The 72,089-nt window shown below is 46.5% G+C and overlaps 1 protein-coding gene across 1 annotated transcript; it reads right to left on the reverse strand.

The window, feature by feature from the left end:
• Nucleotides 1–1,866: 1,866 nt before the first annotated feature.
• LOC125759113 (gastrula zinc finger protein XlCGF8.2DB-like) lies at nt 1,867–54,615 on the reverse strand. Its single transcript, XM_049417406.1, has 3 exons — nt 54,500–54,615; nt 48,057–48,878; nt 1,867–1,906 (listed from the first exon to the last, which is right to left on the reverse strand). Exons 1-3 carry the CDS (start codon nt 54,613–54,615, stop codon nt 1,867–1,869), a joined length of 978 nt encoding a protein of 325 aa, XP_049273363.1.
• Nucleotides 54,616–72,089: the final 17,474 nt, after the last annotated feature.

Genomic DNA, 72,089 nt, shown 5'->3' on the forward strand with positions numbered 1-72,089 from the left:
CCTGAAGAAGGCCTTCGGTAACGTAACGCACGCAACCGTACTGGCCAAAATGCAGGAACTCGGCCTCGGCGAACGAACGTACAACTACGTTCGAGATTTTCTCGCGAATAGAAGGACCAAGCTCACTTTCGGGGAGTTTACTTCCTAGGAAATAGAGTTGGGTACATCACCGGGATCGGTCATAACGCCCATGCTTTTTAACATAGCTCTCGTGGGGTTGCCAGCCAAGCTACAAGAGATGGAAGGGCTCAATCCCAGCCTTTACGCCGACGACATTACGTTGTGGGTTACGGAGGGCTGCGACGGGCACATAGAACAGACGTTACAGCGTGCGATCGAGACTGTTGAGCAATACTTAAAGAACACCTGCCTGAGCTGCTCAGCGGAAAAAATCCGAACTTTTAGTTTACAAACCCACGCGAAGAGGCTGCAAGCCGAACGGCTCGATGAATGATAGGGATCCCAGTAGCGAGATACAACTAAGCACGTCCGACGGGCGACCCGTGCCTAGGGTAGATAACATACGCGTTCTGGGATTACACATCGCGGCAAACGGCCACAACGGCGAGACCATCAGAAGACTGGAAGGCGCGGTCGCTCAGACCATCAGGTTACTGAGACGCATAGCCAACCGACGCAGCGGGATGAAAGAGAGCAATATGATCAGGCTAGTTCAGGCCTTCGTAATGAGCCGAATAACGTACGTGGCACCCTACCTCAAGTGGCAGGTCGCGTACAAGACAAAGATGGAAGGCTTAATCAGGAAGGCTTACAACAAAATGGCTAGGTGGGCTAGTTGGTAACGCATGATTAAAAACTTTGAGCGCGCAAAAGGACGTAGGACCAGAAGAAACACACACCACAAGCGCTCACTCGCAACTCAAGCGCTTGTGGTGTGTGTTTCTTCTGGTCCTACGTCCTTTTGCGCGCTCAAAGTTTTTAATAAGGCTTACAAACTGGCAATAGGGCTACCGATCAACACGAGCACGAGTAAGTTACTAGATCTGCATGGGTCTACACAACACGCTGGGAGAATTGATAGAGGCACAGAACATAGCGCAGTACGAACGCCTTTAAGAGCTCGACGGGCAGATACATACTAGAAAGGTTAGGTATAGGGTATCACGCTCAGCACGGTGTCAAACTCGACGTACCAAGCAACGTCAGGGATAAATTGGTCGTTCTTTCCCTGCCGAAGAACATGCATCCCAAATACCACAGGGGTCGGAGGGAAAAGAGAGCACAGGACATACAGAAGAAGTATGGTAACTGTAGAGATGCGGTGTTCGTGGACGCGGCCAGATACGCACGCAGGCGCGGCTTCGTGGCCGCAGTAATAGATCATGAGAACGCTTGCAAGAGAAGCGTCACGGTACGCACTGAGCACGTGGAGACAGCGGAGGAAGTGGCTATCGCGCTCGCGGTGGCCACCACGGCGGCCGAAGTGGTAATTAGCGACTCCCAGACCGCAGCCCGCAACTTTGCCAACGGCCGCGTCTCCCCCGAGGCTTTGCGAATTCTTCTTGCGGGCAAAACCGAGAATAGGGACGTTTACATCTTATGGGCACCCGCACACACCACTTCGCTCGCCGGCAATGAGGCGGCGCACGGGGCGGCTCGAGGGCTTACGGATCGAGCCGCCACCGTCAACACCGCCGCCGCCTCGGCCGCGACGTCGGGCGGGGAGTGAGAGTGGGAGGATCGCCTCACTAGTTTTCGAGACATAACACAACATTACAGATTGGCCAGGTGAAAATTTCCGCCACCAAACCAAAAACTGAACAAGAAGCAGGCGGTCGCGTGGCGACAGCTGCAGACCAGAACTTTTCCGAACCCAGCGATCTTGAATCTCTGTTACCCAGAACTTTATTCGGCAAGATGCAAGTTTTGCGAGGCCAGGGCTACCCTGGAACACATGTTATGGGAGTGTGACAGAGGTGGGGTACCAGACGGAGACGAAGCCTCGAACCGAACACGCTGGGAGACTGCACTGCTCAGCTTCGCCCTCGAGGACCAACTCTGGGCCGTCCAGCGGGCCGAGGCAGCCGCCAGAGCTCAAGGGCTCGTGGCCGACGCCTAGGTGGGGATATTAGCCCAAATCCCCGACGAACTCGCCGGACCTCCTTTTATTTAATAAAGTTGCTTTCTCTCTCTCTTTCACGCGATAGCGGTCACGGACACCGGCGGCGGCGGTCAACTATGGCGCCGATATCAGTTGTTGTGATCTCATAACATCTTTCGCGGTAACAAACTTCAGCGCCGACAATGCCCTCTCCACTTTCGCCTACGTGACAGGCGCGCTAAAGTCCAGTAGCGGTAATATAAACATCTCTGGTTGCCACTGTTTTCGTTTTCCGCACAATTGCAACATTTCTTTGGAATTCCTGCCTGAGGTACGCGCTAATATTGTACCCTGAGATATGCTCACATTGCACGAGCTCAGTTGTTCCGGATCGCGAAGTTTTCTCGTGAACCGAAAAACGATTGAAAAAATTTCGGTTTCACACCGGAACGAGAGAATGTATAAAGCTTCGGTTACGTTTTCTTTCCGGTCAAAAATATCGGTTTTTTTTTTTCGGTTTTCGTTTTCGGTTTTCGTTCCGTTCCGGCACCCTGCTTACTGGAGGACTGCGAGTGTCGATATTAGACAGTTATAGTTTAGCGGGTTTAACGGAATAGCGGGCTTACCGGAATAGCGGGATCGAAATGCGCATGCGCAGTACCGTAAACGACCCGTAACGTTTACCGTACGCACGCTATTTTTCAGATTTAGCGTTACCGTGCTTGCTTGGTTAACGTAGTGTACGTAAAACATGGCGGCGGTTTTCGACGCCCGCTTCGAACTGAATTTAGCGTTGATGTGCACGGATCCACTTCTTTCGTAGCAAACGGCTGTGCGAAATGGCTTCCCTTGCCTTCAGGTAGCTTCGACGACACGGTATTACGGATAACTTAGCGTAGTTTTTGAGATCGCTTCCCATTTCGAACGTCCCTAGGCCTATCTAGAAGATCGGTGTAAACAAGTCTGCAACATGAAAATTTTCGCTTTTGGCGCTTAGTTCATGTTTATTTACTTTTATTTTCACTAAAAAGGAGTAATATTGCTGCGTGCGGGGATACAGGCAAGCATTCTGGGTTTTGTTCTTTTCACTTTTTTTAACGCATTCACCCTTCGCTAGGTGGCGCCACCGTCCCGGCTTGGGCACGTAAACGCTATCCCGCTAAACTAAAACACGCTTTCCGCAACCAACGTTTGCGGCACGGTAACGCTATTCCCTTAACCGCCGCTATCACGCTAACGGTAAACTATAACTGTCTATTGTCCATTGCGTACAAGGGAAACAAGGCACGATACTCAAAGCGCCGATATAAAACATACAAGCAATCATCAGGCAGCCTTACATAGCCGTGAAATAGCTCAGAATCAGCCACAGCACCCAAATACCTCACGGTGATTGCATGTTCTTCTCCGCCCCGCCACGGTGGTCTAGTGGTTATGGCACTCGGCTGCTGACCCGAAGGTCGCGGGATCGAATCCCGGCCGCGGCGGCTGCATTTTCGATGGAGGCGAAAATGTTTGAGGCCCGTGTACTTAGATTTAGGTGCACGTTAATGAACCCCAGGCGGTCGAAATTTCCGGAGCCCTCAACTACGGCGTCTCATAATCATGTCGTGGTTTTGGGATATTAAACCCCAGATATTATTATTATTAGTGATTGCATGTTCTAAACAGCCATGTTGTTCGTAAGAGTGGGCTCATGGAGAGCGATTTCAGAGAGATAAACATCGCGCCCATTCCTGATCCGCCCGTCGCCGTCTCTTGGCTGCCGCTTCTTCGGCCAAGCACGCTGGATCCAATCGCCGCCAGCTTTGTGACTCCCGTGCTTGCAACACCACGAACTGAAGAGAGACCAGCGTCGCCGCGCGAAGCTTTGCGCAACTTAGCGCAAACTTCCCGCGTTTTTTTTTCTGAGGCTGGCTGGCCGCGACTGACGCAGTGCTACATAAGCTCCCCTCATTCTCACCCCCCCCCCCTCATCTTCTTTTTTATCATCTTGTCCCTGACCGAAAAATCCAGAAAGATGTAGACATATCTGATCATCATTAGCTACAAAAGCATCAACAAAGTGAGAAGCTGCGTAAGTTGGCGTGTTGCCTGAAGGACGCGTAGGGGCCCGTTGGCTGATTCGCAGAAGGAAGAATTACGGCGTAGTGGGCACATAACAACTGTACTTGAAGTAAGCGTTCTAGTATAGTGTGAAACGGCCAATGTTTCGCGCCCAGTCGTTCGTTTCCTTACGGCACGGTTGATGCATGCACCGAGAACCATTTCTGTTTCTCAACGTCCTTCGCTTTCTTATCTTGCGCTTGCAATGTTCGAATAGAATACGGCTTTCTAAAACCCCGCTTCGAACACAGGCCACTTAAAATTACCTAGAAAACCGTATTTATTTTTCGACTCAGTATACATACATAGGGGTCTACACAAGTGGTGAATGTGTCGGCCAGCGATGCAGGAGAGTGCGGTTTTTCTTGTGTCTAAAAAGGTTTCACGGCCTAGCACTGCCTCTTCCCGGCACTCACTTCTCGAGAAAGTGGTCTCCTTTTTCTGCTCTTATTTCACTATTTTTTACGCTCCCGCCAACAACGCTGCGCAGTGATTAGTCGTGGGTTTCACAAGGAATCCTCATTCCTATTCTGAAAGCAGTAATACATTCTACTACCTTGTATCGCTCTTGTCCGATAAATAAAAGAAAGGGGGCACATTTTTTAACAGAAATGATAGTGAAAGAGGTCCATGATAAGTTCAGAGCTGAAAGGCTAAAATTACCCAGAGGTGCATGAATAACTCGCGTTCTACAACGACGTAGCTTCATACTATGTTCTGCTAAACTTTATCAGCTAAGGCTTGGAAGTACTTAGATTAAAGGAGCCAGCCCGGCTGGACCGCTATTTTGATTGTAAGTGGTCTAAACGGCAAAATTCATCTTGGAGACAACCACTAGGCGGATGCGTATCTCCGTATAAGTTTTTCCATATTATGAATTGCCACAAGTAACTGTGTGTCACTAGTTCCCCGTATTATTGAGAACTAACAGACAATAATGCCAAGTAAGTACATTATTGTCTTGGCTTTATTGTCTGTTAGTTCTCATTAATATTGTGTCTAGCAAATAAAAACGAGCCCTTAAAAGTGATCTTCTTTCCTCTAGTTCCCTGCATAGTATGATCGTAATCTTTTACTGCCACTATGCCGGTATTTCTATTCCCAGCTTTTTATACGATATAAACTTTTAATTAAAGTCCGCTTTTTTAAAACTTGTCCAGCACTTTTTTCTTCAAAACGCTGGTAGGGATCATGCATCGCCCCTGTTTTATGTAAACCTTTTTTTTTTCGTAAGCGTGGATATTCTTCACCATTTCTTACCAAGTGATCAAGTGCGCAAAATACATTGATATGTGTACAATTTCCTGAAAAGAAACAAACAGGCTAAAATATTTTAAATATATTATACATAAACCCCATGTTCCACTAATCTCGAGTGAGCCAACAAACTTTATGTCGGCTTTATGATCAGTGAATTCAATTTTTTGTCTGTGTTGCTAAATATGGAACATGATATTTAGAAGCACCTGTGATAGAATTTCGCCATTGCAACACGGGCATTTACGTGTATGATTCCAAAAACGAGTCAAAGATTTCAAATTAGCATTTTCTTTAGAGTTTGCCCAAAGGCATACATAGTTAAATATACAGATAGAGGCCGGTTTTTGCTATTTACATCGACAGTGCTCTACCTTGAGGATAAATAAAAAAGATGCCTTTCTTTTGCAACCTACACTGCAAACCGTTTCACACCCTTATAGGTGTATTTGCGATAAAACACCTGTCGTACACCCTTTTTTCTGTCAATATTATCCGAAAGGGTGTAATGTCTTCTTTGCACACCCTTCGCACACCCTTTTTTCATTTTTGGGTGTACAATGGGTGTATGTTCTGTTAAACACCCATGGGTGTTCATTGGATTTTACACCTGTGGGTCAATTCACGCAGTGAATTGATCCATAGGTGTAAACACGTATCGTTGTACTGCTGAATGCAATTAACTGAGACATTGAACACCACGGGCAACGCCTCCTGAAACCACGGGTCACCACCCTGTTCGACAGAGCGTCTTGGCACAGGATACTGTTTCACGAGGCACCTGAGTGTGAAGCTACCTGCTCGTGAATCAGTAATGGTTCACATTGGTCTGCTAAGCTTGCCACTCAATTTTCATTCTTTTAGTTATGCATCACAAGTCTGCTGTAATTGCAAAGACGCATGTATTTTGCCTACTTTATTAGCCAAGTGGTAGTGAAAATAAAATATAGCATTGTCGTGCCTGAGATTCTAAATGCAGTGAGTCAACTGATGTTACTTATTTTGAGCTCACATATATTTAAGCCTTTACATCCAGATTTATTTTTGAGAAATCATTTCCAAAATAATTTCATTTATTGCTTGATTGGATTGACACGTTGAATGAATGCCCGAAATACATTCGGAATAATATATGTATTTGTTTAGCATTCATAAGCATTTGTTCAGTTTAGAGACAGTTGGCTTCACTGCTCTGTGATCATCGCAAATACCTCTCCTAACGCTTAATCGATAGCATACATATACAGTGAAATCTCGTTGACACGATTCTGCATAATACGTTTTTTTAGCCTAATACGTTTTCGTTTTTATTTCCTGCCAACATCCCTTGAAAATAATGCATTTTCATGAGTTTAATACCATCACATTTTTGCCAAAACTGGATAATACGACCGCGAAAGTGGATCTTGACCGATATATCGAGAAATCCTGCGTTTATTCTTCGCTATGACAGCTCGCACCACGTTCCAACAAGCCACGATCTGCGCGTAGCAGAGCCGCTGAGACCACAGCAGCACCAGTTTAGCGGCGAAAAGATCGCTGCTAGGCGATCTTTTCTTTGAGATTACATATATACATATATATTGCCGCTTTGTGAGGGCCTCCCCTCCAGTGAAGGGAGACTTTAAGCCCTGCTTGTAGTCATGCAGCCCTTACTGTGTCGTCGCAATGCTTAGTGCGATTCGAATACACTGTGTAAAGCATAACAAAACATAACACTGCCGCAGAAAGAAAGCTGCGCCCACGCGACCCAACAACGGCCGGGGCGCCACCTCCTCGGCCGGCGCAGCCGCCGCTGCCGCGCGTGCGCAGCGCGTGGAACAGCTCTATCACCACGTGACTTAAGCAACGCGCTCAGAGACGCCGCCGGACTCGACCGTTTTCTGCGTGTGTTGTGCGTCGCCTCCCGATCGGTCGAGTTTTGCGGTCGGTGTTTCGGTTGTTTGAAGTGTGCCCGCGCTGTGTGCTCGTCCTTTACCTTCTGCAAGTGCTGCTTATTACGAAGATGCACTATACTCAAAGGGAGACCTGCAGCTTCATATCGTGGAGCACTCGAACTGAAACGGTATGTACCACTAACACGTTGCTACGGCCAGCGCTTTGTTAACTCCGAGAGCGCGATCTAATGCCGTTAACTAAGCTTTTCTTAACTGGTTGACGATCGGTGAGCATTTGTTAACGTAGCGAGCATATGTGAGTGTATTGTTTCATCGGGATGAAGGCAAAGTTGTGTGACATTAGGCGCGGGCAAGGTTTGCTTTGTTTGGTGTTGAAAGCAGTGTGCGCATGCGCGGCTGTGATTCGGAGGGGGATTTGAATGCAGTTGTGGCGGTGCCCTCCTGTCGGCGGTGGTGTTGGAAGGGGGCCCCGCTCTCGATGAACCACTATTTTGATTTAAGAATAATTGGGTTGTGACGGCGCCTGTTACCTCTAAGCGTCCAGCGTGTCTAAGGCGCGTATGCTTCGGCCTGTTGGTAATCCAAGTGCATTTTTTTTTCTCACAAGAAAAAACAAAACAAAAAAAAAACCAGGACAGAAAGCAACGACGTGGTGTCCGCGTCGTTCTTTTCCGTCCTTGTTCGTTTTGTGCGCTAAAACTACCGTGATGGTCGGGTTGATGCGTGTGGGTCATTTTAACGCAGCATGTTGCTTCGTTTTAGGTACGCCTCGCGAAGCTCGCCTAAGTACTAATACATTCCGTTTCGTTAAATTCGTACCGATGTTTTAATTCATCCGTAACCTAGGTTGCCTGATAATGCCGGCACCCGTGCATGGGGAGCCGTTCGTTAAACTTGACTTGTGTTCGAATGAATTTTTCATGTCTGTGTGGCCGAATCGCCTTACCTACCTGAACTGCGCAAGCGCTAGTTCGAGCGTTCGAGCTTAGACGTGCGCAGGGTTCCCCATCAGGGGGTAGGGGAGTAGGAAGGTTAATCGCCGCCCCCCTCCCCCTGCCTTACTAAAAAGTCAAAGTATGGGGGCAGACTTTGCGCCCCCCCCCCCCTATGTCTGAATTGACCTGGGAGGCGCACCCCCCCCCCCCTTCGTGCGTACGCCTGAGTGCCCGAGCACCATTTATTTTATTCTGTTTGTTTCCATTATGTCTAGCTTTCATTATTTTGTTGTGGTTATTAAGCGTTACATGCGCCTCGTCTCGCTTTGGCGTTGTAACTTCGGTAAATACTTTTACGTGTACAAACATTACAAAACGCAGTTTGTACGACCATCTCCAATGATATTATTTGGTAAAAGACAAGCCTAACGATTTAACATATATTTTAAATTCTCCAATCATCTTCAAGGCTCCAACTTGCAGCCTTGAAGAGAAGTCCTTGTGCATAGTTTTGTTTTATATGCTTTTTATCGATGTGCAGGAATCCTTCATGCCACTAAAGAATGCTCCTTTTTCTTTAAAAATGCGGATGATACTTGTCAAATAGTACTTTCTATTTCCCAAACAAGCTAATTGCACGTAGAAAAGCTGTTAATTCTCTCCAGTTACATATGGGGCATGTTATGAGCTTCATATTTGGATGGTACTATCGTGAGCAATATGAGCTCGAACACGCGAGCGCGTGGCGAACAGCCTTGAACCTTTCGTCGGTTGATTCGTAGCAGCGGCTGTCGGAAACAAAGTGGAAAGGGCGCCGCGCTTCCACTAGCTGTTGACCCTCCCGCTTCGATATTGTTGATGCGAAACAGCATCTTAGAGAGTGTCAGTGGCCGCTAGCGGTGATATGAATTCCCATCAATGCGAACAGCCACATCAGACTAGGTAGCTGCTTAGATATCGGCTGTGACGTAGCCTGCCACGATGCGCAGGCCATGCTTGCGCATCGGTATCTCGGTGGCGTCGGCTGAGGATTTTGCTGCGCCTCATTTATTTAATTTGTTATCATTGCTGGCGGTCATTGACACGCAATCAGCCGACATCTCGCAGCAACGCTAGCAAGGCGGGAGTACCAACAGTCAGCGGAACAGCGCCCCCCCCCCTCTCCCCTCCAGTTTCGGCAGCGCCATCCACGTATCACCCTATCTCAGTTTTAAGGCTATTTTCCACGTGCTCGCATGTTCGAGCTCATATTACTCACGATAGTACACGGCACAGAAACTGTTATTTACTGAAACAAATAATTGAAGTCTGCGTAGTGCTTTCCAGACAAGCTCGCATCTGAATTCGTCGGTGTGCACGCGTTTCGCGGCAGTTGGCGTTTCACTGCGCCTGCGCGAATCCGCGACGATCGACGAGCACAGAAGTCGAGAGAATCCCAACGTGTCGAAGTTACCGATGTGCACAGCAGCGGCTGAGCGACCGGCAAAAGATGGAGGACAGGCCTCCGACGAGAGAAGCGTCGTCGTCGCATGGCATGGCTCGCGGGAGCGCGGTTATCAGTCGTTGCTGCGGCGAAAACAGCGCGGCTATCCAAAGCTCGCTTCGTGTGACGAAGGCCCGAGTTCTTTATTTTTTTAGCGCCATCGAAAGGAAGAAAGGATATTACGGGGGATGCTTAGAACTATTTAAGAATATGAAGCCGAAAGCGATGCAGTAAGAGCACTTTATGAACTCGGATTTCACATGACCGGAAAACAAAATGTCCGAATAAACCGAATGCCGAGATATCGAAAGCATCAACAAAGCAATAAACGAGTCCCTATTACACCAACGCATTTTCATTTTCTGGATGAATACGTAAATCCGGTACTTATTTCGCATAACAGCAGTGTGAAAGCGGCAATTTTCGTAGTTTGCGACATTTTTCTCAATGTGAACACGGCTCAAACTTTTGTCCCATAAGCAGAAACGTGCCCTGAAGCCATACCTGATTACGTACCGCCACCTCCACGCGCAGGTGACGGTAATTTTTTCGCCGCAAAAATGGCTGGCAATTGATCGTTCGTCCATCACAATGTAGAAAATGAGATTTATTCCAGCATGCGGACCGCGGCTGAAGCTCTTCATCTTGAACAGCATCCACGACGTTTGAGTGTTGTGACATTGCACGGGCATTGCCCGAAGTCAAAAAGAAGCTACTGAGTGCCGCATCCGCTGTGGACGAAACCGTGGTCGCCAAAGACACGATCGTGGCGTCCACGCAGTTCTGAAGCCAGGCGCGCTGCCTACGTCCAGAGTCGAAACGAAATTGCTCAGTACCCCATCTGCTGCTGAATAAACCTGGCTCGCTAATGCACCATCATGGATGGCGACTACGCAGTTCTGAAGGCACGCGACGACAACGATACTCTTGCTTGTGGCAGCTCTGACCCCAGTCGCTATCGGCGCGATCACAAAAAGAGTCCAGGCATGCACTACGCGTGCGCCGAGTAAAATCGAAAACGAAACAAGTTTGCCGCAGCTGCTGAAACCTTGGTCGCCAAATCGCGATTGTGGTAAGCTTGTGGATGGAGACCACGCGTTTCTGAAGGCCCGTGGCCGTTTCGGTTGTTCGCGAACGCTCTTTTCGCTCATTTGCGTCTCACATTTGCGGCGCTTCGTGCTTGGCTCGCTCCGAGGATAGTCCGAATTAGCCGGGCTGCGGCCAAATATGACCGAATTAACGAGACCTTGAAGCCATTAAACAAGGGGTCTTAAACACACGGCCTGCGAACGTTTCGCTGGCGGCCAGCGGCTTCACTACGAAAGAGATGTTTGTGACTTTGCTCTATGGTCCGCGTGTTATTTACTCGCCTATCGCGATTAATAACGCTTTGTTCGGGAAGTTTACAAAGGTCGGACAGGTCTCAAGCATTGTTTTTCCTAGAGACACACCATGGGGTCACCATGTGTTAAAACATAACCGCAAAACAAAATCTCTAGATCTGAGAATCGGCGTCCACATTTGCGTCATTCTGGGCATCAGTATCGACATGTTTCTCGAATCCGGACACCAAAAAAATCCTGTTCTGAAATAACCCATATATGATATATGGGAAATGAGCTCTTTGAAATGCCAGCGTGAGGGGACATTTTGTTCATATCACTCCCCACCCCTCCCCCGCTTCACTGTCCCGGGCCTTGCGGGAATGAAGTTGATACCCCTGCAATAACACAGTACATACGTTGACCGCGAGGATAGATCATGTCCGAATTATCCGATTAACAGGTTTGGAAATAAAGAACTTTTATTGTACAGACACGTAAACTTGAAGCAAATTTCGCGGCAGGGGTTTGAACCCTTCGCCCCTTCGCGTCCACGCCAATGGTGCAAGACACTGGCCGCCCCAGCAAGACAAGCACTACCGACGCGGAGGCATTTCCGCCGTCACCCCTAGCTCAGAATGGAACCGGCCGAGCGCGACGCGGGCAACGCGGGCATCGAGCTCGCGAGCCTGTGTGGATCGCGCGTCTCGTCAGGATAGCTGCGTTTGTGCTTTGCCTGAGGCGCCTTCCCATCTCCCCCTCCGCTCGCGGCAAGTGCTGCTTGGTTCCGTTCAACGGCACACAAATTCTGGACTCTCCTGCAAGCCTTTCTCGCAAGGCAAGTATGACGACCTCTTTCATTTTCCGTTGCGTGCCATCGTATACTGGCCCGCATGAATATTATACATGTCGCGGAAAGGCGAAGTGCGCTGCTATTTTGCGTTGCCACTAAACTAGTACACTGTAACTAAACTGTACTACATCTCTCGGTTAACGAAGCCGGTTCGCCATTTCCCGTTGATCTTCATGCAAATCGAATGCAGTATTTTCTTCTAGAAACAGTGGTTCTTTTCTTTGAAGTGAGGGTGACTCCTTCAGAATATGGCTAGTGAGAGTTTTGTAGGCATGCGGCAAGTGAAAAACACTCGGGAGGCTGCATGCGCACAATTCGAAAACTGCCGTGGACCTTTCTAGAAACAAGGGACGTGCCCACTCTGGCAGAGGGGCGGCCGGAAGAGTTTCGGCTGTTCGTCTTGGCTGGAATGTATACAATTTGTGCGTTTTGGTAAGCGAGTTGAGGCATTGAAACTCCAGTTTTTTTATTACCCTGTATAAAACTTTCGTCATAGTACGTAGAAGGGGGAAGGCTTCGTGTTGGGTAAGTCGTCCCTCAGTCAGCTGACGGTGGACGCAAAGCCACCTCCCAGCCGTTTCTCTCGCTCTCCGTGCTCTTGGAAATATTTGGTTATACGCCTACTTAAACGCCTGCCGCGTTATTCTAGCCTTTTTAAGCGAAGCTCGCTCTAACCATTACGGTGGCGGCGTCGTACGCGAAAAAATCAAAGCGCCTTTCTTAAAGAAAGATGGTTGAACGCGAAGCTTTCACCCATGCAAACTGAATCGAAGTAAGTGTCCAAAGCCAACGACCACGCAACACATCCAAGAAACGCTGACCGACCCGATGCGATGAATATATTGATTTGAATGGCTGTTTAGGATTGTATTTTCTGAACTTTGCAGTTGAATGAAGAGATATTTCTTTAAGCTTCATAGCCTTTATTATGGATCACGTAGCCGTTGGTTACACGCGCTCACTCACACTATCACGGACGTCTACACACTTGCGCAGTATTGTCTTGTGATCGCTGTGGTAGACGGCCAGAAGGTCTCCGTAACGTGGCACAGCTTGCTTCCAAACGTGATATCAATGCAGGAATGGTGTTGCATCGCGGGTCTCTGCAGCGTTAGTTTCAACGAGTAGCGATCTAACATGGTCTAGCTGCGGGCAAGATCGCGCTTGCGTTCGCGTACGGCAGCCTCTTGTTATGCCGTGCGCTGCACCCGCGCTCTACCAGTGGTGACGGCCGGGAATACATTGCGTGACTCCCGTAATGCAGTGCAGATTCATACACTTCGTGGCGTTGCAGTTCCCATAGTTCTTATCGGTACAACTGCGAATGTAAGCTGTAGTGTTCTGCGATGTCGTGCCCCATTTTGTTGTGCGCGCAGATAGTGCAGTTCTGTAAGTTGGCGTTCCTGCAGTGCATATGCGGCACTCACGGACGAACCAGTGAGCGTACAGAAATGTGGCGGTGGAATGGTTCGTCAGTCACATGCGTATATTGTATGCGCCGTTTTCAATAATTTATGCTCTTTCGATCGTGGGCTTGTCGGCGATCAGCCGTTTCTGACCTGACAATCTTATCTTTTTGTCGAGGCGACTTGTCAACATCAGGTCGCCACATTGCATTGTTGCCTGGATATGAACGCGTAGCCGTCGTTGTTGCCTGTAGCAACTGAAGTGTTGCGCTGCTAGGCACGCGTATGAATGTTCAATTCCCGGCATGAAGGGAGGGAGCATGGGGATCACCCTTGAAACGCACTCGCAACTACGCTCTTGAAGCTAGCCCTAGCACAATACCTAGGAAGAGTGCATAAAAGCTACTCCTTGGTGATATGGTGGTGAGTGAGTGCGTGCCGCAACTTGCAACGTGTTAGTGAAAGCGCATGTCCCCATCAGTCGAGTGCTTCTGTGCCTGCCTAAATATCTCTTTTTGCCTGTTGTGGTCGTGTTTTCTAATATTCATAATATGAATGAATAAGGATGGAGCAGCGGAGCTGAGGGGAATTCCATGCACCACATGACTGAATTTTCCAACGTGTGGCGAGTTACTGGACAGCCTAACGAGGGAACATTCTCCTCGATTTTTGCTTAGTGGCTCATTTTTGTTTATCACAGACAAGATAAAACGTAGCAACGCATACATTTCCTAAAATATTTTTCTTTAGCTTAAACGGATACTGAAGTTGAAAAAAATAATAAAAAAGAAACATCGAAATTCTTTTGAGAACATGGCACTATTCCGATAAACAGTTTATTTCACGTACTTTCGAGGCGTGGCCTGTATTCCTGGTGGATTGGGTGTGCGCGGAGGCTGTACGCCAGCGCGCGCGGAGTGGCGCATCGACGGCCGTGACATCAAGCGTCCTCGCAGCGGAAGCAGGTCACGCGTTTTCATGTCCTGCTACTTCCCTTTCTCCACCTCTCCTTTATATCCCACTCTCCACTTTCCACAAAGGAACTGATAGATGCCACACCCGGGAGCATTGTTCGCTGCGGGTGCCGTTCGTACTGGTTTTAGGAACCGTAATGAGAGCGGAGCGGGTTGAAAGAAGCGGACGATGGCTGGCATGGCTGGCGCGCCGATTTCCACTAAAGTTAAACGTCACCTTCCCTAGTTCACGGCACGGCCGACAGACGCGGCAGTTTGTGAAAAACGCATTAAATTCATTATTTTGGTCCAGTTTATGCCTGTAAGCAACGTTGTGTTAACCAATTTAGCACCCAAGGTTTCAGTTGGGCTGAAAATCACGGCGGCAAATGTTTTGTTCAATATCCTTCAAGTATTGGCTTACTGATGTCGAACTGTGATAGGTGATTTATGTGCTATTTTATTACAGGGATCCAGCCATGGCCAAACCAAAGACACGGACGTCTCAAGAGGCCTCCAGCCCCGTCCAAGAATCTTCAAGGAAAATCTGCGTTAAGACGAGGCAAGATTCCGCCGCATCGACAGCAGCCAAAAGGTTAGTAATGTGAGCGCTTCACACGTTTCTGAAATGTTAAAAGAAATTTCCTAGTGCTCGTTTTTCAGTCCAGTGTATTTTCATTTATAAACATTGCTGCTTTCTATCGCGCATTCGTTGTTCGTGTTTTGCTAAACTTCATGTTAGCATGAACAATCGCAGTTTAATAATGTACAACGTAATACACATTGCAGAAGTTGCGAGGTTATTATATATGATGTCTTTTTTTTTGTTACGAGAGTAATACCTGAATAAGCTAACCTGTACATAGAATCGCTTATGTGTTTCGAGCCGTACCCGATCCGAAAACCGTGCCCGAACCAGAGTTTTAGCCGTTGCTCAAGTGCAACCAATATTCTCGGAATGGGCCTAAACCCAAACTCATCCTGAACCGAAAAGGAGAATAACCGGTTCAGCTTAGAAATGGTGCAAGCACATAGAGCAAGAACGGGAACACAACATTCTTCGTCGGCTTCTCCCACTGGCAAATCGTGACGGCTGACCAGTACAGTAGTCCACGTGAATGGCAGTGCACCGTAGATATGGACTGAAAGCTATGCGGATATGTATACACCTAGACACTTCCACTTCTGAACTAAGCCATACCACTATATAGATTCGCGCAGCCGCTAGACATTGTTCGAAGAAGCTTCGCATAATCTCCGGGTTCCCAGTCAGGCGGTTAGCTCAAAAGGGAGGATTGAAGTTCTTCATGCGAAGAACGCATCGCGGCTTTGAAGATATAGAGAAAGCGGCCTCTAGTGATTATTGTGGCGTAATGAAATTCAACCAAATTCAGCGGAGAAAACAAACCGAAGCACCGATGAGTGCAAGAGCAGGGAACCAGAATGGCGTCACTGTTCAAGGCAACAATTACAGAGGCCTCTGGACGTCTGAGAAGAATATGGCAGTTGCACTCCTCTACGTTTCGGTTTCGCTGCTGAATTTGGGTGAATTTCGTTTCATGCAATTATTACTGGAGGCCGCATTTTCGCAATCTCAAAGCTGCAACGAGTTCTTCGCATGAAGGACTTCAATTCTCTCATTTGATATAGCCGCCTAACTCAAATAAATAAAAGCCAACTAATAACGCTTTCCAAATTACTGTCCAAAATTATGTCTTTAGAAGTCTTGAGATGACTGCGGCTGCAGAAGTAATTGGGCAGGCATCAAACAAATATCGCATTTCCCTGATTTTGTGGATTTTGGACACATTTCTTGAAAAAAACTCGCTATGTATGTCCTACTTGTTATACCCACAAATAATGAATTCCAGGAAGCTATAAGGACTATCAGTTGAACTGTTTTTAGGTGGGCTGAGACCTTGAAAGTGACTTTAAAAATTTCCCTGTACATACGTGGTAATGAAAACTATGGCTATAAAATCTGCAATGTGTATAAAGGTAGACGCAGGTCGCAGTGGAGCTCAAAATTAGTTTCAAGTTGTATTTAGTGCTTTTTTATTTTAATTTTTTTTTCAGTTTTCGACATACGTATCTTTTGTTAAGATCTGCTATTAGCAGAGCATTGCAAATTTGCGCAAAGGTAGCTAGTAACGCGTTACAGAAGGGAACTAAAATTGTGAGCGGGCAAGAAAAAATAGATTTGTTATTTTTTTGTTACGTTTGTCGATGTACGAAATTGCCGCCTATCAATGGTGTCTGTTTATACTAAAAAAATACAAATGCACCTAGGCTACTTATTCTAGTTCCAGTTATGTGAGCACCACTAATTAACACACGTGAGAATTTTCAGTTGCTTATGTCTCATAGCTCCCGAGCAAAAGATACACAAACTCCAAAGATGTTGTTTTGAGAAAACGCAGAAATTACGTATGGATACGCGCGCATTTCCTGGCTACGCGTCAAAGAAAAAGGACCAAAAATTATTTTTGAAGCCAAGTGGGATATAATTTCTGAAAGATTAATAAATTCTCTATCAGGTGATTGCAAAATCCCCAAATTGATTCTTTTTTTGACCAAACGAAGTCTCACCCTACCCTAAGTGTATCGTAGTAATTGTGACGTAGATGTGAACAAAGTAAAGCGGACGAAAAGACAATTTCCCCGCCGGCAGGTGCGGTCGCTGCCAGAGTCGATTTTTCTTTTCGTCCAATTTTTCCACATATACATCACATTTACTACGATGCACTCAAAACAGTTCAGTTGACGACTTCTCTGCCTTCCTTGGCTGCATTATCTGTGCGTCTTCAACCGTGTTTTATCAATAGGGAAACGAGCACCTAAGATTCCCTTATACTTGATAAACTCTAATGTAACTTACATCACAACCATTACGTTGTGACATGCGCATACCACGATCATAATATCTTCTTTCTCCTTTCCTGCCCTCTTCCTCCTAGGGCCTTTCTGCCTTGAATCCCTTTCCCCTATACGAGCCGCATGTAGGTGCCTTTACATACGCCCGCAGAATTCTCTATTTTTTCATTAAAGAGCTTTCTCTCTCTCTTACCCTTTCAGTAGGCGGGATCCGAACCCGCAACCTTCGAAGTACGCATCCGATGCTCTACCGTTGAGCTGTGACTGAAGGCGCTTCCCCGTCACCTTAATTCATTTCCGTTTTCATCGGGATGACTAACCAGCGTCAAAGACGAAAAAAATTCCCCTCCTTTCGTTCTAAGATCTCTCTGTAATTCTCAATGTATCAATCAGAACTTGTGGCATTAGACCGCGGAGTGCTCAGTATAAGGAAACTTCTGGGCCCGTACGTTGCCTACGATAGCCTTACATGCGCTTGTAATAATAATAATAATAATATCTGGGGTTTAACGTCCCAAAACCACGATATGATTATGAGAGACGCCGTAGTGGAGGGCTCCGGAAATTTCGACCACCTGGGGTTCTTTAACGTGCACCTAAATCTAAGTACACGGGCCTCAGACATTTTCGCCTCCATCGAAAATGCAGCCGCCGCGGCCGGGATTCGATCCCGCGACCTCCGGGTCAGCAGTCGAGCGCCATAACCACTAGACCACCGTGGCGGGGCTTACATGCGCTTGTAAAGCGTTAAAACGTTTCTTGATGGCTGTGGCATTGTTCGAAATGACTGATGCATTTTATGGTCACTTAGTATCATAGGTCGGCAAACTCACTCATGAGTCGACTCATTCAGACTCACTCAGACTCAGATCGGACCGTGAATCCGAGTCTGAGTGAGTCCGGCTGAGTAATATTTTGGCGAGTTTGAGTCGGAGTGAGTCCGGTTGAAGAAAATATTTGTGAGTCTGAGTCAGAGTGAGTCCACTTGAGTAAAATATTGCTGAGTCTCAGTCCGAGTGAGCCTTAAGCTCAACATATATTTCTTGAGTGAGTCCGAGTGAGCTCCACCTTTTGTTGCCAACTTACGGTCCTATCTACTCATCTTCAGCATTACTATCAACCTTATATCGGCTTACGTTTTTACTCGAGTCTATCACACATATCTCAGCACATTAACATTCATGCCCCACCTCAATATTTATTGATCAGAGGCGCGGGTTAGGGGAAGGGGTGGCATGGCCTCCCCCGCAAACCCTTTTATGGGAAGTTCTTGATAAAACTACGTTGTGTGAGTCGCGTATTTCATAAAATGTCCTTACTGGATTGATATATGGTAATGATTATATATGATGTATGATGATAACTCGTATTTGATGGTGCAAGGTCAAAAGGCGTATCGTAGATCACCGATTATGTGAGTATTGGCGTTAAAGAGGATTGACACCGTGATCGAAAAGCTAATTTTACGCCAACGGACTTATGAGTCAACTCACTCAGGCTCACTCAGACTCAGGTGAAGCCGTGAGTCTGAGTCTGAGTGAATCCGGCGGAGTAATATGTTTTGAGTTTGAGTCTGAGTGAGTCCGGTTGAGCTAAGTTTAGTGAGTCTGAGTCTGAGTGAGTCCGGCTAAGGAACATTTTGGTGAGTCTGAGTCCGAGTGAGCCCTCAGAGCAAAATACATTTCTTGAGTGAGTCCGAGGGAGCTCCAATTTTTTTGCCGAGCTATGCTTAGTATGTGTATGTCCTACTTATTAAGTAGAACCTCGGTGATACAAATCATAAGGGGGAGCGAAAATACTCGTATCACACGAAATTTCGTATCAACAAAAAACTGGTAAAATCTGTTTTCAGACCACGATATACGCACCAAACATTTATTTCCGTTGAAATAACTCGTGTATGTTTTCATGGAAAACACGCGAACGGACCACAAAGGGATGGTGCAGCTGCTGCCGCGAACGCGCGCCTGAAATCTTCGCGTGATGGGACCCGAAAACAATAGTGCCATAGTCCGCTCCACCACCGTCATAAACAAAGAACCACAGGAACGCCGCGTGCCTTTTGACGACATCATATTCTTTAATCGACCGCTGCGTCTAGCGTCACTATCGATGACTGTGTCGACATCGACCGTGGTTTCGTGCACTGTGGTCGCGGCAAACGGTAGTTTTCGTTTTCAATCCGTGTTCGAGGGCCGCGCACGTGCCTTCAGAACTACTTCGTTGCTATCTATGATCGCGTCTACCGCGGTTTTGTCCGCCGAGGTTGCGGCAAGCAGCGTCGCTTTGACTCTGTGAACGTCGGATGCGCTTGTATGTTCGTAGTTTCGTCGCCACCATAGGCGATCACGTCGATAGCGACCACGGTACCGTCCACAGCGGTTGTGGCAACAAACGATAGCCATTGTTCTGACAGAGTGTGCGCTCGCTCTTCTCGATCGTTCCTCGACGGTTTCGGTGCCAAAGTTCGTATGGCCCGTCGCGACGCGGAAAAGTGTTGGGAACATCCGAATTTTGGCTCATTGGACACAATGGAATTCGGCCGGAAATTTCAAGAATTCGCATCAGCCGGGTTCGTATCACCGAGATTCTGCTTACATGTATGTCCTATATACATTTCTTTTACGTTATTACGCCGTTCATTGACATGTGTGTTTTATGTTGTTCCATCTACTGTTTGTACGTTTATTTGTTGTCTTGTATGCTCGATCCGTTTAAGAGCTAACCCTTTCAGTCACGAATTATGATGCACTGTCTGCAAATGCATCAAATTTCCACGGCATGATTTCAAGGCACTCAGTATTACATTCCAAGAAATAAAATGAAGGAATGTGTTGTTTTGTGTGAGTTACAGTAAATTATGCTAATTAGCGTGTAATTAAATATCTAATTATTCCGCAATCAGTCACCTTCAATCCATGCATAAAAGGAATCAACTATTAGGCCCGAAATGCATGCACAGTTTGTGTTTTGGTTCTATGCTTGTCGAGCGAAGAAAAAAAATAGTCTTGACGTTGGTCCTGGAACGTCGCACGTCGAACGATCTTCGAACATGGTAGTGTCTCTAGCAAAGCGATCACCTGCAGTAATATACAGCATAATGAAAACAAATAAGCGCTAGTTGTCCACTCAGGAGGCCTGCACGAATGTGCACACTAGTTTCAGGTCATTTAAAGAAACACGCGCTGCGTGTTGAGACTTCAAAGTTGATGTGTACACTTGTACACACCGTGACTGAAAGGGCTAAGAAAGTAGCCGACACCTATTGTCCACCAAGATCTCCTCCACATCATATGAATAAAAACATTTCTTTCAATTGCAGATCCCCTGAAGTCAATGTCTCCCAACAAGAGAGAGACGGCATGCCTACGGCCACGATGTCCTTGCAGTGCGGAGTATGTGACAAAGTTTTCAACCGCAGGGCGGAACTGCGAACACACTTGTTCGCTCATGCAGGCGAGAAAACAGTACGCCTACGACGTGTGCGGCAGGAAATACACAGAAAAGAAGAACCTCGTGATCCACAGTCGCTCGCACACGGGCGAGAGGCCCTTCGAGTGTTCGTCGTGCCGGCCACGTTCACCAGCAGCGAACGTCGGAAAAGACACATGTTGACTCACACTGGGGAACGACCGCACGAGTGCAACGAGTGCGGACGGAGATTCGCCACGACATCAAGCCTCGCGCGCCACGTACCGGTTCATTCGGGCAAGAAGGCGTTCGCCTGCCACGTCTGCGGCCGAAAATTTTCCCAGAGGGCACACTCCAGCGCCACGCCCGTACGCACACTGGCGAGAAGCCCTACGTGTGCCACCTCTGTCCCACCACGTTCGCACTCTTGAGCACGCTGAAAGGGCACGTCGCACGCCACACCGGCGAGCGACCTCACAAGTGCAACATATGCGGCAGAGTTTCGGATCAAGCTGCAACCTTTCCAGATATATGATCGTTCACTCGGGCGTGAAGAAGTTCAGCTGTGAATTTTGTAGCCGCAAACTTAGTTCTAAACAGCACTGACAGGGCACACCCGCGCGCATACGGGCGAGAAGCCGTATCTCTGCCACCTTTGTCCTGCTACATTCGCGGACAGTAGCAACCTGAAGAGGCATGTTCTGACCACACCGGCGAGCGACCTCATGGGTGCGACGTATGCGGGAAGAGATTTTCCCGAAGAGGGAAACTTTCGCGCCATAAGCGCACTCACTCAGCGAGTCGCTAAGCCTGAGTGCCAGTTCTGTAGCGGTACATTTTACGGAAAGGTATACCCCAATGCCGCCATGACCTGCAGCTCGAACGGGAGGATATTTTGAGACCGTTGTAGTCAAAATGATATTTGACATTCTTTTCTGTATTTATATTTTCGTTCAGTATAGATACAATCCGTTTCATGCATGTAACACGTATAACATTGCTGTTGTATTATCATAAACACGTTTCTTTTCTCTGTGTCTAACTTTTATTTCATCTCTTGTTTTCTTCAAGTGTACTTATAGAGTATCTGCATTGGTAACATAATCTGTTCACGTAATTGCATATTTATTGAGACTCCCTGCTAGCCAATGGCTATGGATCTCGCCAGTGTTCTCCATATTCGTGTACAATCAGAACTTGAAATAAAGATGATCACGATATTCCGATAGTGAAAACGGTACATACAGCGAGCATCACGAATTAATAACCTGCAGATTTCTTGCTTGAAAAGTGCACAATTGTTGAGTACTACTGGTTGCGATATATGGGACAGCAACATACGGGTAAATATTCGCAAGGGAAACGTTAAGCAATATGTAATGAACCATGGAACGAAACAAGTTTGGCATAAAGTTAAGGAGCCCTGAGAGGGTATTGACAGTTTTGTGCAAACTCGTTGCGCTGGTAGCAATAGCTTGCGTGGATCGAAGTATAACTTGCTTGCGCTGTAAACATATATGTACAAAATCATTTAGATATCTTGCACGCAAGCTTACGTGCGCCATCTGTAAAATCGGCGTCGTGGAGTGCGTCCCTATGTGTCCACGCAAAGCAATGCCATCTATAGCACTGTTAGCCAGGTCCGACTTAAAACAATGTATTTAACCGGGAGAATAGGTCAAGTTTTCGACGCTTATAAATGAGTCGCTGTAAGTGGCCTAATCCTACGCAGCCCAACATTAAGCGGCCTATTTTATAAGGCGTTTGTATATGCGGATTATGCATATAAAGGCCAAAACTATGCGTCCCATGCACGTGCGGCTCTTCTATATTCGGCCTATTGTCAAGAAGTAGTTTTTCTTGCTTTGCAAGGCCGCTTACAATGGGCCGCATACCGACAATCTCGTTTTGCGGGACACTAGATCAAATTTGTCCGGCCTATTTGGCGGTGCATTTCGCAATCTTTTTAATGAAAAAGAAATTATTATACTCTTTTTTTATTTGGATTTGCTTGCTTTTTTTTCTTTTGCTTGTTTTTAGCCTTTTACCTCATGAGCATGCATATACACCTCAGAGTCAGAATTTTATTATTAAAAGTTGAGTGAAGTTACGGGCATTTGGTATACAGGAGGAGGTCCCATAGTCAAGAAACTGCATTGGATCTCCTGGCAATAAACACATCTTAGTAGCAACAGTAGTGAGCGCAGTCATTTAAGCAAAAACATAAAATTCACAGAAAAATAATACAAGTGATTACATAAATAATATGCTTTAACATACCACAGCAAATAAAAATGATAGGAGAGGAGAAAAAAATACAACAGACAGATAATCTATATCCAAAATACACTGAACAACAAAGCACACATACCTTAAATGAAAGAAACAGTTACTCTTCTCGAAACAGTTACTCATCACTAGGACACTTGACAGAGAGGCATGAGTCAAAACACATCAACAATGGGGATTTGAACCCAGGCCAACCGCATGTCAAGCAGACATTGTAACCAGTATTGGCATCGAGGAGTTACGGAGTCGCCGTCTATCGGACGCGCCTCGATTGCGTGCTAGGCAGGATACCGCCGGCGCGCTCCCCATAGGTTTTGCTGTCGGCGCTCTACAAAAACACCTCGCGGAAGCCCTCCAGGGCATTTCTGTAAGTACTTTCGAAAGGAACTGTGTTCTTTACTGTCAAAATAATCATTTTCGACGAACTGAAAGCACAAGATATTCTACAGTCGCTGTCTCTTTGCAGAAAACCGAGCACCCGCTTCACGCTGTCACCACGTTGGAGACCCCTGAACCGGCTTCTTGCGTGAAAGGTAGTCACTCGCTGAGTGCAAACTATGTGAAATATCTCGTTTAACCAAGCGGAGCATAACAGAAAGAAGCCTCAAGCCAGCGATCGCACGGGTTCGCGACGACTGACGGTGCCTCTGCATGTATGAGCGTCTGCATGTATGTTCGTGCTGATGGTTTCGCTTTTGCTACGAGCGCGTTTTGGCACCGCGCTGTGAACTTTAGGCCGCAAAATATGAGAATTTGTGAGTAAACAAACAACTAGTGTTCCGCGGACGCTATCAGAGCAGTTCAAAAACAATTTTCTTACAACTGCGGCTTCGGTGCGCATGGCAACTTTGTGATCTGCCGTCCCGACTTCAGTGTGTTTTTTTTTCTTTTTCGGTCTAAATTCGGGTACGTTTCAATGTCATTTGACAAGTTGTCTCGCACTGCGTATTGATCGGTCTTCTCAGCGGGCAAATGCCGCTGCTTCTGTTCTTTATTCAGCGCATTCGTTTCGTTTGGTGCTCACACAAAGCGTGAGCAAATGCGACGCCTTTTTTAATGCTCCTTAATTATCGTTCCGTTTGCATTCCAGTGAACTTGCCTATCTCTGTCATCAACAAATTCATAGACCAAACCTTCACCACTTCGAGATTGCCGGTGGAAGGAGTAGTCTACGAGACCGAGCATGTAGTAGCATGCGACGCCAAGGAAAGAAAGAAAATACATTAACGTTTGCCGGACTTGTTCTGCAAACGTCGGCTGTGAACTAGGACCCACATGAACTTGAAATAGCGGTGAATAAAATAGAAGGTATTGCAGCAACCAGCAGCCGCAAAACAGGATAGTAATTATTTGGCGTGTACCCCAGCAATTTTGGCAGCAGTGTCGTGTCTAACGCCAACAGGGTGGCATCTTTCCCACTTAAATAAATGAGGCTCCAAGAAAATACATGGGGTTGGCCGGTGGGCCGATCACGGAGGCAATGCAAAATTTATGTAGCTTATGAAGCAATGCATGCCTCATCAAATGGGAAGGTTGCCCGTCGGCGCCCCGCGTCGACGGCGTCAACACGAGTGATGCAAAAAATAATCGTCACGTGATGGTGTCACCTATGACGTCATCATGACGTCACAGATCGCCAAAATATGTAGCGTCATAATGACGTCACATAATATGACGTCACATGACGTTTTCACACGTCATGGTCGCTTTGCATTGCCTCCGTGATCGGTCACGGAGGCAGTGCAAAACAGCGTTAGGTGCAGAACGCTTTTGGAGGAGGGCGCGGGAGAATCAGTACATCGACTGACAAGAAAAAGATGGCTTTCGCCTTCTAGTCATCTTTAACGAATGCATAAGGGACCCTGTGCGTTTTTTAATTCAATGTATCTAAACAATGACCTGAGCATCTGCAGCCGATTTTGTGGACGCTGAGCACGGGGCCGACGATCAAGAGGTCGCGTTGGAGGGATCTGAGATGGCATCGCACGTGGGTAGAAGGTAGCACTTTTAGCATCCTGTGGCAGATAAGCATCATTTGCCGGCGGGAAGCGCGCGCGAGCCATCGTCTCAGTGCACGCTGCCTGCTACTCACCGAACATCGCAGGCCCGACGCAGTAACAAAGGTCTTCGTCGCGGAAGTGCTTGTTGCACACAAGACTCGTAGCGGATGGCTACTTGCCGGTTCTTAGCTTTACAACCCCATGCTTCACGCTGTTTCTTGTCCCGCGGTTACCAGTCCCGCGGTTACCTTCGGAGGCAGCCACTCTATTACAATGGTTTCAATTGAGTAGAAAATGAGAGAAAACTTCCGAATTTGAACAGACCGCAGCGCATGTGGGACTTGAAACTCGTTTTCAAAGAAGGCGGCAGTGCGCCACAAGCAGCCGACGCGGCCGCTGAGACCACGTGATCCTGCCAAGCACGTCACGCCGACGGTGGCGCCGGCGTTTCCAGTGGTGGGCCTCGAGGCCAATACTGTTCTTTCCTTCTAGAAACAGTGGTTATTTTCTGTGAAGTGAGGGTGACTGTTTTTCGAATATCGTTAGTGCGAGTTTTTCAGGCACGCGGCAAGCAAAAAAAAAACACCTTAGGATGCGTCCGTGGAATTCCAAAATCGCAACGGACCTTTCTAGAAAAAAGATGCAACCACTCCGGCATAGGGGTGGCCGGCAAGCCGGAGAGCTGATCGCCGCAGTTTCGGCTTTTCGTCTTAGCCACTCTTGGAACCCTGTCTGAAGCTTTCGTTATAAAGCACGTAGAAGGGGCATGGCTTCGCGTTCGGGATGTCACCCCTCGGTCAGATGACGATGAACGCGCTATGCCGCTTCCCAACGTTTACACTCTTGCTCCCCGGGCTGAGAATTTTTGCTTTTCTCCCATGTCCTCTCGTTTCTTATGCTTTAAAGGCCCGCGCGCTTTTCTAGCCTTTTTGAAGCGATGCTTGTTCTAACAATTGCAGTGACGCCGTCGTGCACGAAAACATGAAACTCCGTTTCATGAAAAAAGATCGCTGAACGAAGACTGCTGAAAGGTCACGCAACGAATCTAAGAAATGCTGAGCGACCGGATGCGGCGCACATTTGTGATTTAATTTCTTGTATTATGTTTATAATTTTCGAACGTTCAACTTGAATGAAGACATTTTGTTACGTTGCGTAGCGTCTATTTTAGATGACGTCGCCGTTCACTAACGCACACACTTTCGCGAACGAATATACACTTTCATGGTCTTGCCTTGTGATCTCTGTATATAGTACGCGGTCAAAGGCTTGCTATCGTAACGCGACACAGCCTACTTGAAAACGTGTGACCAATGCAGGGACGGTGTTGCATCGTGTGTCCTGTGTAGCGTGATTTTTAACGAGTAGCGACCTAGCATGGTCTAGCTACGGGAACGATCGCTTCCAGCAGCGCCTTCTGCCGTGCGCTGTACCCGCGCTCTACACTTGGTGACAGCCGAGAATGCATTGCCTGACGCGCGTTTATGCAATGGCAGATATACACAGTTCGTCTGGGTACCGTGGCGTTGCAGTTCCCATTAATTATCATTGGGCCCAGCTGCGAACGTAAACTGGTGTTCTAGGATACATATGATGAGCGTATTGTACATTGTGCGCGCTGATAGTGCCATTGTTTAAGTTGGCTTTCTGACAGTGCGTATTCAGCGCTCACAGACGAATCACTGAGCCATAGAAAGCTTCGCTTTAAAAGCCCGCCGCCGGCGAGCGTACAGACGTGCGGCCCTCAAAGCGTGCGCCGGTCACATGCGTATTTTATGCGCCGTTAAACAGCGCACGTGTTTATCAAAATCATTCATTGTCCGGCGAACGAAAAACTCGGTCGGGTATGCTCCAGAGAAAATTGAGAAACCCCGCTACCGAGTAAAAACGAAATCAGATTTTTTCGCGAGGACGAACTCCGTCGGCGTGAGAAAAGCTATCGTCCATCATGAACGCTGTAACTCGGCCGGCACTCCCTCTTCGTCTTCCTCCTCACCTTCTTCTTGGCTCTCAGAACGAGTTCGCGAATTTGCCCGGCGTGGGATGCAATAACATGGATGGGCAAGAACGAGTACGACCGAGAAGAAGAAACAGAGAAAGACAGAAATAAAGACGTAATATTATACAAAGACATAAAAAGAAATAGAGAGAGGCAGAAATGGAAAAAGAAAGAAAAATAAAGAGAAATAAGAAGGCCGCCCATCTGCGCTCTCCTTCCAGGCTTGCACCATAGGGCGAAACTGCTTTAAGTTTTCAAATAATTCATGATATCCCGAGGGTGGACTTGTAGGCAAGTCAGCCGTTTTTGATGGCAATCTGATCTTTAACGCGAACACCGTTTAGCAAGTCGTTCCTTGTCCGGCGAACCAATATCGTCTCACAAACGGGATCTGCCACAGGAATTGGGTAAATCCCACTACTCCATCACTGGTCCTTGTTATAATGAAGAAGGCAACAGTTACCCATCAAATGGCTACGAACCGACGGCGGATCGGACTACGATGGAAGGCTTACGCCATCGACGACGTCCCGTAGATCTAGACGAGGCGCGAAACGCTTGTTTTCAGCGCGAGGTTCTGTCTCTGCAGTTTGGACATCCGTGTCGTGCCTGTGACTGCCTGTGGTTTAACTCGAACGTCTTTGCGCTGAGGAATCAACGTATAAACATGTAATCACTAAGGTAAAAGTAGCATCGACCTAGAAGCAACCTAGAAACAACCGCATTACCTAGCTTAGGCCTAGAAACAACCTAGATTCAACCAGGTTGGTCTTCATAGTTGTCCAGTTTCGCTGTTTAAAGCCTTGCGCGGCTTAGTGCAAGCTTCGCCAATTTCTTTTTCGAGGCGGCTAGTCATTTCATGTAGCCACATTTTAATTGTTGCCTGGGTTCGACATATCAGCATTGTTATTGCCTGTAGCAAGTGGAGTGTTGCGCTGCTACGTACGGAGATGAGTGTCTAATTCCCGGCATGAAGGGAGGATATGGTGGTCGCGCTTCAAACGCACTTGCAACTAAAATAAACTCTTGTATCTAGGCCTAGCACATTATGCTATGGACAGCCATCAAAACAAATAAGTTGGAGAAGACGACGATGATTTGGAGACTGTTTTTTTGCGACTGCCTTAGAGTGAAGGAATAATCCTGTTAGTATACTTCTGTTATTTGCTGCTGCCTTAGGGTGAAGTGCCCGAGTACTCTTCTGTAATACACTTGTCTACAGCCTCTTGTCTGTGCTCCTTCGCGTAGCAATACCAAGGAAACGTTCGTAAACGAGTCCTTGGTCATATGGGGGTTAGTAAGGGATTGCCACAACTTGCAACGCTTTAGCGAAAGCGCATATCCCCATCAGTCGAGTGCTTCTACCCTGCCAAAATATTTGTGTGTTGCCCGCTGCAGTCGTTTTTGTGTAAAATTCAAAGCATGAATGGCGCAGGATAGAGCTGATGTCATGAGGCTATATACATGGAGCGCGTCAATGACTTGGCTGTCATGGGGCAAACTGCTGGACAGCCTAACGAAGGGAGATTCTACTCTATTTTCCTCATGTGGCTCACTTTGTTTAACACAGACAAGATAAAACGTTTCAAGACATACATTTTCTATAATCTTTTTTTAGTTTAATAGGATAGTGAACCGAACTATGTAACAACAGAAAACATCGAAATTATATAGGAATACGTGGTTGTTCCGATAAACCAGTTTATTTCACATACTTTTTAACCTTGGCTGTATTCTGAAGGATTCTGACGCCCGCGGCGGGCTGCACGCCAGCGCGCGGAGCTGCGAATCCTCGCCTGTGACGTCAAGCGTCCACACAACTGAAGCAGGTTGCGTGTTTACCTGTCCCGCTGCTTCACTTTTCTGCAACTCTCCTTTACATCCCACTTTCCACACGGCAACTGAGATGCCTCACCTGGGAGCATTGTTTGCTGCGGGTGCTGTTCTTACTGGTTCTAGGAACCGTAGTTGGAGCGGAGCGGGTTGAGGGACGCGGCCGACGGCTGGCATGGTTGGCACACCCGTTTCGGTGGAAGTTAATACGTCTACCCCTCTCGTCATGGCGCTGCCGAGAGATTCGTCACTTTCTCTGAAAACGCAAATAAATTCATTGTTTTCATCCAGTTTGCGCCTGAATACAGGCATCTGTCAACCAATAGCAGCACCCAAGCTTTCCAAATGGGCTGGAAATCTTGGCGGTAAAAATGTTGTTCAGTATCGCTTCAAGTCAGAAGGCATACTGATGTCAAGCTATGATAGGTTATTATATGTACAATTTTATTACAGCCATCCAGCCATGGCCAAAGCATGAAACAGACGTCTCAACAGGCCTCCAGTCCTGTTAAAAGCTCTCAAAGAACAATCTGCGAGAATCGAGGCAAGAATCCCCCGCGCAACAGGAGACAGAGGGTTAGATCTATGATTGTCAGACGCTTCTGAAATGCCATAAGATATTTCGTAGTGCTCGTTGTTCAATCCAGGTTATTTTATTTATAAAAATTGCGGCTTTCTATCGCGCACTTTTTCTTTGTGTTTCAATAAACTTCATATTAGCATCAACAACAAAGTCTTATAATGTACAACAGAATACAAATGAATAAGTTCCGAGATCATTATATGGCTACTTAGTTTTTTTTTTTTTACGAGAGCAATACCTTTATGAGCTAACCTTCACCGGCCGTTGCGGAAGTGTGTCGAACTGTGCACAGTCCAAAACCGTGTTTGATCCGGAGTTTTATCCGAACCAGAGACAAACCAATATTCTCAGAACGTTCCGGAATCCGAACTCATCCTGACCCCAAAAAAAGATATAATGGTAAACTGGGATCAGCCTGAAAATTTTTTCAAACATATACAGCGAGGAAGAGGACGACGACATATAGCACGAGTCTTCGTCGGCTTCTCCCACTGGCAAATCATGACGCCTAACGAGTGCAGTATTCTACGTGAATGGCAATGCACTGAAATATGGGGTAAAATATTCGCGGATAAGTACGCCTAGACGTATTCCACTTCTGAACTAAGCCGTACCACAGGCTTTTCGCATCCGAAACCATTGTTCGAAGAGGCTTCGCATGATCTCAGGGCTCCCAATATCTCTCTACTATCTGAGTGTTCACCCTACACCTGAGATACCGTACTGTATGCGAACGTTTGTTTAGGTAATCGTAGCATATGAGCGACTGCGCAAAGACAGAATAATTATTATTAATAATATTAAAAACTGACGATTGAGCGTTCTTGGTCTCCCAAGCACTTCCGGTCGAGCAATTGCTTCCGGTTACCAGAAAATTCAAAAAGTCTTCTAAAATTTAAACTGGTATAAAATCGATGCTTCTTGTTCAAGTAATGTATATCGAATACATCCGATATCTAGCGTTAGTTTACATAATCTAAAAGCCATTTAACTATCAGGATAACTAGTTAAAATATAAGTGATTGAGTTTCCTTGAAAGAGAGACGCTTTTCAAAATGAGCATGCCACATTACAATGAATATTGCTTGTGTTGTACGAATTACAGCCTAATGAGGGAAAAATTCAGTTCTAGTTTTGCTCATTTCGGTTCATTTTTGATCCATAACAGCTGCGATGCAAAGTGTGTCGAAGCACAATTTGCGATAGTCGCTCTTTCTTTAATACGCGTGCTATTTTCAGTCCTCCTACGGTGATTTCTCTACGATGTTCCACACATGAATTTTGTACTACTACCTGCAGGAATCCAGCTGTGACCAAAGCCAAAAGACAGACTTGCCAACCAGCCGAATCCGGCTCCGACCAAGGTTCTCGAGGAACAGGTGGCATGAATAGAAGGCAAGGCTCGGCCGCATTGATAGCGAACAAAGAGTTAGTAATCTGCTTGCATCATGCGTTACTGAAATGTTCTGTGAAGTTTAGTGTGTGCGTCATTGAACCCCGATTCTGTTTTAAATGCGAAGTACTTCATAGCACACTTCCGTGACTTATCTATCTATCTATCTATCTATCTATCTATCTATCTATCTATCTATCTATCTATCTATCTATCTATCTATCTATCTATCTATCTATCTATCTATCTATCTATCTATCTATCTATCTATCTATCTATTCGCCTACGACCTTGTGCTCTCCTAGCCGCTTCGTTTTATTTCCAGATATCGTTGTTCTCTTCCAGATATTTTTTCATTGTTCTACGTTCTCGCGCTCCTATGCATTACGTTAGCAAAAAAGTTGTACTTTAATAATTTCACACACTGCCTAACAAAAAATGCTTGAGTAAAAATTGGTGATTTATTGAATTATTTAAATACTCTCAATATCAAAGCACCAACTTTTCCGGCAGGTTATCACAAGGAGTGTATCGCTCGGTCTTGGTGCGTATGTTGCACCTCTTAAGTGTAATATCCGGGGACTTCTTTCTGCACCGGAACGAAAACTAATGTCAGTTTTGACGGTCTTCGGCGACGCTTCAGACGTGGACATATTGTATACATCCCCAAGCTGACCTGTTTCTTCCATATCCTGTTTCCGTATCCTGTTTCTTCCATATAACCTCGGGTAAGGGGCTCGTCTTCGCTAATTTGACGAAGGATCCCTTTACACGATGTCGGGCAGCTGTGTGTCCTTTAGAGTAGTGTTGTAAAACGTGCCGTTGTCTTCATATATCCGTGATTGCACACAACCATCACGAAAGCGAACACTGTTTGTACAACACTGAATTCAAGCGTATTGCACAATCGGTGACTCGTCTTATCTATCGCTGCCAGTAGGACTTATGCTGCGTTGCCCAACACAATCCTGCATAGAGTCATCTTATAAAAAGTCAGTTTCGCCACAGGGGCGAAGCAATGAATGCGATAGCGAAAAATGGGAATGTCACACGAAGAACGACAAGTAGCTCGATACTTGCAGCCACGCCTCTGAATCACAAAAATACGCACAAGAAATGCGCAGGTATACACAGGACAAGCGTGAAACAACAACTGTCACAGTTGTTACGCCTTCATGCTTGAGCAAACGCGCTCCAAGTGTTTGTTTTTGTTTTAAAAGTGCAGCGTATGAAGTGACCCCTCTGCGTGTCCTGCCGTAGGGGGCGTCTGACGCAGTGTGTCCGGTGTTCTCTTTTTTGTTCGTTCCACATCACGAGGGAGTACAGAATGGGGCCACTTTTTCATTTATTTTTTATTTTTATTTATTTGGAACATTACCCGCAGCGCCATTTAGGCATTATTGCGGGGGGCACAGTCCTTCATAGAATGAATCCGCAGTCTTGCGGTCAACCAATGCGGCTGGTAACATGTTCCATTCGGCAATCGCTTGTGGGAAAAATGAATGTTTAAACAGATCAGTTCTGGGGGGTGTATGACCGTACTTTAAATTTGTGGTCATGACGAGAGGACTGATAATGGTGGCTTTAAGTAATCTGAAGGATTGATCCCTGTTTTCTTGTTATAAATTGAGTAAAATATTTTTAATCTCAGATTACGTCTTCGGTTTTGTAAAGATTGCCAATTAAGATCTCTCTTCATATCTCGTGAGCTTTCAGTTCGGTCATATTTACCCAGAACAAACCTTGCTGCGAGGGACTGAATGCGCTCAAGTGCATGAATGTGTACTTTTTGAAACGGATCCCACACAGGACAGGCGTATTCCAGTATAGGCCTAACATAGGCATGGTATGCAGCCTGTTTAACTTCTGTGGTTACATGTTTAAGATTTCTTTGTAAAAAAACAAGGGCTTTTCCAGCTCTGCTGACCACAGTGGCAGCTTCCAAATTTTTGGCAGTTTCCAAATTTAAAGAAAGTGTAGGAGCTTTGCGGTGATAGAAAACACGCTCAAGCTCCTCCAAGGTATCGTACCACCAGCGGTAAATGATGCATATCAATAGCTCGTTGTTATTTCGCCGGCGCGTGCATGGCGCGTGGTTGAGTTGCCTGAGGCAGCCCACTGGGGAGCGAGGTGTCGCTGGTTTAAATCCGCTGTCAGAAGCTTCGGAATCTTGAGGGGCGAAGCTCCTTAGGGTGTCGGCTTGCACCGTCGTCTGCTGTCGGGACAGTTCATTTGCTTGAGCGCAAGAGAGGGCGCCATGGGCTCTGTGCTCACCGTGTGGCGAGAGAGAGAGAACAAACGGCGCACGTTCACTATGGAAACTCTCTTTCTGCTATGACGCTGAAATATCATCTCGCAGGGAACGAGAATGGGCCCTCGCCCGCGAGAGACAACGCCGACGCAGGCAGCGTCTGCTAGCAAGTTTCATGATTGAAAAAAACCGACTGCTCTCGCTGCACAACCGTTCACCGGCCACCACCTATATATAGGCACTGGATCTTGACCTGCAATGCAGTGCCGGTGGGAGATTTCTCTTGTGCGTAGTTGAACAATAAAGATTCGCAACGTGCAGGTTAACGAAAAGCGAAATGCGGGTCTTTGTGTACATTCTTTCTTCTGTCTCTCATTGCCCATTAGCAGTGATTTTGCTTTTGGAAACACCGGTGAACACTGCATGCTTCGCCCCTCCCTATTTGTTTTCCTGCGCTTTATTTTTCTTTCTGCCTATTCAATATATATACATGTCCGAGATATGACGGCGACAGCAAAAATCTGCCGAGAGTGTCATATAATTGCTTTCCCGATAATAAATTCTGCGGTTTTTACGTGCCAAAGCGAAAAATTGATAGTGAGAAACTCCGTACTGGAGGGCTCAGGAAATTTTGAGTCTGGTGTGCTTTACCGTGCACTGACATAGCCCAATACACGAGACTAGCATTTCGCAGAGCCATCTTGTGTGCCATCCATAGTGTTCGATATCGTAATTGCAGGGTTTTTGCAGCGCGCGAACATAGGAAAAAGGACAGAGTGGACAGAAAGAGCGCTGACTTCCAACTGACTTTATTTTGGGATCAGTTAACCCGCGAGATCATCGAAGCAGAAATAATTCACTCACTAGGTAAAAACTGCGTAAGCTCCCCATCAGTTTCATTATCACAGTTAGACGTGAATACTTGGCCGGGCGTTAAGGCAATGGTGGATCCGTTCCACGTGCTTCGATTACAGTGGCTTTGATTAGGCTGTATGTTTGTTTTTTTATCTTCCTTTTCCTCGCATATATTTTGCCACTTTGCAAAATAAAGTCAGTTGGAAGTCAGCGCTCTTTCTGTCCACTCTGTCCTTTTTCCTATGTTCGCGCAGTGCAAAACCCTGCAATTATGAACACTAACCAACTAGCCCAGGTCTCTACACTTATAAGCTACGTTCGATATCGCTTCTGAATCTTTTAACAATCACTCAAAATGTGCATGTTACAGAACGTCGTTATATCATATGACATGGTTGAATTGCGTTCTTTTTTCTGTTTCGGTATGCCCACTCTAAGGTACGGCTCCTATGCGACTGTATGCGTTAATTTTGAGGGTGACCAGTCTAGCAGCAGAGCACATCTCTTCCCGCCGGCCCTTTACAACCTCTAGTGTGCCCGTCCGCTCCCTTCGAGTTCGTGGGCATAGACTTATACGGACCTCTTCCGCTTACACCCGCCGGTCATCGCTGGATCGTTACTGCCGTAGATCACTTAACTCGCTACGCTGAGACGGCAGCTCTTCCTTCTGGTGCTGCCTCCGAAGTCGCCGACTTTGGCCTGCTTGCCATTATCTTACGCCACGGCGCCCCTCGAGTTCTCCTTAGTGACCGTGGCAAGACGTTTCTTTCTCATGTCCTCGCTGAAGTCCTACAGGCCTCTGACACCATCCATAAGACCACCTCGGCATATCACCCGCAGACAAATGGTCTCATCGAGCGTTTTCACCGAACTTTGTCCGACATGATATCTTGTATGTTCAGCCCGATCACAAGAACTGGTACACAATACTGCCTTTCCTCACGTTTGCCTACAATACGGCCGTACAACGCACTACAAGCTACAGCCAGTTCTTCCTCCTGTATGGCCGTGCACCGTCTTTTGTTCTGGACACCAGCTTCTTCTGCGCGCTCTCTGTCCCATCAGCGTCCCTTCCAGAAGAGTTCGCTGCCCGCGTCGCCCGCTGCCGTGAAATTGCCCGCGCCAACACCTCTGCCATTCAGGCCAAGAGGAAAGTTCGTTGTGATGTGTCACGTAGAGTTGTGTCTTTCCACCCAGGCCACGAAGTGCTCCTCTGGACACCTGTTCGCACACCGGGGCTCTGTGAAAAATTCGAAAAAGTCTATGCCCACGAACTCGAAGGGAGCGGACGGGCACACTAGAGGTTGTAAAGGGCCGGCGGGAAGAGATGTGCTCTGCTGCTAGACTGGTCACCCTCAAAATTAACGCATACAGTCGCATAGGAGCCGTACCTTAGAGTGGGCATACCGAAACAGAAAAAAGAACGCAATTCAACCATGTCATATGATATAACGACGTTCTGTAACATGCACATTTTGAGTGATTGTTAAAAGATTCAGAAGCGATATCGAACGTAGCTTATAAGTGTAGAGACCTGGGCTAGTTGGTTAGTGTTCATAATTGCAGGGTTTTGCACTGCGCGAACATAGGAAAAAGGACAGAGTGGACAGAAAGAGCGCTGACTTCCAACTGACTTTATTTTGCAAAGTGGCAAAATATATGCGAGGAAAAGGAAGATAAAAAAACAAACATACAGCCTAATCAAAGCCACTGTAATCGAAGCACGTGGAACGGATCCACCATTGCCTTAACGCCCGGCCAAGTATTCACGTTCTAACTGTGATAATGAAACTGATGGGGAGCTTACGCAGTTTTTACCTAGTGAGTGAATTATTTCTGCTTCGATGATCTCGCGGGTTAACTGATCCCAAAATAAAGTCAGTTGGAAGTCAGCGCTCTTTCTGTCCACTCTGTCCTTTTTCCTATGTTCGCGCGCTGCAAAACCCTGCAATTACGATATCGAACACTATGGATGGCACACAAGATGGCTCTGCGAAATGCTAGTCTCGTGTATTGGGCTATGTCAGTGCACGGTAAAGCACACCAGACTCAAAATTTCCTGAGCCCTCCAGTACGGAGTTTCTCACTATCAATTTTTCGCTTTGGCACGTAAAAACCGCAGAATTTATTATCGGGAAAGCAATTATATGACACTCTCGGCAGATTTTTGCTGTCGCCGTCATATCTCGGACATGTATATATATTGAATAGGCAGAAAGAAAAATAAAGCGCAGGAAAACAAATAGGGAGGGGCGAAGCATGCAGTGTTCACCGGTGTTTCCAAAAGCAAAATCACTGCTAATGGGCAATGAGAGACAGAAGAAAGAATGTACACAAAGACCCGCATTTCGCTTTTCGTTAACCTGCACGTTGCGAATCTTTATTGTTCAACTACGCACAAGAGAAATCTCCCACCGGCACTGCATTGCAGGTCAAGATCCAGTGCCTATATATAGGTGGTGGCCGGTGAACGGTTGTGCAGCGAGAGCAGTCGGTTTTTTTCAATCATGAAACTTGCTAGCAGACGCTGCCTGCGTCGGCGTTGTCTCTCGCGGGCGAGGGCCCATTCTCGTTCCCTGCGAGATGATATTTCAGCGTTCATAGCAGAAAGAGAGTTTCCATAGTGAACGTGCGCCGTTTGTTCTCTCTCTCTCGCCACACGGTGAGCACAGAGCCCATGGCGCCCTCTCTTGCGCTCAAGCAAATGAACTGTCCCGACAGCAGACGACGGTGCAAGCCGACACCCTAAGGAGCTTCGCCCCTCAAGATTCCGAAGCTTCTGACAGCGGATTTAAACCAGCGACACCTCGCTCCCCAGTGGGCTGCCTCAGGCAACTCAACCACGCGCCATGCACGCGCCGGCGAAATAACAACGAGCTATTGATATGCATCATTTACCGCTGGTGGTACGCATACCTTGGAGGAGCTTGAGCGTGTTTTCTATCACCGCAAAGCTCCTACACTTTCTTTAAATTTGGAAACTGCCAAAAATTTGGAAGCTGCCACTGTGGTCAGCAGAGCTGGAAAAGCCCTTGGTTTTTTACAAAGAAATCTTAAACATGTAACCACAGAAGTTAAACAGGCTGCATACCATGCCTATGTTAGGCCTATACTGGAATACGCCTGTCCTGTGTGGGATCCGTTTCAAAAAGTACACATTCATGCACTTGAGCGCATTCAGTCCCTCGCAGCAAGGTTTGTTCTGGGTAAATATGACCGAACTGAAAGCTCACGAGATATGAAGAGAGATCTTAATTGGCAATCTTTACAAAACCGAAGACGTAATCTGAGATTAAAAATATTTTACTCAATTTATAACAAGAAAACAGGGATCAATCCTTCAGATTACTTAAAGCCAGCCCATTATCAGTCCTCTCGTCATGACCACAAATTTAAAGTACGGTCATACACCCCCAGAACTGATCTGTTTAAACATTCATTTTTCCCACAAGCGATTGCCGAATGGAACATGTTACCAGCCGCATTGGTTGACCGCAAGACTGCGGATTCATTCTATGAAGGACTGTGCCCCCCGCAATAATGCCTAAATGGCGCTGCGGGTAATGTTCCAAATAAATAAAAATAAAAAATAAATGAAAAAGTGGCCCCATTCTGTACTCCCTCGTGATGTGGAACGAACAAAAAAAGAGAACACCGGACACACTGCGTCAGACGCCCCCTACGGCAGGACACGCAGAGGGGTCACTTCATACGCTGCACTTTAAAACAAAAACAAACACTTGGAGCGCGTTGCTCAAGCATGAAGGCGTAACAACTGTGACAGTTGTTGTTTCACGCTTGTCCTGTGTATACCTGCGCATTTCTTGTGCGTATTTTTGTGATTCAGAGGCGTGCTGCAAGTATCGAGCTACTTGTCGTTCTTCGTGTGACATTCCCATTTTTCGCTATCGCATTCATTGCTTCGCCCCTGTGGCGAAACTGACTTTTTATAAGATGACTCTATGCAGGATTGTGTTGGGCAACGCAGCATAAGTCCTACTGGCAGCGATAGATAAGACGAGTCACCGATTGTGCAATACGCTTGAATTCAGTGTTGTACAAACAGTGTTCGCTTTTCTGATGGTTGTGTGCAATCACGGATATATGAAGACAACGGCACGTTTTACAACACTACTCTAAAGGACACACAGCTGCCCGACATCGTGTAAAGGGATCACTTCGTCAAATTAGCGAAGACGAGCCCCTTACCCGAGGTTATATGGAAGGAACAGGATACGGAAACAGGATATGGAAGAAACAGGTCAGCTTGGGGATGTATACAATATGTCCACGTCTGAAGCGTCGCCGAAGACCGTCAAAACTGACATTAGTTTTCGTTCCGGTGCAGAAAGAAGTCCCCGGATATTACACTTAAGAGGTGCAACATACGCACCAAGACCGAGCGATACACTCCTTGTGATAACCTGCCGGGAAAAGTTGGTGCTTTGATATTGAGAGTATTTAAATAATTCAATAAATCACCAATTTTTACTCAAGCATTTTTGTTAGTCAGTGTTGTGAAATTATTAAAGTACAACTTTTTTGCTAACGTAATGCATAGGAGCGCGAGAACGTAGAACAATGAAAAAAATATCTGGAAGAGAACAACGATATCTAGAAATAAAACGAAGCGGCTAGGAGAGCACAAGGTCGTAGGCGAATAGATAGATAGATAGATAGATAGATAGATAGATAGATAGATAGATAGATAGATAGATAGATAGATAGATAGATAGATAAGTCACGGAAGTGTGCTATGAAGTACTTCGCATTTAAAACAGAATCGGGGTTCAATGACGCACACACTAAACTTCACAGAACATTTCAGTAACGCATGATGCAAGCAGATTACTAACTCTTTGTTCGCTATCAATGCGGCCGAGCCTTGCCTTCTATTCATGCCACCTGTTCCTCGAGAACCTTGGTCGGAGCCGGATTCGGCTGGTTGGCAAGTCTGTCTTTTGGCTTTGGTCACAGCTGGATTCCTGCAGGTAGTAGTACAAAATTCATGTGTGGAACATCGTAGAGAAATCACGTAGGAGGACTGAAAATAGCACGCGTATTAAAGAAAGAGCGACTATCGCAAAATTGTGCTTCGACACACTTTGCATCGCAGCTGTTATGGATCAAAAATGAACCGAATGAGCAAAAATAGAACTGAATTTTTCCTCATTAGGCTGTTAATTCGTAAACACAAGCAATATTCATTGTAATGTGGCATGCTCATTTTGAAAAGCGTCTCTCTTTCAAGGAACTCAATCACTTATATTTTAACTAGTTATCCTGATAGTTAAATGGCTTTTATATTATGTAAACTAACGCTAGAATATCGGATGTATTCGATATAATTAACTTGAACAAGAAGCATCGATTTTATACCAGTTTAAATTTTAGAAGACTTTTTGAATTTTCTGGTAACCGGAAGCAATTGCTCGACCGGAAGTGCTTGGGAGACAAGAACGTCAATCGTCAGTTTTTAATATTATTAATAATAATTATTCTGTCTTTGCGCAGTCGCTAATATGCTACGATTACCTAAACAAACGTTCGCATACAGTACGGTTATCTCAGTGTAGGGTGAACACTCAGATAGTAGAGAGATATTGGGAGCCCTGAGATCATGCGAAGCCTCTTCGAACAATGTTTCGGATGCGAAAAGCCTGTGGTACGGCTTAGTTCAGAAGTGGAAACGTCTAGGCGTACTTATCCGCGAATATTTTACCCCATATTTTCAGTGCATTGCCATTCACGTAGAATACTGCACTCGTTAGGCGTCATGATTTGCCAGTGGGAGAAGCCGACGAAGACTCGTGCTATATGTCGTCGTCCTCTTCTCGCTGTATATGTTTGAAAAAATTTTCAGGCTGATCCAGTTACCATTAATATCTTTTTTTGGGGTCAGGATGAGTTCGGATTCCGGAACGTTCTGAGAATATTGGTTTGTCTCTGGTTCCGGATAAAACTCCGGATCAAACACGGTTTTCGGACTGTGCACAGTTCGACACACTTCCGCAACGGCCGGTGAAGGTTAGCTCATAAAGTTATTGCTCTCGTAAAAAAAAAAAACAAGTAGCCATATAATGATCTCGGAACTTATTCAATTTGTATTATGTTGTACATTATAAGAATTTGATTGTTGATGCTAATATGAAGTTTATTGAAACACAAAGAAAAAGTGCGCGATAGAAAGCCGCAATTTTTATAAATAAAAATAACCTGGATTGAACAACGAGCACTACGAAATATCTTATGGCATTTCAGAAGCGTCTGACAATCATAGATTACTAACCCTCTGTCTCCTGTTGCTGCGGGGGATTCTTGCCTCCGATTCTCGCAGATTGTTCTTTGAGAGCTTTTAACAGGACTGGAGGCCTGTTGAGACGTCTGTTTTCTGGCTTTGGCCATGGCTGGATGGCTGTAATAAAATTGTACATAAATAACCTATCATAGCTTGACATCAGTATGCCTTGACTTGAAGCGATACTGAACAAAACTTTTACCGCCAAGATTTCCAGCCCATTTGAAAGCTTGGGTGCTGCTATTGGTTGACAGAGCCTGTATTCAGGCGCAAACTGGATGAAAACAATGAATTTATTGCGTTTTTCAGAAAGTGACGCATCTCTCGGCAGCGCCATGAACGAGAGGGGTAGACGTTTAACTTCCACCGAAACGGGTGTGCCAACCATGCCAGCCGTCGGCCGCGTCCCTCAACCCGCTCCGCTCCAACTACGGTTCCTAGAACCAGTAAGAACAGCACCCGCAGCAAACAATGCTCCCAGGTGAGGCATCTCAGTGCCGTGTGGAAAGTGGGATGTAAAGGAGAGTTGCAGAAAGTGAAGCAGCGGGACAGGTAAACACGCAACCTGCTTCAGTTGTGTGGACGCTTGACGTCACAGGCGAGGATTCGCAGCTCCGCGCGCTGGCGTGCAGCCGCCGCGGGCTCAGAATCCTTCAGAAATACAGCCAAGGTTAAAAAGTATGTGAAATAAACTGTTTATCGGAACAACCACGTATTCCTATATAATTTCGATGTTTTCTGTTGTTACATAGTTCGGTTCACTATCCTATTAAACTAAAAAAAGATTATAGAAAATGTATGTCTTGAAACGTTTTTATCTTGTCTGTGTTAAACAAAAGTGAGCCACATGAGGAAAAATAGAGTAGAATCTCCCTTCGTTAGGCTGTCCAGCAGTTTGCCCCATGACAGCCAAGTCATTGACGCGCTCCATGTATATAGCCTCATGACATCAGCTCTATCCTGCGCCATTCATGCTTTGAATTTTACAAAAAACGACTGCAGCGGGCAACAACAAATATTTTGGCAGGAGTAGAAGCACTCGACTGATGGGGATATGCGCTTTCGCTAAAGCGTTGCAAGTTGTGGCAATCCCTTACTAACCCCCATATGACCAAGGACTCGTTTACGAACGTTTCCTTGGTATTGCTACGCGAAGAGACACAGACAAGAGGCTGTAGACAAGTGTATTAACAGAAGAGTACTCGGGCACTTCACCCTAAGGCAGCAGCAAATAACAGAAGTATACTAACAGGAGATTATTCCTTCACTCTAAGGCAGTCGCAAAAAAACAGTCTCCAAATCATCGTCGTCTTCTCCAACTTATTTGTTTTGATGGCTGTCCATAGCAATAATGTGCTAGGCCTAGATACAAGAGTTTATTTTAGTTGCAAGTGCGTTTGAAGCGCGACCACCATATACTTCCTCCCTTCATGCCGGGAATTAGACACTCATCTCCGTACGTAGCAGCGCAACACTCCACTTGCTACAGGCAATAACAATGCTGATATGTTCGAACCCAGGCAACAATTAAAATGTGGCTACATGAAATGACTAGCCGCCTCGATAAAAAGAAATTGGCGAAGCTTGCACTAAGCCGCGCAAGGTTTTAAACAGCGAAACTGGACAACTATGAAGACCAACCTGGTTGAATCTAGGTTGTTTCTAGGCCTAAGCTAGGTAATGCAGGTTGTTTCTAGGTTGCTTCTAGGTCGATGCTACGTTTTACCTTAGTGATTACATGTTTATACGTTGATTCTCAGCGCAAAGACGTTCGAGTTAAACCACAGGCAGTCACAGGCACGACACGGATGTCCAAACTGCAGAGACAGAACCTCGCGCTGAAAACAAGCGTTCGCGCCTCTCGTAGATCTACGGGACGTCGTCGATGGCGTAAGCCTTCCATCGTAGTCCGTCCGCCGTCGGTTCGTAGCCATTTGATGGGCTAACTGTTGCCTTCTTCATTTATAACAACGGACCAGTGATGAGTAGTGGGATTTACCCAATTCCTGTGGCAGATACCCGTTTGTGATGACGATATTTTGGTTCGCCGGACAAGGAACGACTTGCTAAACGGTTTCGCCGTTAAAAGATCAGATTGCCATCAGAAACGGCTGATTGCCTACAAGTCCACCATCGGGATATCATGAATTATTTGAAAAATTAAAGCAGTTTCGCCCTAGTGGTGCCAAGCCTGGAAGGAGAGCGGAGATGGGCGGCCTTTCTTATTTCTCTTTATTTTTCTTTCTTTTTCCATTTCTGCCTCTCTCTATTTCTTTTTATGTCTTTGTATAATATTACGTCTTTATTTCTGTCTTTCTCTGTTTCTTCTTCTCGGTTCGTACTCGTTCTTGCCCATCCATGTTATTGCATCCCACGCCGGGCAAATTCGCGAACTCGTTCTGAGAGCCAAGAAGAAGGTGAGGAGGAAGACGAAGAGGGAGTGCCGGCCGAGTTACAGCGTTCATGATGACGATAGCTTTTCTCACGCCCGACGGAGTTCGTCCTCGCGAAAAAATCTGATTTCGTTTTTACTCGGTAGCGGGGTTTCTCAATTTTCTCTGGAGCATACCCGACCGAGTTTTTCGTTCGCCGGACAATGAATGATTTGATAAACACGTGCGCTGTTAAACGGCGCATAAAATACGCATGTGACCGGCGCACGCTTTGAGGGCCGCACGTCTGTACGCTCGCCGGCGGCGGGCTTTTAAGCGAAGCTTTCTATGGCTCAGTGATTCGTCTGTGAGCGCTGAATACGCACTGTCAGAAAGCCAACTTAAACAATGGCACTATCAGCGCGCACAATGTACAATACGCTCATCATATGTATCCTAGAACACCAGTTTACGTTCGCAGCTGTGCCCATGATAATAATGGGAACTGCAACGCCACGGTACCCAGACGAACTGTGTATATCTGCATTGCATAACGCGCGTCAGGCAATGCATTCTCGGCTGTCACCAAGTGTAGAGCGCGGGTACAGCGCACGGCAGAAGGCGCTGCTGGAAGCGATCGTTCCCGTAGCTAGACCATGCTAGGTCGCTACTCGTTAAAAATCACGCTACACAGACACACGATGCAACACCGTCCCTGCATTGGTCACACGTTTTCAAGTAGGCTGTGTCGCGTTACGATAGCAAGCCTTTGACCGCGTACTATACTACAGAGATCACAAGGCAAGACCATGAAAGTGTATATTCGTTCGCGAAAGTGTGTGCGTTAGTGAACGGCGACGTCATCTAAAATAGACGCTACGCAACGTAACAAAATGTCTTCATTCAAGTTGAACGTTCGAAAATTATAAACATAATACAAGAAATTAAATCACAAATGTGCGCCGCATCCGGTCGCTCAGCATTTCTTAGATTCGTTGCGTGACCTTTCAGCAGTCTTCGTTCAGCGATCTTTTTTCATGAAACGGAGTTTCATGTTTTCGTGCACGACGGCGTCACTGCAATTGTTAGAACAAGCATCGCTTCAGAAAGGCTAGAAAAGCGCGGCGGGCCTTTAAAGCATAAGAAACGAGAGGACATGGGAGAAAAGCAAAAAATTCTCAGCCCGGGGAGCAAGAGTGTAAACGTTTGGGAAGCGGCATAGCGCGTTCATCGTCATCTGACCGAGGGGTGACATCCCGAACGCGAAGCCATGCCCCTTCTACGTGCTTTATAACGAAAGCTTCAGACAGGGTTCCAAGAGTGGCTAAGACGAAAAGCCGAAACTGCGGCGATCAGCTCTCCGGCTTGCCGGCCACCCCTATGCCGGAGTGGTTGCATCTTTTTTCTAGAAAGGTCCGTTGCGATTTTGGAATTCCACGGACGCATCCTAAGGTGTTTTTTTTTTGCTTGCCGCGTGCCTGAAAAACTCGCACTAACGATATTCGAAAAACAGTCACCCTCACTTCACAGAAAATAACCACTGTTTCTAGAAGGAAAGAACAGTATTGGCCTCGAGGCCCACCACTGGAAACGCCGGCGCCACCGTCGGCGTGACGTGCTTGGCAGGATCACGTGGTCTCAGCGGCCGCGTCGGCTGCTTGTGGCGCACTGCCGCCTTCTTTGAAAACGAGTTTCAAGTCCCACATGCGCTGCGGTCTGTTCAAATTCGGAAGTTTTCTCTCATTTTCTACTCAATTGAAACCATTGTAATAGAGTGGCTGCCTCCGAAGGTAACCGCGGGACTGGTAACCGCGGGACAAGAAACAGCGTGAAGCATGGGTTGTAAAGCTAAGAACCGGCAAGTAGCCATCCGCTACGAGTCTTGTGTGCAACAAGCACTTCCGCGACGAAGACCTTTGTTACTGCGTCGGGCCTGCGATGTTCGGTGAGTAGCAGGCAGCGTGCACTGAGACGATGGCTCGCGCGCGCTTCCCGCCGGCAAATGATGCTTATCTGCCACAGGATGCTAAAAGTGCTACCTTCTACCCACGTGCGATGCCATCTCAGATCCCTCCAACGCGACCTCTTGATCGTCGGCCCCGTGCTCAGCGTCCACAAAATCGGCTGCAGATGCTCAGGTCATTGTTTAGATACATTGAATTAAACAACGCACAGGGTCCCTTATGCATTCGTTAAAGATGACTAGAAGGCGAAAGCCATCTTTTTCTTGTCAGTCGATGTACTGATTCTCCCGCGCCCTCCTCCAAAAGCGTTCTGCACCTAACGCTGTTTTGCACTGCCTCCGTGACCGATCACGGAGGCAATGCAAAGCGACCATGACGTGTGAAAACGTCATGTGACGTCATATTATGTGACGTCATTATGACGCTACATATTTTGGCGATCTGTGACGTCATGATGACGTCATAGGTGACACCATCACGTGACGATTATTTTTTGCATCACTCGTGTTGACGCCGTCGACGCGGGGCGCCGACGGGCAACCTTCCCATTTGATGAGGCATGCATTGCTTCATAAGCTACATAAATTTTGCATTGCCTCCGTGATCGGCCCACCGGCCAACCCCATGTATTTTCTTGGAGCCTCATTTATTTAAGTGGGAAAGATGCCACCCTGTTGGCGTTAGACACGACACTGCTGCCAAAATTGCTGGGGTACACGCCAAATAATTACTATCCTGTTTTGCGGCTGCTGGTTGCTGCAATACCTTCTATTTTATTCACCGCTATTTCAAGTTCATGTGGGTCCTAGTTCACAGCCGACGTTTGCAGAACAAGTCCGGCAAACGTTAATGTATTTTCTTTCTTTTCCTTGGCGTCGCATGCTACTACATGCTCGGTCTCGTAGACTACTCCTTCCACCGGCAATCTCGAAGTGGTGAAGGTTTGGTCTATGAATTTGTTGATGACAGAGATAGGCAAGTTCACTGGAATGCAAACGGAACGATAATTAAGGAGCATTAAAAAAGGCGTCGCATTTGCTCACGCTTTGTGTGAGCACCAAACGAAACGAATGCGCTGAATAAAGAAACAGAAGCAGCGGCATTTGCCCGCTGAGAAGACCGATCAATACGCAGTGCGAGACAACTTGTCAAATGACATTGAAACGTACCCGAATTTAGACCGAAAAAGAAAAAAAACACACTGAAGTCGGGACGGCAGATCACAAAGTTGCCATGCGCACCGAAGCCGCAGTTGTAAGAAATTGTTTTTGAACTGCTCTGATAGCGTCCGCGGAACACTAGTTGTTTGTTTACTCACAAATTCTCATATTTTGCGGCCTAAAGTTCACAGCGCGGTGCCAAAACGCGCTCGTAGCAAAAGCGAAACCATCAGCACGAACATACATGCAGACGCTCATACATGCAGAGGCACCGTCAGTCGTCGCGAACCCGTGCGATCGCTGGCTTGAGGCTTCTTTCTGTTATGCTCCGCTTGGTTATACAGGCAGTCTACTCTAACGAGATATTTCACATAGTTTGCACTCAGCGAGTGACTACCTTTCACGCAAGAAGCCGGTTCAGGGGTCTCCAACGCGGTGACAGCGTGAAGCGGGTGCTCGGTTTTCTGCAAAGAGACAGCGACTGTAGAATATCTTGTGCTTTCAGTTCGTCGAAAATGATTATTTTGACAGTAAAGAACACAGTTCCTTTCGAAAGTACTTACAGAAATGCCCTGGAGGGCTTCCGCGAGGTGTTTTTGTAGAGCGCCGACAGCAAAACCTATGGGGAGCGCGCCGGCGGTATCCTGCCTAGCACGCAATCGAGGCGCGTCCGATAGACGGCGACTCCGTAACTCCTCGATGCCAATACTGGTTACAATGTCTGCTTGACATGCGGTTGGCCTGGGTTCAAATCCCCATTGTTGATGTGTTTTGACTCATGCCTCTCTGTCCAGTGTCCTAGTGATGAGTAACTGTTTCGAGAAGAGTAACTGTTTCTTTCATTTAAGGTATGTGTGCTTTGTTGTTCAGTGTATTTTGGATATAGATTATCTGTCTGTTGTATTTTTTTTCTCCTCTCCTATCATTTTTATTTTGCTGTGGTATGTTAAAAGCATATTATTTTATGTAATCACTTGTATTATTTTTCTGTGAATTTTATGTTTTGCTTAAATGACTGCGCTCACTACTGTTGCTACTAAGATGTGTTTATTGCCAGGAGATCCCAATGCAGTTTCTTGACTATGGGACCTCCTCCTGTATACCAAATGCCCGTAACTTCACTCAACTTTTAATAATAAAAATTCTGACTCTGAGGTGTATATGCATGCTCATGAGGTAAAAGGCTAAAAACAAGCAAAAGAAAAAAAAGCAAGCAAATCCAAATAAAAAAAGAGTATAATAATTTCTTTTTCATTAAAAAGATTGCGAAATGCACCGCCAAATAGGCCGGACAAATTTGATCTAGTGTCCCGCAAAACGAGATTGTCGGTATGCGGCCCATTGTAAGCGGCCTTGCAAAGCAAGAAAAACTACTTCTTGACAATAGGCCGAATATAGAAGAGCCGCACGTGCATGGGACGCATAGTTTTGGCCTTTATATGCATAATCCGCATATACAAACGCCTTATAAAATAGGCCGCTTAATGTTGGGCTGCGTAGGATTAGGCCACTTACAGCGACTCATTTATAAGCGTCGAAAACTTGACCTATTCTCCCGGTTAAATACATTGTTTTAAGTCGGACCTGGCTAACAGTGCTATAGATGGCATTGCTTTGCGTGGACACATAGGGACGCACTCCACGACGCCGATTTTACAGATGGCGCACGTAAGCTTGCGTGCAAGATATCTAAATGATTTTGTACATATATGTTTACAGCGCAAGCAAGTTATACTTCGATCCACGCAAGCTATTGCTACCAGCGCAACGAGTTTGCACAAAACTGTCAATACCCTCTCAGGGCTCCTTTAACTTTATGCCAAACTTGTTTCGTTCCATGGTTCATTACATATTGCTTAACGTTTCCCTTGCGAATATTTACCCGTATGTTGCTGTCCCATATATCGCAACCAGTAGTACTCAACAATTGTGCACTTTTCAAGCAAAGAAATCTGCAGGTTATTAATTCGTGATGCTCGCTGTATGTACCGTTTTCACTATCGGAATATCGTGATCATCTTTTTATTTCAAGTTCTGATTGTACACGAATATGGAGAACACTGGCGAGATCCATAGCCATTGGCTAGCAGGGAGTCTCAATAAATATGCAATTACGTGAACAGATTATGTTACCAATGCAGATACTCTATAAGTACACTTGAAGAAAACAAGAGATGAAATAAAAAGTTAGACACAGAGAAAAGAAACGTATTTATGATAATACAACAGCAATAATATACGTGTTACATGCATGAAACGGATTGTATCTATACTGAACGAAAATATAAATACAGAAAAGAATGTCAAATATCATTTTGACTACAACGGTCTCAAAATATCCTCCCGTTCGAGCTGCAGTCATGGCGGCATTGGGGTATACCTTTCCGTAAAATGTACCGCTACAGAACTGGCACTCAGGCTTAGCGACTCGCTGAGTGAGTGCGCTTATGGCGCGAAAGTTTCCCTCTTCGGGAAAATCTCTTCCCGCATACGTCGCACCCATGAGGTCGCTCGCCGGTGTGGGTCAGAACATGCCTCTTCAGGTTGCTACTGTCCGCGAATGTAGCAGGACAAAGGTGGCAGAGATACGGCTTCTCGCCCGTATGCGCGCGGGTGTGCCCTGTCAGTGCTTGTTTAGAACTAAGTTTGCGGCTACAAAATTCACAGCTGAACTTCTTCACGCCCGAGTGAACGATCATATATCTGGAAAGGTTGCAGCTTGATCCGAAACTCTGCCCGCATATGTTGCACTTGTGAGGTCGCTCGCCGGTGTGGCGTGCGACGTGCCCTTTCAGCGTGCTCAAGAGTGCGAACGTGGTGGGACAGAGGTGGCACACGTAGGGCTTCTCGCCAGTGTGCGTACGGGCGTGGCGCTGGAGTGTGCCCCTCTGGGAAAATTTTCGGCCGCAGACGTGGCAGGCGAACGCCTTCTTGCCCGAATGAACCGGTACGTGGCGCGCGAGGCTTGATGTCGTGGCGAATCTCCGTCCGCACTCGTTGCACTCGTGCGGTCGTTCCCCAGTGTGAGTCAACATGTGTCTTTTCCGACGTTCGCTGCTGGTGAACGTGGCCGGGCACGACGAACACTCGAAGGGCCTCTCGCCCGTGTGCGAGCGACTGTGGATCACGAGGTTCTTCTTTTCTGTGTATTTCCTGCCGCACACGTCGTAGGCGTACTGTTTCTCGCCTGCATGAGCGAACAAGTGTGTTCGCAGTTCCGCCCTGCGGTTGAAAACTTTGTCACATACTCCGCACTGCAAGGACATCGTGGCCGTAGGCATGCCGTCTCTCTCTTGTTGGGAGACATTGACTTCAGGGGATCTGCAATTGAAAGAAATGTTTTTTATTCATATGATGTGGAGGAGATCTTGGTGGACAAATAAGGTGTCGGCTACTTTCTTAGCCCTTTCAGTCACGGTGTGTACAAGTGTACACATCAACTTTGAAGTCTCAACACGCAGCGCGTGTTTCTTTAAATGACCTGAAACATAGTGTGCACATTCGTGCAGGCCTCCTGAGTGGACAACTAGCGCTTATTTGTTTTCATTATGCTGTATATTACTGCAGGTGATCGCTTTGCTAGAGACACTACCATGTTCGAAGATCGTTCGACGTGCGACGTTCCAGGACCAACGTCAAGACTATTTTTTTTCTTCGCTCGACAAGCATAGAACCAAAACACAAACTGTGCATGCATTTCGGGCCTAATAGTTGATTCCTTTTATGCATGGATTGAAGGTGACTGATTGCGGAATAATTAGATATTTAATTACACGCTAATTAGCATAATTTACTGTAACTCACACAAAACAACACATTCCTTCATTTTATTTCTTGGAATGTAATACTGAGTGCCTTGAAATCATGCCGTGGAAATTTGATGCATTTGCAGACAGTGCATCATAATTCGTGACTGAAAGGGTTAGCTCTTAAACGGATCGAGCATACAAGACAACAAATAAACGTACAAACAGTAGATGGAACAACATAAAACACACATGTCAATGAACGGCGTAATAACGTAAAAGAAAATGTATATAGGACATACATGTAAGCAGAATCTCGGTGATACGAACCCGGCTGATGCGAATTCTTGAAATTTCCGGCCGAATTCCATTGTGTCCAATGAGCCAAAATTCGGATGTTCCCAACACTTTTCCGCGTCGCGACGGGCCATACGAACTTTGGCACCGAAACCGTCGAGGAACGATCGAGAAGAGCGAGCGCACACTCTGTCAGAACAATGGCTATCGTTTGTTGCCACAACCGCTGTGGACGGTACCGTGGTCGCTATCGACGTGATCGCCTATGGTGGCGACGAAACTACGAACATACAAGCGCATCCGACGTTCACAGAGTCAAAGCGACGCTGCTTGCCGCAACCTCGGCGGACAAAACCGCGGTAGACGCGATCATAGATAGCAACGAAGTAGTTCTGAAGGCACGTGCGCGGCCCTCGAACACGGATTGAAAACGAAACTACCGTTTGCCGCGACCACAGTGCACGAAACCACGGTCGATGTCGACACAGTCATCGATAGTGACGCTAGACGCAGCGGTCGATTAAAGAATATGATGTCGTCAAAAGGCACGCGGCGTTCCTGTGGTTCTTTGTTTATGACGGTGGTGGAGCGGACTATGGCACTATTGTTTTCGGGTCCCATCACGCGAAGATTTCAGGCGCGCGTTCGCGGCAGCCAGCTGCACCATCCCTTTGTGGTCCGTTCGCGTGTTTTCCATGAAAAACATACACGAGTTATTTCAACGGAAATAAATGTTTGGTGCGTATATCGTGGTCTGAAAACAGATTTTACCAGTTTTTTGTTGATACGAAATTTCGTGTGATACGAGTATTTTCGCTCCCCCTTATGATTTGTATCACCGAGGTTCTACTTAATAAGTAGGACATACACATACTAAGCATAGCTCGGCAAAAAAATTGGAGCTCCCTCGGACTCACTCAAGAAATGTATTTTGCTCTGAGGGCTCACTCGGACTCAGACTCACCAAAATGTTCCTTAGCCGGACTCACTCAGACTCAGACTCACTAAACTTATGCTCAACCGGACTCACTCAGACTCAAACTCAAAACATATTACTCCGCCGGATTCACTCAGACTCAGACTCACGGCTTCACCTGAGTCTGAGTGAGCCTGAGTGAGTTGACTCATAAGTCCGTTGGCGTAAAATTAGCTTTTTCGATCACGGTGTCAATCCTCTTTAACGCCAATACTCACATAATCGGTGATCTACGATACGCCTTTTGACCTTGCACCATCAAATACGAGTTATCATCATACATCATATATAATCATTACCATATATCAATCCAGTAAGGACATTTTTATGAAATACGCGACTCACACAACGTAGTTTTATCAAGAACTTCCCATAAAAGGGTTTGCGGGGGAGGCCATGCCACCCCTTCCCCTAACCCGCGCCTCTGATCAATAAATATTGAGGTGGGGCATGAATGTTAATGTGCTGAGATATGTGTGATAGACTCGAGTAAAAACGTAAGCCGATATAAGGTTGATAGTAATGCTGAAGATGAGTAGATAGGACCGTAAGTTGGCAACAAAAGGTGGAGCTCACTCGGACTCACTCAAGAAATATATGTTGAGCTTAAGGCTCACTCGGACTGAGACTCAGCAATATTTTACTCAAGTGGACTCACTCTGACTCAGACTCACAAATATTTTCTTCAACCGGACTCACTCCGACTCAAACTCGCCAAAATATTACTCAGCCGGACTCACTCAGACTCGGATTCACGGTCCGATCTGAGTCTGAGTGAGTCTGAATGAGTCGACTCATGAGTGAGTTTGCCGACCTATGATACTAAGTGACCATAAAATGCATCAGTCATTTCGAACAATGCCACAGCCATCAAGAAAACGTTTTAACGCTTTACAAGCGCATGTAAGCCCCGCCACGGTGGTCTAGTGGTTATGGCGCTCGACTGCTGACCCGGAGGTCGCGGGATCGAATCCCGGCCGCGGCGGCTGCATTTTCGATGGAGGCGAAAATGTCTGAGGCCCGTGTACTTAGATTTAGGTGCACGTTAAAGAACCCCAGGTGGTCGAAATTTCCGGAGCCCTCCACTACGGCGTCTCTCATAATCATATCGTGGTTTTGGGACGTTAAACCCCAGATATTATTATTATTATTATTACAAGCGCATGTAAGGCTATCGTAGGCAACGTACGGGCCCAGAAGTTTCCTTATACTGAGCACTCCGCGGTCTAATGCCACAAGTTCTGATTGATACATTGAGAATTACAGAGAGATCTTAGAACGAAAGGAGGGGAATTTTTTTCGTCTTTGACGCTGGTTTAGTCATCCCGATGAAAACGGAAATGAATTAAGGTGACGGGGAAGCGCCTTCAGTCACAGCTCAAACGGTAGAGCATCGGATGCGTACTTCGAAGGTTGCGGGTTCGGATCCCGCCTACTGAAAGGGTAAGAGAGAGAGAAAGCTCTTTAATGAAAAAATAGAGAATTCTGCGGGCGTATGTAAAGGCACCTACATGCGGCTCTGTATAGGGGAAAGGGATTCAAGGCAGAAAGGCCCTAGGAGGAAGAGGGCAGGAAAGGAGAAAGAAGATATTATGATCGTGGTATGCGCATGTCACAACGTAATGGTTGTGATGTAAGTTACATTAGAGTTTATCAAGTATAAGGGAATCTTAGGTGCTCGTTTCCCTATTGATAAAACACGGTTGAAGACGCACAGATAATGCAGCCAAGGAAGGCAGAGAAGTCGTCAACTGAACTGTTTTGAGTGCATCGTAGTAAATGTGATGTATATGTGGAAAAATTGGACGAAAGAAAAATCGACTCTGGCAGCGACCGCACCTGCCGGCGGGAAATTGTCTTTTCGTCCGCTTTACTTTGTTCACATCTACGTCACAATTACTACGATACACTTAGGGTAGGGTGAGACTTCGTTTGGTCAAAAAAAGAATCAATTTGGGGATTTTGCAATCACCTGATAGAGAATTTATTAATCTTTCAGAAATTATATCCCACTTGGCTTCAAAAATAATTTTTGGTCCTTTTTTCTTTGACGCGTAGCCAGGAAATGCGCGCGTATCCATACGTAATTTCTGCGTTTTTCTCAAAACAACATCTTTGGAGTTTGTGTATCTTTTTGCTCGGGAGCTATGAGACATAAGCAACTGAAAATTCTCACGTGTGTTAATTAGTGGTGCTCACATAACTGGAACTAGAATAAGTAGCCTAGGTGCATTTGTATTTTTTTAGTATAAACAGACACCATTGATAGGCGGCAATTTTCGTACATCGACAAACGTAACAAAAAAATAACAAATCTATTTTTTCTTGCCCGCTCACAATTTTAGTTCCACTTCTGTAACGCGTTACTAGCTACCTTTGCGCAAATTTGCAATGCTCTGCTAATAGCAGATCTTAACAAAAGATACGTATGTCGAAAAACTGAAAAAAAAATTAAATAAAAAAAGCACTAAATACAACTTGAAACTAATTTTGAGCTCCACTGCGACCTGCGTCTACCTTTATACACATTGCAGATTTTATAGCCATAGTTTTCATTACCACGTATGTACAGGGAAATTTTTAAAGTCACTTTCAAGGTCTCAGCCCACCTAAAAACAGTTCAACTGATAGTCCTTATAGCTTCCTTGAATTCATTATTTGTGGGTATAACAAGTAGGACATACATAGCGAGTTTTTTTCAAGAAATGTGTCCAAAATCCACAAAAATCAGGGAAATGCGATATTTGTTTGATGCCTGCCCAATTACTTCTGCAGCCGCAGTCATCTCAAGACTTCTAAAGACATAATTTTGGACAGTAATTTGGAAAGCGTTATTAGTTGGCTTTTATTTATTTGAGTTAGGCGGCTATATCAAATGAGAGAATTGAAGTCCTTCATGCGAAGAACTCGTTGCAGCTTTGAGATTGCGAAAATGCGGCCTCCAGTAATAATTGCATGAAACGAAATTCACCCAAATTCAGCAGCGAAACCGAAACGTAGAGGAGTGCAACTGCCATATTCTTCTCAGACGTCCAGAGGCCTCTGTAATTGTTGCCTTGAACAGTGACGCCATTCTGGTTCCCTGCTCTTTGCACTCATCGGTGCTTCGGTTTGTTTCTCCGCTGAATTTGGTTGAATTTCATTACGCCACAATAATCACTAGAGGCCGCTTTCTCTATATCTTCAAAGCCGCGATGCGTTCTTCGCATGAAGAACTTCAATCCTCCCTTTTGAGCTAACCGCCTGACTGGGAACCCGGAGATTATGCGAAGCTTCTTCGAACAATGTCTAGCGGCTGCGCGAATCTATATAGTGGTATGGCTTAGTTCAGAAGTGGAAGTGTCTAGGTGTATACATATCCGCATAGCTTTCAGTCCATATCTACGGTGCACTGCCATTCACGTGGACTACTGTACTGGTCAGCCGTCACGATTTGCCAGTGGGAGAAGCCGACGAAGAATGTTGTGTTCCCGTTCTTGCTCTATGTGCTTGCACCATTTCTAAGCTGAACCGGTTATTCTCCTTTTCGGTTCAGGATGAGTTTGGGTTTAGGCCCATTCCGAGAATATTGGTTGCACTTGAGCAACGGCTAAAACTCTGGTTCGGGCACGGTTTTCGGATCGGGTACGGCTCGAAACACATCAGCGATTCTATGTACAGGTTAGCTTATTCAGGTATTACTCTCGTAACAAAAAAAAAAGACATCATATATAATAACCTCGCAACTTCTGCAATGTGTATTACGTTGTACATTATTAAACTGCGATTGTTCATGCTAACATGAAGTTTAGCAAAACACGAACAACGAATGCGCGATAGAAAGCAGCAATGTTTATAAATGAAAAATACACTGGACTGAAAAACGAGCACTAGGAAATTTCTTTTAACATTTCAGAAACGTGTGAAGCGCTCACATTACTAACCTTTTGGCTGCTGTCGATGCGGCGGAATCTTGCCTCGTCTTAACGCAGATTTTCCTTGAAGATTCTTGGACGGGGCTGGAGGCCTCTTGAGACGTCCGTGTCTTTGGTTTGGCCATGGCTGGATCCCTGTAATAAAATAGCACATAAATCACCTATCACAGTTCGACATCAGTAAGCCAATACTTGAAGGATATTGAACAAAACATTTGCCGCCGTGATTTTCAGCCCAATTGAAACCTTGGGTGCTAAAATTGGTTAACACAACGTTGCTTACAGGCATAAACTGGACCAAAATAATGAATTTAATGCGTTTTTCACAAACTGCCGCGTCTGTCGGCCGTGCCGTGAACTAGGGAAGGTGACGTTTAACTTTAGTGGAAATCGGCGCGCCAGCCATGCCAGCCATCGTCCGCTTCTTTCAACCCGCTCCGCTCTCATTACGGTTCCTAAAACCAGTACGAACGGCACCCGCAGCGAACAATGCTCCCGGGTGTGGCATCTATCAGTTCCTTTGTGGAAAGTGGAGAGTGGGATATAAAGGAGAGGTGGAGAAAGGGAAGTAGCAGGACATGAAAACGCGTGACCTGCTTCCGCTGCGAGGACGCTTGATGTCACGGCCGTCGATGCGCCACTCCGCGCGCGCTGGCGTACAGCCTCCGCGCACACCCAATCCACCAGGAATACAGGCCACGCCTCGAAAGTACGTGAAATAAACTGTTTATCGGAATAGTGCCATGTTCTCAAAAGAATTTCGATGTTTCTTTTTTTATTATTTTTTTCAACTTCAGTATCCGTTTAAGCTAAAGAAAAATATTTTAGGAAATGTATGCGTTGCTACGTTTTTATCTTGTCTGTGATAAACAAAAATGAGCCACTAAGCAAAAATCGAGGAGAATGTTCCCTCGTTAGGCTGTCCAGTAACTCGCCACACGTTGGAAAATTCAGTCATGTGGTGCATGGAATTCCCCTCAGCTCCGCTGCTCCATCCTTATTCATTCATATTATGAATATTAGAAAACACGACCACAACAGGCAAAAAGAGATATTTAGGCAGGCACAGAAGCACTCGACTGATGGGGACATGCGCTTTCACTAACACGTTGCAAGTTGCGGCACGCACTCACTCACCACCATATCACCAAGGAGTAGCTTTTATGCACTCTTCCTAGGTATTGTGCTAGGGCTAGCTTCAAGAGCGTAGTTGCGAGTGCGTTTCAAGGGTGATCCCCATGCTCCCTCCCTTCATGCCGGGAATTGAACATTCATACGCGTGCCTAGCAGCGCAACACTTCAGTTGCTACAGGCAACAACGACGGCTACGCGTTCATATCCAGGCAACAATGCAATGTGGCGACCTGATGCTGACAAGTCGCCTCGACAAAAAGATAAGATTGTCAGGTCAGAAACGGCTGATCGCCGACAAGCCCACGATCGAAAGAGCATAAATTATTGAAAACGGCGCATACAAATATACGCATGTGACTGACGAACCATTCCACCGCCACATTTCTGTACGCTCACTGGTTCGTCCGTGAGTGCCGCATATGCACTGCAGGAACGCCAACTTACAGAACTGCACTATCTGCGCGCACAACAAAATGGGGCACGACATCGCAGAACACTACAGCTTACATTCGCAGTTGTACCGATAAGAACTATGGGAACTGCAACGCCACGAAGTGTATGAATCTGCACTGCATTACGGGAGTCACGCAATGTATTCCCGGCCGTCACCACTGGTAGAGCGCGGGTGCAGCGCACGGCATAACAAGAGGCTGCCGTACGCGAACGCAAGCGCGATCTTGCCCGCAGCTAGACCATGTTAGATCGCTACTCGTTGAAACTAACGCTGCAGAGACCCGCGATGCAACACCATTCCTGCATTGATATCACGTTTGCAAGCAAGCTGTGCCACGTTACGGAGACCTTCTGGCCGTCTACCACAGCGATCACAAGACAATACTGCGCAAGTGTGTAGACGTCCGTGATAGTGTGAGTGAGCGCGTGTAACCAACGGCTACGTGATCCATAATAAAGGCTATGAAGCTTAAAGAAATATCTCTTCATTCAACTGCAAAGTTCAGAAAATACAATCCTAAACAGCCATTCAAATCAATATATTCATCGCATCGGGTCGGTCAGCGTTTCTTGGATGTGTTGCGTGGTCGTTGGCTTTGGACACTTACTTCGATTCAGTTTGCATGGGTGAAAGCTTCGCGTTCAACCATCTTTCTTTAAGAAAGGCGCTTTGATTTTTTCGCGTACGACGCCGCCACCGTAATGGTTAGAGCGAGCTTCGCTTAAAAAGGCTAGAATAACGCGGCAGGCGTTTAAGTAGGCGTATAACCAAATATTTCCAAGAGCAGGGAGAGCGAGAGAAACGGCTGGGAGGTGGCTTTGCGTCCACCGTCAGCTGACTGAGGGACGACTTACCCAACACGAAGCCTTCCCTCTTCTACGTACTATGACGAAAGTTTTATACAGGGTAATAAAAAAACTGGAGTTTCAATGCCTCAACTCGCTTACCAAAACGCACAAATTGTATACATTCCAGCCAAGACGAACAGCCGAAACTCTTCCGGCCGCCCCTCTGCCAGAGTGGGCACGTCCCTTGTTTCTAGAAAGGTCCACGGCAGTTTTCGAATTGTGCGCATGCAGCCTCCCGAGTGTTTTTAACTTGCCGCATGCCTACAAAACTCTCACTAGCCATATTCTGAAGGAGTCACCCTCACTTCAAAGAAAAGAACCACTGTTTCTAGAAGAAAATACTGCATTCGATTTGCATGAAGATCAACGGGAAATGGCGAACCGGCTTCGTTAACCGAGAGATGTAGTACAGTTTAGTTACAGTGTACTAGTTTAGTGGCAACGCAAAATAGCAGCGCACTTCGCCTTTCCGCGACATGTATAATATTCATGCGGGCCAGTATACGATGGCACGCAACGGAAAATGAAAGAGGTCGTCATACTTGCCTTGCGAGAAAGGCTTGCAGGAGAGTCCAGAATTTGTGTGCCGTTGAACGGAACCAAGCAGCACTTGCCGCGAGCGGAGGGGGAGATGGGAAGGCGCCTCAGGCAAAGCACAAACGCAGCTATCCTGACGAGACGCGCGATCCACACAGGCTCGCGAGCTCGATGCCCGCGTTGCCCGCGTCGCGCTCGGCCGGTTCCATTCTGAGCTAGGGGTGACGGCGGAAATGCCGCCGCGTCGGTAGTGCTTGTCTTGCTGGGGCGGCCAGTGTCTTGCACCATTGGCGTGGACGCAAAGGGGCGAAGGGTTCAAACCCCTGCCGCGAAATTTGCTTCAAGTTTACGTGTCTGTACAATAAAAGTTCTTTATTTCCAAACCTGTTAATCGGATAATTCGGACATGATCTATCCTCGCGGTCAACGTATGTACTGTGTTATTGCAGGGGTATCAACTTCATTCCCGCAAGGCCCGGGACAGTGAAGCGGGGGAGGGGTGGGGAGTGATATGAACAAAATGTCCCCTCACGCTGGCATTTCAAAGAGCTCATTTCCCATATATCATATATGGGTTATTTCAGAACAGGATTTTTTTGGTGTCCGGATTCGAGAAACATGTCGATACTGATGCCCAGAATGACGCAAATGTGGACGCCGATTCTCAGATCTAGAGATTTTGTTTTGCGGTTATGTTTTAACACATGGTGACCCCATGGTGTGTCTCTAGGAAAAACAATGCTTGAGACCTGTCCGACCTTTGTAAACTTCCCGAACAAAGCGTTATTAATCGCGATAGGCGAGTAAATAACACGCGGACCATAGAGCAAAGTCACAAACATCTCTTTCGTAGTGAAGCCGCTGGCCGCCAGCGAAACGTTCGCAGGCCGTGTGTTTAAGACCCCTTGTTTAATGGCTTCAAGGTCTCGTTAATTCGGTCATATTTGGCCGCAGCCCGGCTAATTCGGACTATCCTCGGAGCGAGCCAAGCACGAAGCGCCGCAAATGTGAGACGCAAATGAGCGAAAAGAGCGTTCGCGAACAACCGAAACGGCCGCGGGCCTTCAGAAACGCGTGGTCTCCATCCACAAGCTTACCACAATCGCGATTTGGCGACCAAGGTTTCAGCAGCTGCGGCAAACTTGTTTCGTTTTCGATTTTACTCGGCGCACGCGTAGTGCATGCCTGGACTCTTTTTGTGATCGCGCCGATAGCGACTGGGGTCAGAGCTGCCACAAGCAAGAGTATCGTTGTCGTCGCGTGCCTTCAGAACTGCGTAGTCGCCATCCATGATGGTGCATTAGCGAGCTAGGTTTATTCAGCAGCAGATGGGGTACTGAGCAATTTCGTTTCGACTCTGGACGTAGGCAGCGCGCCTGGCTTCAGAACTGCGTGGACGCCACGATCGTGTCTTTGGCGACCACGGTTTCGTCCACAGCGGATGCGGCACTCAGTAGCTTCTTTTTGACTTCGGGCAATGCGCGTGCAATGTCACAACACTCAAACGTCGTGGATGCTGTTCAAGATGAAGAGCTTCAGCCGCGGTCCGCATGCTGGAATAAATCTCATTTTCTACATTGTGATGGACGAACGATCAATTGCCAGCCATTTTTGCGGCGAAAAAATTACCGTCACCTGCGCGTGGAGGTGGCGCTACGTAATCAGGTATGGCTTCAGGGCACGTTTCTGCTTATGGACAAAAGTTTGAGCCGTGTTCACATTGAGAAAATGTCGCAAACTACGAAAATTGCCGCTTTCACACTGCTGTTAAGCGAAATAAGTACCGGATTTACGTATTCATCCAGAAAATGAAAATGCGTTGGTGTAATAGGGACTCGTTTATTGCTTTGTTGACGCTTTCGATATCTCGGCATTCGGTTTATTCGGACATTTTGTTTTCCGGTCATGTGAAATCCGAGTTCATAAAGTGCTCTTACTGCATCGCTTTCGGCTTCATATTCTTAAATAGTTCTAAGCATCCCCCGTAATATCCTTTCTTCCTTTCGATGGCGCTAAAAAAATAAAGAACTCGGGCCTTCGTCACACGAAGCGAGCTTTGGATAGCCGCGCTGTTTTCGCCGCAGCAACGACTGATAACCGCGCTCCCGCGAGCCATGCCATGCAACGACGACGCTTCTCTCGTCGGAGGCCTGTCCTCCATCTTTTGCCGGTCGCTCAGCCGCTGCTGTGCACATCGGTAACTTCGACACGTTGGGATTCTCTCGACTTCTGTGCTCGTCGATCGTCGCGGATTCGCGCAGGCGCAGTGAAACGCCAACTGCCGCGAAACGCGTGCACACCGACGAATTCAGATGCGAGCTTGCAAGCGACGGAGGAAGCTGGAAGAGTCTCCCGGCGAACGAAAGCAAGTTTCCTAAGCCTCGATGTTACGACGTGCTGTTGCTGCGAGGCTTCCTGGAAAAACCTACGCAGCTCTATTTCCTTCGTTACAAATTGAAAAGAGTGAGTGAGTATGACTCCACGTTTGTGACGCCATCTTTTATCGCCTTGCGCGCATGGTTTGAGGCTGTGGAAATTCTGTCGAAACTTCGTAAATATGCGCAGCATATCTTCGACGCCAGCAATGTTTAGCTGGTTTCTGTTGGTTTCGACGGCTGCTTGAGTCGTAACGAAGCGCTGATTCCTCGTTTCGTGATTCGGTGTTCTCGGAAAAACTTGGCACTTTTGCTGTATACCATGAGGATTCCTGGGTCAATCGCGCTGTACGCGCTTAAAGACGAAAAAAAAAAACAGTTGCGCGCAAAAGTACGTGTTACCGAGTGTATCTTTAGTTGCTTTAATTTCTTAATCATGAGGCCCGTGGCATTGCTAGAACGAATGCTTAGCCGAGTAGGCTCGCCGTAAAAATTGAAAAAACAGTGCGAGAAGACGGAGAAGAACGTGTGTTCTGGGGAATGTTTGCTTGTGTTCCGTTTTATTATGTTTTTCTTTTTTTGACGTTGTTTTTTCTTACCCTCGGTTGGCTGGGTCAAGCCACATTCATTTCGTCCCTATTGTCCACGTATCGATGGAGGTGACCCATACGCCTCGTTCAGTAGCGTAGCCAGAAATTTTTGAGTGCGTAGCACTTTAGGGGCCCGGCTTGTCGTCCATCCACCGTCTCATGTCGCATGGTCACGCAGTGGTCAACACAGGCCCTAAAACAAGGCTAACAATCCTCAAAACCGGTGCAAAATACACTAACAAGGTCTAAAATAATATAAACTACAGGAATATATCGCAATAGTTTACCTAAAATCGCTAAAAGCGCTCCTGAAACATCCGGCTGATGCCCGCGCCGCGCGGGAGAGGGCGCCACCGCCTCAGAAAGAGCACGATTGCCGAGGGTATAGCTGGGCTGCCCATGCTGCGCACTTCCTCAGGTTTCAGGGTAGTGGAGGTGAACGACACAAAGACCTACACAAGTACGACATTAGCGCAGGATTTTTCGGAGGGGGAGGTTTGAACGTCACAAATTTTGTCGAGCTGTGACGTCATCAGGTGATGATGGTTTTTTGCATCACAGCTGTTACACCGCCGACGCAGGACGGCGGTCAATTTTCGCATCCGATGGGGCGCCTAGGGCTTTCGCCGGCCAAAGCAGCGTGTTTGTTTGTAGTGGGCATAGAAGTCGCGCCTTATCCAGGCCGGGGGCTGGATACCTTCTGTGCTCGGCGCGATTATATTCTAGAATTTAGTTTTACGGCAGTAGTGGCAAATGATGGGTCCTGAAAAATTAGTAGATATATACTAACTGCACAGGTGGTAACTGCAGGAGTTACTACCATTCCTGGACCGTTACTAACCTTTGTTACCTGTTTACTACCTACGTTAGTACACATTAAGTGCAAGCTAATCGGTAGTAACTGCAGCCGTTACTTTCTTGGACCGTTACTACCTTTTTGCTACCCGGCCCGTAACTACTCAAACTGTATTTAATGCTTACTGTAATTATTGGTAACTGGAATCGTCTCGACATATCACTTTTAGTCGGAAACTGGCGAATAAAATGCTCATGGATCAAGAAAAGATTTTTCATTTTAAAATTGTGCAACCACAATGTGAAACCACAAAACGGAGGTGCAAAAGGTAATCGGCTAACATGACAGGCGGATGTGAAAGAACCCCAGGTGGTCAAAATTATACCGGAGGACCTCACTACGATGCGTCTCATGATCATATCGTAGTTTTGGCACGCAAAACTTCATGAAATATTAATATTATTAGCCTCTTACTGCCTCTGTACTAGCACAGGGTTCCATTCAAGTGCATTGAGGCTCATGAGGTACCCTGACGCCGCTGAGAAGACGACGAAGCGGCGCCGAAAACGCGCAAGCACGCGCACTATAAAAGGAGGGTTCACCCATCTTGAAGATGCCACTCCGCACGTGCCCGCGTGGCGCGAGAAAAAAAAAAGAAGAAAAGGAACAGGTCACGTCGACAGATCAGACGGAGCCAGAAGCTGGAGCAGAGAAGACGCGTTGGCCTGGTCGGACGTCAGCGTTGGGGAGGCCAACATCTGTCGGAGGGACCCGGTCGAGCGTCAACGCCCGAGGGACCTCGCAACGACACGTCTCCTGTCCCGGGCGCCCAGCGGACGCAGAGGAACCTGCGATATCCCGCCTGGCTCCTCTCGTACAAGACCCGCAACGCAGCCACGACCGCCAAGTCAAGGCCCTTAGCGTGAGCGCGGCGTTTCTCGAACTCTTTTCCAAAGACGCTTTGCGTGTTCATTGTTTTCCTGTGCTTTGTATTTGTTTTGTTTGTGTATGTTCACGTCAGAATATATGTTTGTGTGCCGTGCCAGATGCGTCCTCTTCCTTGCGGCCCTCACGAGCGTCTCGACACCACGCCACCATAACCACGCTGCTCCCCGAACCCATATCGTAACACTATGTAAGCAAGTTTAGCACCTCGTCTCGGCCGTTGTGTATGATGCTTTGTTGTGGCGGTTTTATAAAAAAAAGATAGACATGGCATATTGCTTGGTTTACTACGGTTGACTAAAAGTCTTGCGCTGGGTCCCCAAAGCGCACATAAGCAGGTAGTAGGGTATTGGACTTTAAGTCCGCATATTTTATTACTCATCTTAGAGCACGGGTACTGACCGGTACCAGATATGCATATCCTTATAGGGGCTATAAATACTGCTGGAGTCGATAATGAAGTAATGTCGCGTAGTGAACTTGTTACGTTTGTGTGCTCTTCTCATTCATAACACTCCCAGCAAGATTATCCAAAGTTGTGTCGTAATATGACCTTTTGAATTTGGCCACTATTAAATTAAGATTGGGTAAACAATGTGGCGAAATAAACAGGCTAGTAGCAGTTACCTTTTTTTTCTTAGTCAGTATTTTAGTTACGGCTAGGGTAGTAACAGTTACTAACAGGGAGTTTTCGAATAGGGGCCCCAAAACCCATTGCGTGTGCTAGCGTTGGGTCAAGCAAGAGCTAGGAGTTCTCGAATAGGGTCTGCGGCGCTTTGGACCCTCCCCCTATTCTAGGTCACTCTAGTCTTGGCGAAGAGCCGTCGCTTCAGTGGGTGCCGTCATGTTTGATGCAAAGCTTTTGAGGCAGGCTTTGAGGCTCCCGCTAAGTTCGAGGAATAGCGTCCCCAACGAAAAACCCAAACGCTGTTCCGGTCCCGCGCATGCGCAGTAGCCTCATCGCTATTTCTTTCGCACCCCAACACGATTGGCGCACCTACTCGAAACCTCCCTTATATATGCTAGTAACAGCAAGGGTAGTAGCAGATACTGCCCTTGCAGCTACTAACTGCACTTACTAACAGGGTAGTAACATATGTGGCAAGCAGTACCCGCACTTAGCAAGTACTACCACCTTTTTTTTTTAAGAGTGCTCGTTTCCTTGAAGTCCCGTATGATCTGGTGTCCACGCCAAGCGTTTTGGAAGGGGTTCGGCGGCAGTCCTGCTCTTATGCAGCATTTCGTAGGCGAGTAGGCCACGAGAACGCGATACTCCAAACACAGCCGACGTTCTGAATCGTATTTGTCTGGAGGGGTCATGGGACCGGCTGTGGACTCGCGTTATGTGCAATGTTCCACTTAGGTGTGATAGGACATGACAACACGTGGTGCATTGCGGCATCATTTTTTAGGGGCGAAGCTCCTCAAGGCGGCACCCGTTCGTCCCTCGTAGTCGTCGTCGTCGTAGTAGTAGTAGTAGTAGTAGTAGTAGTCGTAGTCCGTAACAAGTCTTACGCTTTGACCTCCAAGGTGGTGCCGGTGGGAGATTTTTCCTGTGCGCTGTTGAACAATAAAAAATTCGCAGCATGCGCGTTAACTAAAAGCCGAATTCTTCTGTCTCTCATTCCCCATTAGCAGCCATTGGCATGTTCCAGTAGGAAACGGTTAGTAGAAGTAGAAGTGTAAGTGTTAGCTAAAAGCCGACTTCTTCTGTCTCTCATTCCCATTAGCAGCCATTGTTTACCTCCAAGGTAGTGCCTGGTGAGATTTCTCCTGTGCGTGATTAAACAATAAAAATTTTGTTCAAAACGCCGTTGATTGATGAAATAAACCAACGAAAGACGCCAGATGTTTTGTAAAAGCAAAACGAAAGAACGCCAGATGTTTCTAAAGCAAAACGAAAAGGCGCCAGCTGCTTAACGAAAGACGCCAGATTTTTCTAAAGCAATGGTTTTCTAAACAATGAAAATTCACAGCGTACATGTAAAATTAAAGTGAGCTGGAAGTCGTCATATCTCATCGAACCTTTAGTATAAACGCGCCCGATCTGACGTCGGTGATGATGTACTGTGCAGAATTCACGGAAGATTCACGGTTTACCGATGAACCTCCGCAGCTTCGCCCACTCATCATCATTCACTCCGTGGATATGCTGTGATTTTTTTATTTTTTGCGTAGTTTTTGCAAAAGGCGGTGGCCTTTCAAGACAAATGTATGATTCAGACTGTACTGTCCGCATTAGTTAAGGTTATGAGCACTTGAAAAACAGAAAAAGCGCGAAAACGACACAGACATAGAGACAGACTCAGGACGAGCGCTGTATAACAAGTGAAATTTATTGAACAAAGCTGAAACGGACGAAAAAGCCGCACCATGCGTGGCCATGATTCAAGGTGACGAGAAAAATTCGCAGAGCATATGTACCTCATACTCTAGCATGAAAACGGAAGGTTCAGATATCCAATCACGCATCGTTTTTTTTTGTGTAGAAGGGCTCCGAGTCTTCCCGAGGCCTTTTATGTTTGAGCTTCAAGATAACAACAGTTTTATTGAAAAAAAAAATATTACGCCCACACGACCTGCAATGAGCTGAAAGACGCCAGGTAGGAGTATGCACGGCGTATGCCTGCTGCATGGCTAGGGGCAATATGCGCGTAGAAGAGTATGCTTCGCTGCGTACCTGCAGTGTTTTATGTTTCGTGGTGGATGACATCGGCACAAGAATACAACACACTGAAAATCTCCTGCAGTTCGAGCTGCAGCCATTGCACTTTTCGTAGATGTGCATGTCGGAACTGAGGTCCTCCTTACTATGTGTACCGCTACAGATGTGACAGTCATGGCTTAGCTACCCGCTGAGTGACGACACTTATGGGGCGAAAGGTTCTCTCTTCGGGCGAATCCCTTTCCGCATACGTCGCAACCATGAGGCCTCTCGCCGGTGTGGGTCAGAACATGCCTCTTCAGCGTACCCCGCAGCGCAAACGTAGCCGGACAGAGGTGGCAGAAATACGGCTTCTGGCCCGTATGCGTGCGGGTGTGCCTGGTTAGTCCTCGCTTCAAACTAAACCTGCGGCTACAGAACTGACAGCTAAACTTCTTTACGCCTGAGTGAATATTCTTGTGCTGCCGAAGAGTGCGTTTTGCAGTAAACGTCTTCCCGCACACGTCGCACTTGTGAGGTCGCTCGCCGGTGTGGCTTGCGAGGTGCCCTTTCAGGGTATTCAAGCGCGCGAACGTAGCCGGACACAGGTGGCAGGCGTACGACCTCTCCCCAGTGTCCGTGCGGGCGTGCCGCTGGAGGTTGTCTCTCCGGGAAAACTTTCGGCCGCACATGTGGCAGGCTAACGCTTTCTTCCCTGAATGAGTCAGTGCGTGGCGCGCGAGGGTTGTTTTCGTGGCCAATCTCAGTCCGCAGACGTTGCACTCATGCAGTCGTTCGCCGGTGTGAGTCAACATGTGTCTTTTCCGATACTTGCTGCTGGTGAACGTGGCCGGGCACGACGAACACTCGAAGGGCCTCTCCCGTGTGCGTGCGAATGTGGATCACCAGATCGTTCTTTCGCGAGTATCTTCTGCCGCACACGTCGCAGGTGTACTCTTTGTCGCCTGCGTGAGCGAACAAGTGCGTTCGCAGCTGCGACCTGCGTTTGAAAACTTTCTCACACACAGCGCACTGCAAGGACCTCGCGGCCACAGTCTTCACGTCTGTTTCTGGTTGGGGGACAGTGGCGTTGTTAGGGGACCTGCGATTGAAAGAAATTTTTACATTTATATGATGTGAAGGGATGCTGGCGCACAGACGAGGCGCCGCCTGCTTCTTAACTCTTGAACGCACCGAGCACAGAAGACAACGAATAAACACACAAACAGTAGGGCATGGAAAACATAAAACACACAAATGTCTATATTATAACAAATGGGGTTTCACGTCCCAAAACGACGATATGATTATGAGGGACGCCGTAGTGTAGTACTCCTGAAATTATTACTATCTACTGCTCTTATTATTATTACCAACTACTAACCACCGTGGCGGGTGAAAAACACACAGGTCTAACAGCATCATAACGTAAAAAAAAATGTTCGAAATCCAATTACGAAAGTCCCTAGGAATGTCTCTAGGCATCACGGAACTCTGCACATCCCACACATAGCAGTCAACTCATCATAACTAGGGCATACATATAATTTTTTCGCGAAATGCACTCCAAAAATGTGGATCTTTTTTTGCTTAATTAATTCTTCAGGACGATTCCATTTCAGAAACAGATTGCCTAACTTTTTTTGCGTGACCGTTAAGTGAAAAAAATATATTTTTGCGGTTACGTAAACATCGTTTATTCGTGAGTAACATCAAGCAAGATCCTAAAAAAACACTTATACGATTTTGTAAACAAAAATGATGCGTTGAATTAAACATGGCTCACAGACATACAAAAATACGTACACCAGAGTACTTTTTCGGTAAAAAATGTTCTTCCTCTAACACGAAAAACTTTTCAGCGTGTGATAGGCGAGATGTCGCTGCTTCATCATCATCCGAGTCTGAACTCGTCAGTCAATCCTCGTCTGACGAACTGACATCCAATGAATCAGATTCGGCACTTGGGGAATAGTCCACATCGGTAGAATCGCCGCTCGACTCACTCGCAGCAGAGCAACCGACGCGTACTTCCATAGCGTAAGTGAACTGCGTGAGTGAGCGCACGGAAGAAAACTGTGTGGTTGTGCGCCCGTCCGTAAAGCAAAGCGAGTGACAAAGCTATAACAATCCTTCGTGTTACCGTCGACGAGACGGACTTAGTTTTTCCGAGTCGCCAAAACAAAAAACGACGGCGGCATCGTTTGTGTAATTTAGAGCCGCACGGAAACAGACGTAATCGCGCCCCGGGTAGCAATAAACAAGAAAGTAACAAGCGGTCACCCTTTGAGAGATCAGATACTGGACAGCCATGAGCTTTGCGGGCGAGAGAAGCCATAACCACCCGAAGAAGGAAACGGAAAGCAGCCGCACCGGGCGCGCGCGCTCGAATGCGCAAGCGAGAGCCAGCGCGCCGTTCTAAAAAAAACAACAAAAAAACGGAGAGACATTGGCCAATGAAAAAAATTCCACGTATTCCCGAAATGTGGCAGCACATGCCAAGCAAGAAAAAGGATCGAAAAAGACGCGCGTTTTAAATATAAAGGCAAAGACGTACATGTACGGCGTAAACACTTTGGTGCCTGTTCGGTGATGCCGTACATGTACGGCGTAAACCCTCAAAGGGCTAGAAAGCATCTTAACGATTTCAAAGCGTACAAAATACGGCTCTCGTTGGCCACGTAAGGGCGCAACAGTTTCTTTATAGGGAAAGAAATGCGTTCTCTTGCCCTTAGTTCTGATTTATACATTAAGCATTACAGACATCTCGGAAGGAAAGGAGGGGAATTTTTGCGAGGGGCTCATTTCTTTGTAAGACGCAACCAAATGGATCAACGGAGAATTAGGCCATGGAAGGCACAGGGTACAGTGACACATTGATTGATGTATTTGGTGGTAGTGTAGTAATTATGGCATAACTGAAAATGAATTATAGCGTCGGGGAAGTGCCTTCCTTCGTAGCTCAATTGATAGAGCATCGGACGCGTAGTTTAAAGGTTGCGAGTTCAGATCCCACCTGCGGAAAGGGTGATTATTCGTCGAGTATGATATAGTTGAATTTAAGCCATAATTGCTACGATGCAGTCAGAGACAACAAATATTGTCTCCCATTCTTTCCTTGGCCTAATTGTGTGTTGTATTCATTTGGTAGAGATATTTTAGAAATTGCGAAAGCTCTTTACTAGGGGTGTGCGAATATCAATTTTTTCGAATACGAATCGAATACGAATATCCACCTTCGAATATCGAATCGAATATCGAATATCAAAAGAAAAATGCCTCCACAGTAACAATATTTTATTTAACATGTAGCTACTTGAAAAAAAAACATTAACAGCATGACTGGCAACACAACATACACTGGTATCTCCAGAACACAATGTCCAGGCTAGCACAATGCACATCACAACACAAGCAAATATCACAGCACAATGAAAGTAATGACTAGATGTTATTATGAAGAAATATGAGTTGCTCCACATGATCAGGCAGCAGGCGCTCCCTTCTAACAGAGACAACAGACAACCCCCCCCCCTGCCACTGAAAAGGCACGCTCGCTTGGAACAGAAGTGGCTGGTATAGGGAGGTACATGGGGCAAAGCTTTGCCAGTCTGGGGTATCTGAAGGTGCCTACAGCCCGCCACCAGTCACGTGGGTCACTGTCTTTCTTCAGAAGTGGTCCCGCATAGTGAACGAGTGGTAGTGCGGCACGTTACGGCCGCATAATATTGAAAATGTACGGTTACATGATCGCCAACAGCGCTGCACGTCGGAGATGCACCAGCAATAATCATACGTATTGGGGCGCTCGTCGCAGGCAGATATCGTGCTTCCGTGTACTTACGATGTTTATCGCTCCTCTCGGCAACGTTTTTAGCTATACCAACGCAGCAGAAATGTGGAAGACGAGTTATTTTATGCATGATAATCGAATCGCATAATCGAATTTTTCGATTATTCGAAGTTATCGAATATTCGAAACTTTTCGAATACACGATTTTCGAATCGAATACGAATATTTCAAATCTAATATTCGACGAATATTCGAAACTTTCGAATATTCGCACACCCCTACTCTTTACCCTTCATTTGTGAAAACAAGACCCAGAGCACCCAAACCAAACGGCTATTTCCATCCGCATCAGCGCTCTAAATGTATAAAATGAGGCCAATTCAGAGTGGGCAAATGTGGGGTCCTGCAGGGTGTGTCCCGATGCTAGGCTGATCGCCTTCAAAATTAACGCATAGAAGCCGTACCGTCAAGTGGGCAACCGAAATTGCGAAAAAGAGCACTGAATTCAAGCAAGAGCAAAAATTGAGCGATAAGATATTGAACTGATGCATGCCATATGACATAAGAGGACATTGCAAATGGCTGCCAAATATCGGCATTGCAATCTGCTAATTTCAAGCGATTGTTAAAGGATTGAAAAAGGATAACGAAGATCATGACCGGCAGGGAAGATGACACTGCAAAATGCTAGAGGGCCGTGTAGTGTGCGATGTCAGTGCGCGTTAAAGAACACCAGATGGTCGAAATTTCCGGGGTCATCCACGATAGCGTGCCTCATAAGCAAATTTCTTTGGCACGTAAAATCCCCAGATATTATTAGGGACATTTAGCTTCTACGTATACTTCGTTACGTTAACGTGTCACCGGATACCGGATGGAATCTGCGCATGCGCGCACCTTTACGGAACGTAATCGTTTACTGAAAGTATTTACTGAAAGTCTACTGAAAGAGTCAGCGCTCGTGTCGTCCGTCTCTCGGCCTTTTCCTTGACGCATTGCTCGAACCCGGAGGAATACATTAATGAAAGTTACGTATGATGTGCAGATTATTGCACCATAAATGAAGGCGAAGCGACGGCAGCGAGCCGAAGACCCCGAATACGTACAACGAGAGAATACTATATGGGAACAGGAAAGGCAACTGCGGCTGCGAGTAGACTCTGAAGCGACGGAAAGCCTACGCCAACGACGACGTGCCCGTGTCGTGGCTGTAAATGTCTGTGGTTTAACCTCTCTGGGCGGAGAATCAACGTCGAAACGACCTATCATAATCTCACTAAGGCCAAGCATTGACCTAGGAGCAATGTCGAAACAACCTGCACCACCTAGCTAAGGCCAAGAAACAACCAATCTTCAGAATCGTCCAGTTTTCACTGTTTAAAGCCTTGCTCAGCTTAGTGCAAACTTCGATAATTATTTTGCGGTGTAATTTGCGAACATATGCCCTTCATCCTCCTTTAAGTAAACAAGGGCGTTGGAAGGGAGTGTATTCGTGATAGTACAACATTTAGAAAAAAAAGATGCCAAAAACAGTGGTATGTCAAGGGTGGCTGCGATCGCATAGCAGACGTGCATCTAGTATTTCGCCTCCGGACAAATCCCGACATCGAACGCGCGTCTTTCTGGCCTACAGCCGAACGCAGTAACCACTGCACAACCGAGGCAACCTGCCAGCTTTGCGTGTTTTGCGGTGCACAGGGTCTTCCAAAAAGTGTTACAGACAACATGTGAAAAATGTCAAGAACCATCAACAGTTACACACATCCTGACCACATGTCCCCCATACTGTTACGCAGAGACAAACATATTTCAGTCACCTATACAAACACACGCCTATCCACCCTGCTCTACTTCTCGGAGATGACCGTCTCGTACACTTGCCTGCTGTGTTGAACTTTTTAAAATGTTTTTGTGGCATATTTAAATAGCTTCAGTGTGGAATCTTCTACTGTCTCTCGCGTATATTTTCTTAAAAAAAAAAGAAGCAGCGCCAGGCGAAGCGGGAAAAGAATCTTTATAAGGAAAGCTGACGTTTAGAAAATAAAAACTACAGGCATCTTGTTCACAACGAATAAATATTGAAGATTCTCACGAGTTCTCGTTTTTTAGGCATAAGAATATTTTAGAAGAAAATATGCCATTCACTTGTATGCTGTACTGAGCAGTTCGCCTGGTATCTGACCTGAAATGCGCTGCCACCTTGCGGATAACATGGTTAAGCTGCATTCTTTTTTCATTCATTTGTTCCCATATGAGTGTGTATTTATTATCGACTGTATGTTTTAGTGCAACTATGTTTGCTGGTACTTAATGGCACGAATGCACCCCGTGACACTTTGAAATATGTACGAAGGTCAAGGAATACGATAAAAGGCGTTCTTCTATCATTTTTTTTTGTTGTGACTCGTGATCGAGATAACGACTGCTACCCCCCTCTCCCCCAAAGCTCCCCGAACTTCTTGTGATTCGTTACACAGGTTATCGTATTAACGGCAATCCGTCCCCACTTTACTTCCTTTCCTTTCTTTGGGCGCAGCTGCGAAATTTTAGGTAGCTGCCGGATATAGGATGAGAGAGAATGAGAGTGAGTAAATGTTGACGCGCGAAGCTTTTCCTTCTCGTCCTCTTCTTTAGTTCAGGCAAAAGATTTTACTGTTCAGTGCGAGAAAAGTGGGAGGTGCAAGGGATCTTGGAGTGAACGTTTTCATGTTCCCTCTCTTTACCAACATATGGGCCCGTCAAATTTTGTGGACAAACATAGCTACTTTGGCGAATTCATAAAGCTGCAAGGCAGTGCTATAGTGGTTAGTGCGACCTCTTTCATTGCGGGAGGCATGGACTTAGCATTAGAAAACTGATGCCGTTTGTTGCCATTCCGAGAGGAGGTTCCTTGGCCTAGGGCTAGCTGTTACCCAGAACTCAATTCAAGAGAAGGTGCCTATCGTTACGCCTTTGATTCGCTCACTTTTGCCCTCCAGCAAAAAACGCAGCGAAGTTGTCAAGGATAGGTTGCAAAAGAAAGGCATCTTTTTTATTTATCCTCAAGGTAGAGCACTGCCGATGTATATAGCGGAAACCGGCCTCTATCTGTATATTTAACTATGTATGCCTTTGGGCAAACTCTAAAAAAAAAATGTTAATTTGAAATCTTTGACTCGTTTTTGGAATCATACACGTAAATGCACGTGTTGCAATGGCGAAATTCTATCACAGGTGTTTCTAATATCGTGTTCCATATTTAGCAACACAGACAAAAAATTGAATTCACTAATCATAAAGCAGACATAAAGTTTGTTGGCTCACTCGAGATTAGTGGAACATGGGGTTTATGTATAATATATTTAAAATATTTTAGCCTGTTTGTTTCTTTTCAGGAAATTGTACACATATCAAAGTATTTTGCGCACTTGATCACTTGGTAAGAAATGGTGAAGAACTTTATCCACGCTTACGAAAAAAAAAGGTTTACATAAAACAGGGGCG

The sequence above is a fragment of the Rhipicephalus sanguineus genome, chromosome 7 (genome assembly GCF_013339695.2).
Source record: "Rhipicephalus sanguineus isolate Rsan-2018 chromosome 7, BIME_Rsan_1.4, whole genome shotgun sequence".
In the NCBI taxonomy this organism is placed as follows: domain Eukaryota; kingdom Metazoa; phylum Arthropoda; class Arachnida; order Ixodida; family Ixodidae; genus Rhipicephalus; species Rhipicephalus sanguineus.

Coding starts and splice junctions, on each gene's coding strand:
- LOC125759113 (XM_049417406.1), bottom strand. CDS start 54,615: ATGGCCAAACCAAAGACACGGACGTCTCAAGAGGCCTCCAGCCCCGTC. Junction 48,879..54,499: donor GCATCGACAGCAGCCAAAAG/GTTAGTAATGTG, acceptor TTTCAATTGCAG/ATCCCCTGAAGTCAATGTCT. Junction 1,907..48,056: donor ACCGGCGAGCGACCTCATGG/GTGCGACGTATG, acceptor CATGTGTTCCAG/GGTAGCCCTGGCCTCGCAAA.